We start from the raw sequence: 72,089 nt of genomic DNA, 5'->3' as shown, positions 1-72,089 counted from the left end.
ATAAACAAATCAAAAGAACAAGTGAATGAGATTACTAGTCAGGGGGACCCTGAAAAGAAAGCAGAGGTGGGAAAGAAAATAGAAATTGTCTCTAGAAAAACAAAGAGAATTTTGAGACCAAATCAAAAATATAAGTCTCCGGAATGGGCTTATATAATTATCCCACCTGTAGTTGAAATACATAGTAGCAGTCAGGAAGAAATTGAGGACTACAGTGACAATGATTGAAGTACTAATTTGTTAGAATTTAGGTTTCTGTTTTTGGCATAAGGCTGAAGAAATTGTGTTAGGTGACACAAGGTCGAAGAAATTGTGTTTAGCTGGAGAATAATTTGTGACGTAAGGTCGAAGAAAAGTTGTTAGAGGATTTAAAAAAATATATATATATATTTTAAAAAGGGGGGTGTTTAGAAATTTAGAATTTTAGGTTTTACATTTAGACATATTTTAAAATTTTTGTTTTCTTTTTCTGTGACAAGGCTAGTAAAAAAAAATGCCTTTAGAACGTTGTACTTCGAAATGTTCCATTTTTAAAAATTGCTGCAAGATGACTCTGATGTGTGTGCTCATATTAATTCTGCTCTGGTTAATTTTAGCTGTCATCATTCCTTTCGGGATCGATAAGGAGATGTACAAAGTCAATATGACAAGTAAAGCTTCAGTCAGTCAAAACAAACATAGTGTAACAGACAAAGCTAACAAGGTTATTGATCACAGACCAGAGGCTCATCAAGACAGGTCTGTTAGTGATTTTTCTAGTAATACCTTTTCAAGACTTTTAGGTGAATATGTTAAGGTTATGGGTGTCAAAGATTGTTACATCTGCGTAAAGTTGCCTGCTTCTGTTTCTGAAGGAGTAACATACAATATGCTTCCTCTTACTTATGGCATGACTTGCAGTGTGTTAGCTAGCTTATTTTATCAGACTGGTTGTTTGGAGTATTACTATTCCAATTATGATGCGATTTTTGCTAATCTTAAAATAGAAAAGGCTTTAAATAAACATAAACAAGCTAAACAGATGAGGGAATTCTTTTTAGTTACTAATGAACTTACTTATGAGTATGCTTACATAAATAATTTAACCTGCAAATTGAGAACTGAAGAAAAGTCTTTCCTGAATCTTGTTGAGGAGAGAAGGGCAATTTATAAAAGAAATGAGATGGTTAAACAGACTAAATCCAAGTTTTGGCAGAAGGCGGATGAAACATTTAATGGCAAATCTTTTGATAATGTTGCAATTCACATAGACAAACCAATTAGTGGCAACCTTTGCATTAGAAGAGATAATACACTTTTTGATAACTATTTTGTGGGAGCTAGCAATTGTGAAGACACTTATCAACTCATGGGGGGTTGGGGATTCAAAGGTGGAAAAGACCCAATTTTTCCTGGAATTTATTTTGTCTGTGGAGACAAAGCCTTTGGTATGGGACGTGTTTTGTTGGTCTTGTGTTTCCAAAGATATTTCACGTTGATAGAAATACAGAAGGTTCATTTGAAATCAATAATCATGTAAACAGATACAAAAGAGAAAGTTTCTCAGAAATTTTGGGAGACATTTTTGAGGCAGTAATACCTTTAGTAGGTATTACCCTAAATGCAGGTAGAATCAGAAAATTATCCACAATAGTTGACAGATTGTCAACTGACACAGCTGGTGGTTTCCAATTAGTGGATACCGAGGTTATTGCAATCAGATCGATGGTGAGGCAGAATCGCCTTGCTCTAGACATACTCTTAGCAAAAGAGGGAGGAGTCTGTGGCATTTTACATGTCCAGCATTGCTGTACATATATCCCAGACGAAAGTAGAAACATTGAAATGTACATTAAGAACATCACAAAGATGCATTCGGAAATAGTTCCATTAGAAGAAGATGATTTTTCAGAACGTCTTTCCAAAAGATTTCAGGCTATTAAAACCTGGTTTCAAGAAATTGGTGGTTCAGTTCTTGGCAAGATTCTAACACCTTTGATTGTAATAATTTTTGTGATAGTTTTGATTAAGATCAGTTGCATGTTACACAAGAGAAGAGGTACATGAAAGAAAAGAGAAGAATTTACAAAATCAGAAAGGAACAAGAGAGAGAGATAGAGCTGGAGGAGTTTCGTAGAGCTCAATATGATAGTTGTAAAGACACAGCTGAAACAAGTCTTTAGAAATACTAACACAGCGAAATCAAATCATGTTCATTCAAGATAAAATTTGTTAAATTTTGGGTGTGGTGTGGTGATTTGGAAATCACCAGATGAGGGAGTTGATGGAGCGAGTTTCAGAAATTTATTCATTTCAGCTCGTGAAGTTATACTTCCATAAATAATTAATAATATTAATAATAATGTGTGTTGTGTGTTTATTAATTCAACCTAGATTAAAGTTGCATACACGAACACGCGGGAATAATATTATGTGCTATATGTTGCAGCAAATACGTTTTTAAAATAATTTACTAACCTTGTTTGTTTGTCTATTTTCTTGTCAATATTAATTGCAGCTGTTTAATTAATGGCATGTGCATATTTTATGTATGCTTTTGTCTACGTGGTATCTTTTATTTTATATAGGTATGCGGAGAATCCTGCTGGACTAAATGAAAAATGGTAGATATAAATGCTGCTTTATTTGTTTGCTTTTGCTAGGTAATATAGACTAAATGGGTTAATCATTAGCAATGATGGGTGGGTAACAGACCGAATTTCATTTCTTGCATTAATTATTCTTTTATGTTTGTTTATATACTAGTTAACGAGAAAAGCATTTTTGAGGCCTAGTGCATTCGTGATTGAGAGAAAATTCTGTTCGGAGAAAAGCAAGAGTCCAAATGTGGTCGCATCCCCTGCCAAAAATTATTAACGCGATGAAAAATGAAACGTGATGAGCTGACTGTTCTTTAGTCAAGCAAGGCCAAGGCCAGGAACCGGCAGAGGAGTATGACAAGCTGAGGAAGCTATGAACTCTGTTAAAATAATGTTGCAAACTGGAGGAAGCTTCGCAAATCGAAAAATAAAGGACAATGGACTCTAAGAAAGAGACGGAACTAAGGTTCAGAAGACGTAATGACATGATGGCATGTCACTTGACAGTCAATCAGACTTTGACTTGAGCAGAAAAATATAAGTTTTCATAGATTAGTTTAGCGTAGAAAGGTATAAAAACCCTTCTCCCGGGAAAGAGGCTGCTGCTTCTTGCTGACCTTTTGATGGGAGTATCAGGCTGTTGGACTTCTCTTGGAGCACGTAAGAGACTCTTTAGGCCTTAAAGAATTTTACCCTTTATCCTTTAATATAGCAAGAGTAGTCAGGAACTTAGAATTTTAATGATGCTAAACTGCTATTTTCTATTTGAATTTTGCTTTTGAAATTTACTTAAAACTGTCATTACCATTTGCAAAGTCTTTAATAAAAATGCTTTGTTTTGTAAATGACAAAGCCCTTTATGTTTTTAAAATGAAAACAAAAATAAAAGGCATTGTTATTTGCAATTGTAATAGCTCCAACTTTCCTACTGCGATACCTATTGGCAACGCCAGTGCTTGTTAAGGTTTAGGGATTGGTAAAAGTAAAGGGAGGTAAGGGTCATTTTAGGGCTATGGGGTGGGCAGTAGTAAAGGAAGGTAAGGGTAATTGAACGGTTTAGGAGTGGGCAGTGGTAAAGAGAGGCGAGGGTAATTTTAAGGTTCAGGATTGGGTAGTTAAAAAAAGGAGGTATGGGGAACTTCAGGCTTTAGGGGCAGGTAGTGGTAAGATGAGGTTGGGAGTAAATGAAAAAAATGATAATTGGGGGAACCCCGTCAAAAAAGAAAATATTAACCTACAACTACATATATGTATATATGTTTTACTTACCTTACATATGCGTGCAAAAGGCATGCGTGGTTATGTCATGCATTCAACTGAAAAGACCTGTCTGTCATCAGCCTTCCTGAAGTAGCAATCAGGCAAAGATAAAGGAGCAGACCCTGCCGTGAAACTTCCTCACATTTAACAACAGAAACCTCTGACTCACACCCTCTTCCTACCGTTAATGAAATGACGGTGTTCAGGACGTCTGATCAGGGTTCCCCTGCTAAGAATTCCTCACAGAATGTCTATCTAAAGATAGTCCTGTCTCAAACCTCCAACACTTCAGTATCTTGATCTTCTATTTTCAGCACCAGGAATGCAGGCAATACACTTCCACTGTCTGTGAAAGTTGTATCCCATTCTCCATTTTGTGTCTGATTAAACTAGAGGCTATTCAAAATGAATCCCACTGGTCCTAGCAATCAGACTCTCCCTAGAACACAGAGTTTTGATACCATGTGGATGTTGCAATATGGTGGTGTTTACTGCACCAGGATGTGACTTAATCTATGGTATCTGCTTGACGGTTCACATGATGTACCGTGCTCTTCTGCTATGGGTTGCAAAACAATTTTAGAAGGCAATCATAGAACAACCAAACAGAACAGCGTGGCCGCACTTGACCAATTAAACATTTGGGGCATACTCCATAAAAAGAACAGTATTTATGGTTTATAGGTTTCTCTTTCTTTTGCATACACTGGCAAGTTACGACGACGAGCCTCACTGATGGCAGAGAGCAGTATTACAATAAAAACAAGAGCAGGAATAAGATCGGAAGCAGGGATTACTGAGAACAGAGATGGTACTGGGGGTTGGAGGCTGAGTTGGTAATGGAAAGTCTTGCATTCATAGATGTTTTTGGAACTCCGTTGTGCTAAGGAGAGGGGGTGGTGGGGTTCTTAAAGCTATCCTAGGTGTCCAATTCATTGGGGGGAGGGGTGGCAGGGGGTTGAAACTAATTTGTTCTAGATGCCCGGGCAGAGAGCGGGTCATCCGGATTTTAAAGCGTAGGAATGCAGGCTGTGCAATACGAAACAAAGGCGGGCGGTCGCCTTGATTAAAGATTAACCATGGCGACGATGAATGGGTCTGAATGCGTAGTGTGAAGTACAGCATATTCATTGATTAGAGCAATGAGTGCTACATGTCATACACAAACTGTAGCTGCTACTTGGGGAAACGGAGCAAAGGCAAGTGCCAGGAGTATCACGTCATGCAGAACAAAACAAATGCGTGCGGCCCCCATGCTTAAAGATATAAAGCATGGGTTGCCGCGCTTGGTCAGGCCTTTAATCCTGGAATGCATATTAACTCGGACAGTGCTAATTAAAGTACATCAATTAGGAAATGTGGGACATAAGGCAGACATTTTACCTTTCCGCTTGTAGGAATGCTGCACCGGGCAAAATGAAAGAAAGGCGCGCAGTCGCCTTGATTAAATGTAAATCAGTCTGAATGTGTAGTGCGAAGTACAGCGCATTCCTTGATTAGAGCAAGGAGAGCTGCATGTCATAAACAAACTGCTACTCGGGGAAGCAGAGCAATGTCACAGTTTGTAAACCACTGTCCGCACAAAGGAGAAAATATGGCAAGAGGCTCTCGGTTTTGTGCTTGGCGCTCTGCCCCATTGCTGCCATACTTAACAAGCTGGATTTGTATTTAAAACCGAGTTAAGCAGAGGGGATGAGTCTGCCGGCATAAACGCAATCGATTTCATGGTAGGGGGTGGGGGGAGTTGAGGTTTAAGAGCGGCGCCTGATTCGAAGCGGGCACGGAGGGGGTTACAGAAGGGGGGTGGGGAGGGGGTCAGTTACATCGAAGGGGTAAAGTACCGGATTGAAGGTTAGACATTTAAAATGAAAGGGGAGAGGGGAACGGGGGTGGGGTAACCAACGATGGGCTATGCAACTAGAGAGGGTGTCAAATAACAAGGGAGAGAACAACACGAGTGGTGGGGGAACACACGCACGGAGACAAAGTGAAAAAAAAACCAACACGTACCTGATAAATGCAGAGCAGCCGGGAAACTGAAAGTACGGCCGGCCTGCGGCCGGCCATGAATAATTAGGGGAGGAGAAGCCCTTTGATGTGCTGTGCTGCGTGAATGCGCGTGCTTGTTGGCTCACGTGATTCACGTGAACTTCAAGAAAACCGCAGCAGAAAGCCCTTGGTTTGACGAGGATTTTGGCTACTTGAATTCTCGATCCCTCAATGCGCTTGCGCGCATTGTAGGTCACGAGACCTAAAAACATTCTTTGAGAAAACAAGCTGGCCTTGTTATTTCATGAGTTTAGGTTACTAATAGCAGATCTTTTCGCCATAGTGGCTTAATTAATCGTAGGGGTTTAATGAAGCATGATGAAATCGTTTTACTGCAGTTGTATATAATTGTATATAATTTGTGAATAGGTTAATTAGGTCACATGATTCAGTCGGTCAAAATATGTCATGTTAGTTTATGGGCCTTACGAATAATTTGTGCTAAATGGTAGGAATTGTGAAGTTGGGTAGCGTTGCTTATGGCATATTTTCTATAGGCCGCTGGATCAACATCACCCAGGAACTCCAAGACGACCTGGCCTGTAGCACCAATGCCTGTCTGCTATCCAAGACCAGTGTGCCCTGCAAGGAAGAGGAAGCGAGGTCCAATGGGAAGCTCTGTCTAGTGGACTCCCGTAGCAAGGTGTGAGGAGACGGCAGCTGCACCGATTGGGTTGGTGCCCATGTGCTGGACAATGTTGTCGATCCCCGTATGAGACAGGTCACTGTGAATTGAGATGTGTGCATCGCTGTGCCAATCAGGCCGGGCCCGTGGGTAGTGAAGAGCTGCTACCCCATATGCCAGAAGGGGTCACCACAAGAAGATTAATGTGCTGTGATGGGCATAGCTTTTGTGAGGTGGTGAGCCACAACCCCATATGCCAGGAGGAGGCACCAATGAGGACTTTGCTGTACAAAATGGGCCAGAGTCCATGTACAGAGACCCGTATACCAGAGGGTTCTCCGTATACCAGAGGGTTCTCCGGAAGCAACCAGATGTATGATCTATTCAAGGCCCCCCCCACGTCAGAGAAGCAAAGTCACCGTGGGAGTACCTGTGCACCATCATCAAGGCGAGGGACCTGCTTCTGAATCAAGGCCTCTTCCCACTTCCCCCACTGTGGGACAGATCAGACACTTACACTGCAAGGGAGAGCTGCAGAGAACCTCCGGTAAATACAGTGGTATGACCACATGTGAGGAACTCTGCACCCGCTGAGTGCAGCCCACATGGGCCAGGTGCAGCAAACTCACCTGTTTCAGTTACTACTGGTCCAAGCACCAGTGAATGGGGCGCCCTTAGGAAATCCAGATGCTGCAAGTCTGCAGGTGGAGGTAAGATGATTTTGGGCCACTTGGGCCTAGGTGAACTTGCTTTCTTGCTAGTGGTGCACTGCTGGATCACTGTTGATTTTAAAATAGAATCATAGTGGACTCTTTAGACTCAGACTACTAGTGTTAGTTGCCCTGAATGTTGACTATAGTGAATGGGGAATAACCACTTTCACTATGGGTGGGAAGGAGTAGGATCCGGGGGATAGCCTAAAGATACCTGTTGCAGGTAAAAGAAGTCCAGGTGCCCGATTCACAGAAAAAACACTACAAAATCCTACACTTACTACCATTTTGGTATTCACAGAGGGCACTTACTCATTTTGGTATTCACAGAAGGTACTTTACTCAAATTTGGTATTCACAGAATACACCTACTCATACTAACTTTATGTCCGCACTCGGGTCGAAGATTCCTGCCCGGTGGTGGAATCTCCACCACTGGCCGGAATCTCCACCACCAGCCAGAATTTCCAACTCCGGGCCGGAATCTCCACCATCGGGCCGGAATCTCCACCTCCAGGCCGGAATCTCCACCACCAGGCTGGAATCTCCACCACCGGGCCGGAATCTCTGTGAATACCAAAATGGTAGTAAGTTTAGGATTTTGTAGTAAGTTAGTTCTGTGAATCGGCCCCAGATGTAGCCAGGTAGTAAGGTATAACAAGGTGATTTATTGAATCCAGTTACAGATGATAAAGATGGTAAGTATAATAGATAGATAGCCCCACCTGCCTCCTTGCTGCTCAACCTGCACACATCAACTGACGCTCAGCACATCACATGGCACTCATGCATTCCATGACATCACCAAACATTCCAACACTCATCCTGGCTGAGCAGTAGGGAAGATGTAACAAAGGGAAAGGAGAGGCGACAATTAAGTCACCACAATACCCCAGAGCTCTGACCTCAGGGGACTGTGTAATTGTTTGTGAAAGCCAAATTTTTCTTTTGTGTTGATGGTAAAAGAAATAAATACTTCTCATTTTTCATAAAAGTGATTATGTGGCTTGAAAAAGATTTGTTGCTGTGCGCTTTGCGAGTTGTGAGCCTGTGTTATCCATATCCACCTCCCTCTCGAGGGAGCCTTGGACTGATCGAACCATGCTGCTACTGAGAGTGAAGTGTTGAGGAGGAGCTTGGTCCAATTTCACAGAATCTCCGAGACTTCAAGGGTAAAAGGCATCAACAGCCACGGTTGGACCCAGTGAGCCCTGCTTGCCTCATGGGGTTCTGACACTTAAACATTGAAACAGCCATATTTATAAGTGAAAATCTACTTTTTGAAATTCAAAGTAATTAACTTTGCAAATGTATAGCGGATTACACACAAAAAGACTTTTGCGTTAGGAAATTTTAGACCAGTTTGTTGACAGGGCAGGGAGTGGGTACTACAGTATGCAAATACCCAGTGAGTTAGTAAACGCACATATTTGTCAGTATTCACAAACTCCACTTCAACTCCCATCCCACCCTAATAAAGAATGGAAATTTACTCTTGTCAATTGCAAGAATAAATATATTTTCTTGGTGGGAATAGTAAGGGAACACCCACAAAACAAGCAGGGGTTTAGAGAAAGTGTTTTCTCCAAGAGGGGAGATATTTTCCTATTGTGCAAAGGAGTAGTTGGGACATATTATCAAGATGGGCGTTACATTATCGCCGCTTTTATCGGCAGGAAACTGCCGATAAAACGGCGATAATGTGCTTGATAATATCCTCTACGTATTCCAATCGAAGCCCATGTTAGATGAGAAGACATCTAACATGGGCTTCGCCCGTTCTTGATAATATGCCCCTTTGTTCTTTCTCTGAAAAAGAAAAGCGCATAAACTTACATGTGCAAAAATATGATTCACCAAAGTTTTCCAGATATACACCTGGAAACCTGTGACTGGAGCACACTTTTGAGTGCAACACGAAAAACATTTGTAGATTCCCCCCCCCCCCCAAAAAAAATCGACATCAGTTTGAGTTTGAAAATCTCAGAGTGCAGTTGTACTCCTTTTCACTGGGTAAGGCCCAATCCGAGGAGCAGGCGGAAAGTTGATTCATCTACTGGCAGTAGGACTAGTAGGAGTTAATGTGAAATTTTTTTTCTTTGTCCTCCCCTCTCATGCTATGTGTGTGTGGTCAGGTAGAGGATCTAAAGTTTGGCCTACACACATCAAATATCTAATAGACGTGCCACTGTGCCTCCAGTGTTGTTAATCAGAAGGAAATCTAAAAGAAACTTTGCCAGACTGATAGAGAATCTGAAAATCCAACTACCGAAAAAAAAGACATATACTAGCGTGATGTAATACCCTAAATGTAGGAGAATAGGATCTGGTTACTATGGTTACCCCCACTTTTTGCTGGTGTTTCACTGGTTTGTCAACTTTAGTCTGGCTGGGGCCCTGCTAAACAGGACCCCAGCCTAGCTGCTTCCTCTCTAAATTGATTGCATGTACTTTAGGTACACTCCAGATTGGTTACTGGGTTACCTTTGTGAGTCCCTAGTACATGGTACCTTAGGTACCAAGGGTATAAGTACCCCAGAGGCCTACCAGGGGCTGAAGCATGTATTATGCCACCCCTGGGAAGCCTTCCAAAATGGCACCACAGGTCTGCTACTGCAGCCTGGATAAGATGGTGCTTGCACCCCTTACTAAGATATAGGCTACCTATATCTACCGTAAATGAAAGACACATATAAACCTATAAGTCACTCCTATGGCAGGCCTTAACAATCCTGAAGGCAGAGTGCTTGGTTTTGTGTGAGAGGGTGCCCATGCATGAGCAGGACCCCTATGCAGCTTTCAGAATCTATTCTCTGATGCTGTTCTGTGATGCAGCCATACCATATTCTCTTAAGTGCATTATAACCTTGCGGTAAATGCTAACTTTGGGATGGATGCATCAAAACATGTTGTGTTTGGTGTCAAACACCGTTGGAATCCTACCCCCTCACCAGACCTGGCGGATGGGGTAGAATTCCACCCTTCTAGAGGGAGAAGACATGTACACACTTACCTGACCGGTAATAGTTTAAAAGAGCCCCAGCATCACAAAATGGATGCTGCTGCCAAAGACACGAGTCTGACCTCCTGCTGCTGGACAAAACGTCAGCAGAGGAGGCCTGGGCAATAGGTTTCCTGTCACAGGGAGGTGTACCCACCTCCGCATACAGGCTTTAGTGTATTGGGGGTGGGTGGGCGCATTCAGTGAATGCTTTTCAGACAGTGCTGGGGGCACACTTGGTGTCCCTGTGCATACCCCAGTTCAAACCGGTTGCAGGGGCACCCAGCCCCTGCTCTGGAGCAAAACTGGACAAAGGGGAAGGGGTGTAACCACCTCCTCCCCAGGTCCTCCCATAGGTGGGACCTTAGAGTAAGTCCAACCCCTAAACTTAGTATAAGTATAGGAACCCAGTCCTTAGGACTTTAGAATACCCTGGACGAATCTCTGCAACATAAATCTTGGAACTTTGACATTCTTTTCTGACTAGAAGATGGATGAATCTCCCTTGGTCAAGGAGTGACTCCCCTGTTCAAACAGGCACTGTAGAAGCATCTTGCCAGTCTGCATTTCCAAGGCTCCCGCTGGATCCCAAAGGATTTGTGACACAGGACATGGACTTCCAGACATCTCCGAGGCAGACACGAGATCACAGCAAAGCTGAGAACCACAGCCATCACGAGAGACGTGGGACCGGAACTCCTGGACACCATGCACATTTGCTTTTGCACCTACTTTCCGAGCTTTCCCGAAGTTGTGCATTGGGATACTCATAGACCAAACCCTGAGCACCATCTGCACCGAAGATTGTGGGCCTACACTCCACGAGTGTTCCGTGGGCCCGCTTCAAGCATTTCTGCTTGAGGCCCGTTTGCAATCCCTGGTCTGTCAACTGGTGGGTCCCCATAAAGGTAACTCTTTTGTTTCTTGGGCTTCTCTGGTTGCTCCAGATGTGCCCTGACTCCCCTCCAAAGGCTGAGTCCCTCAGACCTTGCTGGTCTGCTCCGAAGCCAATCTTTGCATTCTGTGTGGGTTGCTGTTGCCAAGGCTTGTTGGGTCCAATCTGGATACCGACACTGCAGTACTCAACATCCGACATGGGTAGATCGAATCCAGCTCCTAGTTGTCGTCAACGCCTCCTGGTACTCGTAGCTGAAGAGTCAAGCTTCACCTTCTGCACCTGAAATCACCCAATATTGGTGGGCATCTTCTTATGCCCTCCCCGGTCACGGGCAAGTGACCCAGACTCTGTCTCCTCTGATTTCAGGTTCTTCAGATCTCCAATCCATCCTTGGATCCATCCGGACTCTTTCCACTTGGTCGCCTGCAGCACTTTTCCGCAGCTCGCCATAGAAAACAAGGACGAAATGCAACACGAAAAGACACCTATTCACCCGGCTTCCCTGTGTGAGGTAACACGAGTACTTCGGTGCTCCCGTCGGTCTTGACTATCGAATTATCTAGTTCTCAAGGGGTTTTCTCCAAGTCCACTTCTAAGTGACCCTAATCTTTAAAATTCTAATCGCAACCTTCTCCATAGAAGTCAATGGTGATTTGCGGCTGTGTTTAGACACTGCACGCGTCCCTTGTGGGTCTCCAGTGTCACTACCTTGGGAGGTTCCTGGTTGCCCCAGAGGTTCTACAGGCCCTAGGCCTTGTCTCTATGTCTAACATGGTTCTTATACCACTTACTTAGTATATGGTTTGTGAGGCCCCTAGGGCTAAACGTACACTGTGCTAATTTACTGTGTGCTAAATAAGTTTACTGTATGTACTTTTGCCGTTAGCCTCAAAAAGAGACTAGAGGGATGTGTTTAGATTAAATACATATATTTTATATATATACCAGGTGTGGTTCTCCTTTCATTTGGTCATTCAAGAAATTACAGACTGGTCAAACAAGCTGCTTTACATTCCTTCAAGACTTAGCCTGAAGGCTGCCCTCCACAGCTACCATTAGGATAGCTTTCTATATAGGTTGTCTTTAAACCTACCATCAGTAAGGGTCGTTTGGACTGGTGCAAGGTTCCCACTAGCATAGTGGACAGCAAATGCCAGGTCAACTTCTCACATTGGTGTGCAGCGTGTGGGATTCCAGCTTGCCATTGGTTTACCAGATAATTTCAAGTGTTTGATCATTTGAAAACCACTAAAGGTACCATAGGTACATATAATGCAAGCTTAAATACAGTACGTTTTACTGAACTTAGAGTTGTGTGTCAAGGGCTTAAGCACTCAAGAGAGGTTTAGTAGGAAAACAAGTAGTGTTGGTAGTGCATACACCACACCTCGCTAGTCATGACTTCAAAGGAAGGACCTAGTTGATCTCTGCCAGATGTCAGTCAAGTATAGACATCCAAATATGACACATTCCCTTTTCAAGAGTTAAGGGCTCTGTGTGCTATGAGGAAATTGAAGCCAGGACAGAATCTCAATACCCAACGCCTCATAAGAGGCATTGCTGCTTGAGGACTTTAGACAAGCTACAGAGCCTGTAAGGGTAGGCAGTGAGGTAGGTACAGCAGAGGAGGAAGAGCCCGGTGGGGAACCCCACCAGGACTTAGACTGATGCTGGCCAGGCAGGTGACAATGACCTAGACCTGAACAATCCAGCTCCAACTAGAGATGAAGAAGGCCAAAGAGGCCCTATCTTTGTCCTACCAGGAACAGTTGGGGGTGGGCCTAGAAGACCCAGATCACCTTCAATGGAATCTGATCATTCTGGCACATCTATAGGGACCTCTGTCTCTTCTCATAGGAGGGACACCTCCCAGGAGAAGAGAGAGCATCAGGTGAGAATGGAAGAAGCTCAGCTGAGGATAAGGAGACAAAGAGTTGCCTTAGAAAGGGAGTCCCTGGAGCTTGGAAAAGCTAGAGAAAAGATGGGGCTAGAACCCCATGGTGGCAGCAACTTCCCTAGTGGTTGGGAAAGGTCTTATGACCATAGAAACTTAAACAAGATTGTCCCTCCCTACCAGAGTGGGGATGACATTCACAAATGGATAACTGCACTGGAGAAGGCCTGCAAAGTACAGAAGGTACCCCAGGAGCAGTGGCCGGCAATCTTTTGTCTTTCCTTTGCAGACAAAGGAAGAGACAAGCTCCTCACTGTAAGAGAAGAGGATACTGATGATTACAAAGTCCTGAAGAGTGCTCTAATAGATGGGTTTTGCCTAACCACTGAGCAGTATAGAATACAGTTCAGAGATACCCAAAAGACACAGAGTTAGGACTGGGTTGTATTTGTTGATTGTGCTACTAAGGCTCCGGAAGGCTGGTTATTGGGCAGTAAAGTGTGTGATACAAGATTGTATAATCTAATCATGAGGGAGAAAATCCTTAATGACTGTCAAAATCAGCTGTTGCATCAGCACCTGGTAAACTCTGATCTGACCTCTACCCAAGAATTGGGAAAGAAGGCAGACAAATGGGTCAGAACCAGGGTGAAGCAGAAGGTACAGAACCAAGGTGGTGACCAAAAGAGGCAAGATCAAAAAGGTGGGGAGAAGGGTAAAGACCAGAAGTCTTCACAAGGTCCCCAAAAAGCTTCTAATGGTGGGAATTCCCAATCGTGTAAGAAAGACAAAGGCCAAAAGAAACAATGGTGTAAAATCTGTAAACAGAATAGCCATTGGACAAGTGACTGCACCAAGAAGAATGCAGCTCCAGCCATCATTGCCCCTAAGGCAACCCCCTAGTTCAGCTTCAAGTGGTGGTTCTCAGCAGAAGTGCATAGTAGGGTTGACCCTGGATACTGAGATGGGCTCTGGCCTAGTCACAGTTCCAACTCAGGCTGTGTTAGTCTGTGATGGAGGCATGGATATGTCCTCCTCTGTGAGTCCCAGTAACCTGGGCAAGTACAGACAACAGCCTTTGATAAATAGAAAAGAGGCTTTGGCCTACAGGGACACAGGAGCAAGTGTCACCATGGTGACACAAGACCTTGTGGACCCTGGACAGATCATACTTGGTGAACTTTACCAAGTGACCAATGCTAGCAATGTCAGGACCAACAATGGCCTGGCAGTTGTTAATTTCTCCTGGGGAACTGGCCTCAAGAAGATTGTGAGAAGAGAAGACCTCCCTGTTGAATGCTTGCTTGACAATGATTTAGAGACTTCAGCTTGGTCTGAAGTGAAGTTTAGGACACATGCAGAAATGTTAGGAATCTCAGCACATGTCCTTGCTGTGACTAGGTCACAGGTCAAAAAGTCTAACACTGAACAGGCCCTGGATCCTGGAATAATGGACCAGGTGCCTTCCAAGAAAAGGAGCAGTAGGGTAAAGGCAGTGCATTCCCCCTGACTCAGAGTGATGATCAGTCTCTTGAGGGAGATGAATATGCTCCTGAAGAAGGAACTGTCCCAGAGGAGCTTGAGCCTGATCAGGTTGAGTTCTTGCGGACAGGGGGCCTATCCAGGGCAGATCTAAGTCAGGAGCAGCTTAGCTGCCCTTCTCTCGAACCCCTCAGACAGCAAGCTGCTGCTGAGGCTGCTAGGAATGCTAGCGGATCCCATAAGATTTATTGGGAGGATGGACTCCTGTACTCAGAGAGTAGAGACCCCAAGCCTGGTGCAGCCAGGAGGTTGGTTATACCTCTGAGGTTCAGGGGCTTCCTATTGACACTAGCCCATGATACTCCTTTAGCAGGACACCTGGGCCAGAATAAGACTTGGGACAGAATTGTCCCTGACTTTCACTGGCCCCACATATCTGAAGACACAAAGGACTTGTGTCGCTCCTGTGTCACCTGTCAAGCCAGTGGTAAGACAGGTGGCACCACACAAGCCCCCCTGATACCACTACCTGTGGTGGGGGTTCCCTTTGAGAGAGTGGGGATTGACATTGTTGGACCAATGGACCTTCAGACAACATCTGGGCACAGGTTTATCCTAGTGGCGGTGGACCATGCCACTAGGTACCCAGAAGCTATTCCCCTTAGGACCACTACAGCACCTGTTATGGCAATAGGCCTCTTGGGAGTGTTCTCAAGAATGGGGTTCCTTGCTCATAGCTACTGATGAAGGACAGAAGGAAGAGAGTGACCCTCTCCCAGACCTGCTCTCTCAGAACCCTGAAGATAGATCAGTTGACGGAGTAACCTTGGCAGCAGCCTCACTGATCAGCAGCAAACTAATTGCAGGCAAGTTCTCAATCAGTTCAGACATATGTCTTCTCTGACTCCAAGTCAGACCACCTGGTGCACTCATGAAGTGGATACTGGGGACAGTCTGCCTGTTAAAAACAAGATTCACAGGCAACCTGATCATGGCAGGGACTGTATCAGGAGTGAAGTCCAGAAAATGTTGGATTTGTGAGTAATTGAACCCTCAGATAGCCCTTGGGCTAGTCCAGTAGTCTTGATACAAAAACCTCACACCCAGGGTGGTAAAAGAGAGATGAGATTTTGTGTTGACTACAGGGGTCTCAATGCAGTCACTAGGACTGATGCCCATCCAATCCCAAGAGCAGATGAGCTCCTAGATATGTTGGCCTCAGCCAAATTTCTGAGGACATTTGATCTTACAGCTGGCTACTGGCAGATCAGATTAGCTGATGATGCAAAGCCAAAAACAGCATTCTCAACCCCAGGTGGACAAAATCAATACGTGGTAATGCCCTTTGGTCTGAAGAATGCACCTGCTACTTTTCAAAGGTTGGTGAACAAAGTCCGAACAGGCCTGGAAGACTGTAGTCTAGCTTATCTAAATGATATTGCTGTCTTTAGCTCCCCTGGGAGGATCACCTGGTCCACCTGAGAAATGTTTTGGAGGCCCTGCAAAAAGCAGGCCTAACTATCAAGGCTACTAAGTGCCAGATAGGGCAGAGTCAGGTTGTGTACCTGGGCCACCTTGTAGGTGGAGGCCAGGTTCAACCATTGCTGTGCAAAATCCAGACCATCATGAATTGAGTTGCTCCCACAACCCAGACTCAGGTCAGAGCTTTCTTGGGCCTGACTGGGTACTACAGAAGTTTGTCAAGGGGTATGGATCCATTGTGACACCCCTGAATGACTTAACTTTTAAAAGAATGCCTAAGAAAATTCAGTGGACACTCAGCTGTAAAAAGGCATTTGATGACCTGAAGCAGGCCAAGTGCACTGCACCAATTCTGCAAAGTCCTAACTACTCCAGAGAATTAATTGTCCAAACAGATGCATCTGAATTGGGGGTAGGGACTGTGCTGTCACAATTGAATGCTGAAGTCCAGGACCAGCCAGTAGCTTTTATTAGCAGAATGCTGACCCCTAGAGAGAAACATTGGTCAGCTATTGAGAGGGAGGCCTTTGCTGTGGTTTGGGCTCTGAAGAAACTGAGGCCATACTTGTTTGGCACTCACGTCACTGTTCAGACTGAACATAAGCCCCTCTTATGGCTAAAACAGATGAAGGGTGAAAACCCCAAACATTTGAGGTGGTCCATTTCCCTACAGGGGATGGACTATGCAGTGGAACATAGACCTGGGAGTAACCATGCCAATGCAGATGGGCTCTCCAGATATTTCCACTTACAACATGAATACTCAACTGATCGAGGTTAGTTTAATGTCCTTGTGTTGGGGGGTGTAGGAGAGTAGGATCTGCTCATTATGGTTACCCCCACTTTTTGCTGGTGTTTCACTGATTTGCCGACTTTAGTCTGGTTGGGGCCCTGCTAACCAGGACCCCAGCCTAGCTGCTTCCTCTCTAAATTGATTGCATGTACTTTAGGTACACTCCAGATTTGTTACTGGGTTACCTTTGTGAGTCCCTAGTATATGGTACTCTAGGTACAAATGGCATAGGTACCCCAGAGGCCTCCCAGGGACTGAAGCATGTATTATGCCACCCCTGGGAAGCCTTCCAAAATAGCACCACAGGACTGCTACTGCAGCCTGGGTAATGTGGTGCTTGCACCCCTTACTAAGATATAGGCTACCTATATCTACCTTTAATGACTGACACATATAAACCTTTAAGTCACTCCTATGGCAGGCCTTAACACTCCTGAAGGCAGAGTGCTTGGTTTTGTGTGAGAGGGTGCCCATGCATGAGCAGGACCCCTCTGCAGCTTTCGGAACCTATTCTCTGATGCTGTTCTGTGATACAGCCATACCATATACTCTTATGTGGATTATAACCTCGCAGTAAATGCTAACTTTGGGATGGCTGCATCAAAATATGTCGTGTTTGGCGTCAAACACTCTGGAATTCTACCCCCCACCAGTCCTGATGGCGGGGGTAGAATTCCACCCTTCTAGAGGGAGAAGACATGTACACACTTACCTGACCGGTAATAGTTTAAAAGAGCCCCAGCATCACAAAATGGATGCTGCTGCTACAGACCCGAGTCTGACCTCCTGCTGCTGGACGAAACTCCGGCAGGGGAGGCCAGGACAATTGGTTTCCTGTCACAGGGTGGTGTAACTACCTCCCCGGACAGGCTTTAGTGTATTAGGGCTGGGCGGGTGCATTCAGTGAATGCTTTTCAGACAGTGCTGGGGGCACACTTGGTGTCCCTGTGCATACCCCTATTCAAACCGGATGCAGGGGCACTCAGCCCCTGCTCTGGTGCAAACTGGACAAAGGGAAGGGGTGTAACCACCCCTCCCCAGTTCCTCCCATAGGTGGGACCTTAGAGTAAGTCCAACCCCTAAACTAAGTATAAGTATAGGAACCCAGTTCTTAGGACTTTAGATTACCCTGGATGAAACTCTGCAACTTATATCTTGGAACTTCGACATTCTATTCTGATTAGAAAACGGAAGAATCTCCCTTGGGGTCAAGGAGTGACTCCCCTGTTCAAACAGGCACCAAAGAAGCATCTTGCCGGTCTGCATTTCCAAGGCTCCCGCCGGATCCCAAAGAATTTGCGACACAGGACACAGACTTCCAGACATCTCCGAGGACGTCACGAGATCACAGCAAAGCTGAGACCCGCAGCCATCACGAGAGACATGGGACCGGACCTCCTGGACACCGTGCACATTTGCTAGTGCACCTACGTCCTGAGCATTCCCGATTTGTGCATTGGGCTACTCGTTGTCCAAGCCCTGGCACCTTCTGCACCGTAGATTGTGGGCCTACACTCCATGAATGTTCCGTGGGCCCGCTTCTAGAATTTCTGCTTGAGGCCCTTTTGCGATCCCTGGTCTGTCGACTGGTGGGTCCTCACAAATGTAACTCTTTTGTTTCTTGGTTTTCCCTGGTTGCTCCAGATGTGCCCTGACTGCCCTCCAAAGGGCGAGTCCCTCAGACCTTGCTGGTCTGCTCCAAAGCCAATCTTTGCATTCTGTGTGGGTACTGTTGCCAAGGCGTGTTGGGTCCAATCCAGATAACGACACTGCAGCACTCGACATCCAACATGGGACAGCTCGAATTCAGCACCTGGTTGTCGTTGATGCCTCCTGGTCCTCGTAGCTGAAGAGTCAAGCTTCACCTTCTGCACCTGAAATCACCTGACATCAGTGGGCATCTCCTTATCGCCTCCCTGGTCACTGGCAAGTGACCCAGACTCTATCCCCTCTGCTTTCAGGCTCTTCAGATCTCCGATCCACCCATGGATCCATCTGGACACTTTCCACTTGGTCGCCTGCAGCACTTTTCCGCAGCTCGCCATAGAAAACGACAACGAAACCCAACACGAAAAGACACCTATGCACCCGGCTGCCCTGGGTGAGGTAACACGAGTACTTTGGTGCTCCTGTTGGTCTTGACTATCAAACTATCTAGTTCTCAATGGGGTTGCTCCAAGTCCACTTCTAAGTGTCCCTAATCTTTAAAATTCTAATCGCAACCTTCTCTAAAGCAGTCAATGGTGATTCGTGGCTGTGTTTAGACACTGCATGCGTCCCCCGTGGCTCTTCTGCATCACTACCTTGGGTGGTTCCTTGTTGCCCCAGCAGTTCTGTAGGCCCTAGGCCTTGTCTCTATGTCTATCGTGGTTCTTATACCACTTAGTTAGTATATGGTTTGTGATGCCCCTAGGGCTAAACGTACACTGAGCGAATTTACTGTGTGCTAAATAAGTTTACTGTTTGTACTTCTGCCTCTAGTCTCATAACGAGACTAGAGGGATGTGTTTAGATTAAATACATATATTTTATATATAAAAATATATCTGGTGTGGTTCTCGTTTCATTTGGTCATTCACAAGATTATAGACTGCTAAAACAAGCTGCTTTACATTCCTTCAAGACTTAGCCTGAAGGCTGCTCTCCACAGCTACCACTAGGATAGCTTTCTATATAGGTTGTCTTTAAACCTACCATCAATAAGGGTTGTTTGGACTGGTGCAAGGTGCCCACTAGAATAGTGGACAGCACATGCCAGGCCAACTTTTCACACTAAACATACCGACTGGCGCAATGCCCTTGGTCATGGGTAGGTATTCTCCAGAAAGTTGTGCACATTTCAGTTCTCCATCTGTGTGCAGTCAAAGAAAAAAATTATAATTTGATCTTAGAACCCACCATAGTTTCAGTAAGGGAAAATATTTCTGTTCCCACCTGTAAGCCAGACAATGAGGGTATTTGTGCAACCACAGTCTAGTTATTTGATGGGCACACAAACAGGCATTTCTCAAGCCATCAGTCTATGAAGTCAGAGAGAACCTATATTGCAGGAATGCAATCATGGACTGCACCTATCATCATGGGTTCCGCAAGGACCTATGGGGAATATGTACTAGAAAATGTCAGAGCGCGGGCTGCACCAAAACTAGCAGCGGCAGGCTCTGACATTTTCAAAATGCAGTGCTGCGCACCCCTGTGTATTCCATAGCTCTTGGGATACAATTGGCTGCCTAGTATCAATGCAGGCACCTTTGCACCATAGTGCAAGGATGCCTGCATTGCAGGAAATTATGTTTTATGTGCAGAAAGGTGCAGGAAGGTGTCACAATCCAAAATGGTGATTTGTTACTTCAATGTGTGTTGCATTCTGCAGCACACAAAGAAGGAGCAGATTGTCATTGTTTCATAATTGTTATTGTGCAGGAAGGGACACCTTGTTGACACCTGCTTGACACAGGGGTCATGAGAGTGTTGCATCATACTCTTATAGTATTTTATGACTCATCTCTTATGTACAATTTCTCACATTTACTTTAAGATTTATGCTGCCTGCTTTCATTTATGGTCTTATAGCATCATTTATGATAGTCTGTTGGCATGATAAGCCACAATTACAATCCTCTTCCCTTATTTCTATGTTTTTAAAATAATGCATAAATGCATTACAAAGTCTCTATCACATTTCATACATAAAGAAATTGCACAATTTACACTAGATTTTAAAAGTAATCTTTTAATTTGTAAGCATTCCCTTCACAAACACCACCTTAGACATCCTTGACTCTTCTTTCCTAACATTTATCCTACATGACAACAGAAAACATCATTTTAGGGACCCCTCTGACTAAACAATTGGTTCAATGGTCAGCAAAACAAAGGGAGAATGTCAATGATGAAATGACCTTGGTTTGATAAGAATTGCTCATTTGTTTACAAAGTTAGACAAATGATGTTCATCCCTAAGCTGCAGAGTTTTATGATTTAGACATTAGCATTTCATTTTCTGTAAATTCCACATTTATTTGCATGATTAGTTCGAGCCTAAAAGACAGCGCAGCTGTCTGGTTCAAAAAGACCTATTGTGGGCTTCTCAAGAATTTACAGAGGGCTTACAGCCCACACTTTGCTTACCATTTCTTTGATTTATTGCCACTCTTATTTCCTTGCTACTTATTCGATGGCTCGCCTTGTCCATCATGGTCTCTTCTATAGAGCACAGCCTCTTTACCATTCACTTGATCTGGCTGACTTGTGTTTTTCCACTGCTCAGTTTTAGGGAATAACTTTTTTCCTTCTGGTTTAACTTTTTTCTTTCTGATTAGTCACTCCATGACAAAGCATACTGTTTCCAGCTCTCTCCCTCTCTCTTTTGAGTTCCTCCCAACTGAATACCTCCACCATGCTCCCTGATTCTATCTCATGTTCTACTTCCCCACCTCATGTTGTTCTCCTGTTTTATGTGCTTTATGTGATTCTACCTCCAGCTTTTCGTGTTATGTTACCTTTTCGTGCAGCTCACAATTGCATGCCTCACCCTCCCACTCCGCGCTCCTATGCCTGCCCTAAACTACATCGGGTGGTTCTCCCCTGCATTGCCGTCTCTCCCAGTCCCCTTGCTGATGTCTCCTTCATGAACTGCTTCTCCCCATACTCCGCCCCCACCACGAGCACCCACCACCCACTCCTCCTTCACCCCCTCCCTATCTCTCGTGGTCCTTCTAAAAAAGAATTGTATGTTTACACAAAATAATTTTAATTTTTTACTTCCTGAGCCAAGTGACATCCGCCATCTAGGACTTATAAATGAAAATCAAAGAAAGTTACACCCTTCATCATACTGCTGCTGCCCATGCGTTTACATGTATATGCATGCCAGCAGAAGGACACAACCGGTTGTGTCATCACGCCTTTCTTCATCTTCTTTTTTTTTGCCAATGTTGTACACGATCGGTAAGATTAATTTTGCTTTTCCCACCAAAGCTGTACAGCATTGCCAAAAGCCATTGCCAAAGCCGATGGGTCCAGAGGTATGTCCTGTTGTCCTTGCCAGAGCTTGTTTCTCAGGGTTACTGGTGCACATTTGGGTAGCAACGGTTAGCAGTTGCCATCCACAAGCTGCCTGTGAACACTGAGAGATGCTCACATGGAGCAGCCTTGAGAAAGCATGCTGACCTACTAACCCCTGGGTGAAACACATGTCGAAATCACTGAGGGCACTAATCCACTGAATGATCCACAGATTGAACTCATAGCACTGCCAGAAGACTTGAAGTCCGCACGGATATATTGGCATTTTTTATAATGGGAGGAAATAAACATTTGGGATGCTATGTTAATATGACTACAACATAAGAAAGCTTTGGAGGATGGTGCAATGTTTTCATTGTGAGAATCAATTCTTCGAATATGTTTGAGAGGATACCAAATAATTGCAAAATGAAAAAGAAGTTCACACAATTCTAACGTGAGTAAACTTTATTTGTGCAGTGAAGATTTAATACCTTGTCTGTTGAATAACTTTGTAAACTGAAACACTTCTAGTGTCTACAGGAGTGATAACTTCTGTTAGAGTGCTGCTTGTGAGGTGATTTTCAACGCATATGATATAATCAGTCTGACGTCATATTCTTTAAACTGAGCATGCTTTTAGGTTTTTATGGTTTAATTGCTAGTTGTTTACACGTGTTTTAAATCCCCATTTCTTAACACGCTGCAGCCTCTAATTTTCTCTGAAGCTTTTTTTTTTTTTAAGAAATCAACTGCTGCCTTTCTTTGGGGAACACCCATGCTCCACCCATGGAACGCCTCTCTGGGTAGAGTAACGCAAGGGAGCGATCTGTGCTGCGTTACGTTACTCTAGATGTATCATGCCATTCAGGGCCATGCAAGGTGGCCTTGAGTGGCTTGATAAATCTGACTTTGGTGTCACCCTTTCACCCCCTTGTGTGGTGCACAGGTGATGCAACACTATGATAAGTATGCCCCATGATCTATAAGGCTTTGACTCCCTAAGAATAATGCATGCTCATTCCTATCACCTTCCTAGAATCCATCCAAAGCTCTTTAATATGGGACTCCAGAAACGCTGTAAAAAAAAAACTACAGAAACCAAGAAAAAACGTGGACCATAAATGTTTGGAGCCACTTGGTTGCAAGCACAGAGAGGTTAATTTGGACTGTCTCGTTTGATCAGATGGTCCTCCAGGTTACAGAGGCCAAGGCATCCTCTCCCTTGGGAAGGACTTCTCACCAAATTTAGAGATCCCAACAACGAGACAGGAATTTCTGCACCTTCAGGAGGAGCCAGATCAACATTTCCCTGGAAGACATTGGTTTCCAAATCATGTTTGTTGCATAGCTTGGAAAGTTTTACTTTTTTTTTAACATTTCTGGAAACAATCTCCCAAGAGGGAATTTTTTCACAAAGCAAATAATCAATGACACTGGTATGCACAGAGATTTCCCCCTGTGCATTGGAGCCATTGGGTTTTTTCCTTTGCATGGGTCTACTATGTCCTGCATGGCAGTACAGGATAGGAATACCAAGCGATAATCTTCTTCCCTTAAATAGAGTGGCCGACTGTCACAGTGACCTGACAGGCCTGTGGCGGCTGGGCTGGTTGGTTAAAAGATTTACTTGGTGGAGTCATCTAAGACTAGTGTAAACTTAGCACTTTCCTGACTCTTAGTAGAGTGGGAAAATGTGGGTTTTGCCAAGCATTAGGACCCCCGATTTACAGTGGTGCTCCTACTCTGCCAATCTCTAAATGATCCCCCTATGGACCACTGCTTCATAAAGCTTTCTACACAGAAGTCAGACTTATGGACATTAGCAAAATGCACCTCCCCACATAGAAAACCAAATCTGGATTCATAATGCAGAATTGACTTACTTTCGAGTATGGTAATATGACGAGTGTGGAAGTACTGCCACATACAAAGGATTTTTTCTAGCCGTGCAGGTGAGAGTGGTATGGCCAGGTGGGGGTTGGTGGTGGTAGTAGGGGAGGGGGAGGGTTCGATGGACGATGAAGAGGGAAAAATAATTATTTATTTCATTTTCCCTCATCACCATCGGTCGAAATCCCCCCCCTCCCCTACCGCTCTTACCGGCAGCAGCTGAGATTTTCACAGCAGTAAATGAAATGTAGCGGGGTATAGACAGAGACCCTAGAGTTTACAGGATGAGTTGGCAATGCAAATTAGGTGAGCACCCAAAAAGTTGTATCTGCGTGGGTCTTCCCAGGAGCCTGCAATGCTTTTCCGACATATTTATAAGCATACACCTGAGTAAACTATTCGGAAGTGACCACAGATATGTGGCAAATAACACACAACACTCCCATTTCTTAAGGTATGTTAGGGAAGTGAGGTCTTTTTATGAACATTTATTTTTCATGTGAAAAAACATAAAACAAAAACTATTTGAGAAACCTCACAAATGTCCCAAATGTACGTTAGTGTATATTCCCGTGAATTGATATTATATACATGTAGGGGCTTATTATGAGAACCCTGCATCACTTTTGCACCATGTAAGGTAGTACATGCGTGACACAGGGCTCTAAAGATTTATGAACCCACGCAAAGCCACCCTGCCTCATAAATCATGAGTAAGGCGACACTGCGCAAATCGCTGCATAACTTTACTTCAGACATTCCCTGGGCATCGCGGTGGGTTTTCCAATGCAGCCCCATGGAATTTGACGCTACCCAGATTTACAAAAATATGTAAACCTGGTGAAGCGCTAAGTCCATAAGCCTCCCTAGGTGAGGTGTAAAGAGAAGAAATATGTTTATTTCTGTATGTTTTTTCCTCTTCCCATGTGTGCTGCATTCTGCAGTATACCTAGAAAGAGAAAAACGCCTCCTAGCATTGTTTTTGTGCAGTAAGGTGCCCTTGCATTATAGTGCATGGGTGCCTGCGTTCCTGGGTTATTGAATATCCGCGCAGTACTGCAGCTCCACCTGTGTGCTTATTATGGAACTCTTAAAGGAGAGGGGGAGAGAGAGAGAGAGAGAAAGTGTGCCCAGGCTCAAGTCCATTTTAATTCTAGTGCAGCCCACTCTTGCTAATGCACCAGAAAGGGTATTGATTGCTGACAAATAATCCAAAGCAAAACATAAAATTAATGAAGAGCTTTGATTGCGAGATACGAACCGACAGCAGAGAAATGATAATGATAATATGCAGCCCGCACCATTACTGTGAAACTGCGAACCAGCAGATCAATGGGCCGTGGCCAAAGTTACATTGATTGCCATTAGTCTCCGCAGCCAAACAAAAATGATGACGGCACAGCATAAGCAAGGGTATGGCTGTGAACGGGCACCTTGGGAAGGGAACGTGAGCTTCTCAACTCTATGGTTCAAGGCATACGTGACCGGCAGAGGCAGAGCTTTGAGTGGGCCGGGTCTTACCAATGCTGAGCACCTGCAGTTTTTTAAAGGAGGCCTCAAAACGGGTCTCTATCGGGCTCTGTTTTGTGCCCTGGCACAGGCTGTGCATTTTTTTCTGGACTGCAGTGACAGCAGGCACATCAATGTGCGCGTGCTTACACTGCTCACTTTTCACTAGTGGAGAAGTTATGGCATGACGTCATGCCAGGTGAGGGTTGTAGGTAAAGGGAAATCCTTTAAACAGTCATTTTCTCTCTGGGTTTCCCTTCGCTTTTTGAAACTCAGGAGCAGCAACATTGTCGTGATGTCACCAGGGTTTTAAGTGGAAGCTTTTTCAATATTATATATGATAGGGAGCCAGTGGAGAGACTTCAGAGCAGGTTTTGCTGATTGATATTTCGGGATATTCAGAAGGATTCTGGCTGTCCAGTTTCGTACAATCTGAAGTTTTGAAAGGGTTTTGCCCGGGGCCCCTAAATAAAGGGCATTCCAAAAGTCAAGACATGACAAAATGAGGGCCTGGACCAAAGGTTTCCTTGCTTGTGAAGGGAGGCGGGGGAGGACTTTACGAAGCATCTTTATGATGCCATAGCATGAGGCCGCCACATTACGTGCCTCGACCTTGAAAGTCAAGCCAGATACCCAAGCATTTTATGTGGGTCCTGGAAATCGGTACTGGGCCTAAAATGGCCAGCCACATTGTATTCAGATCAGAGAAGGACCGACTCCCAAGAATCATGATTTCAGTTTTTTCCCCGTGCAATTTCAAGAAGGAGTCATTTATCCATTTGGGTCCCTTTTCCAGGCATAGACTAAGGCTAGAAGGAGCATTATCAGCATGGTTGAGGCCCACCACAAGATGCCTGTCTTCTGCGTAGGTCACTATGTGAGCCCAAAATGGCAGCACAATCTCCACTAACGGTCGCATGTAAATGTTAAATAGGGTGGGACTCAAGGATGATCCCTGAGGCACTCCGCAGCGGAGTGGCACCTGTTTTGAGGCCACATCAGCATCGAAGACCTGGAAAGATCTGTTGCCCAGAAAGGATTGGAGCCATGCCAGGGCAGTCCGGTCACTCCCCGTCTACTGAGTCTATGGACCAGTATTTGGTGGTTGACCGTGTCGAAGGCTGCACTGAGGTCCAGTAGACTGACCACAGTGGTATCTCCAGCATCCAGGATTTTTTAGACTCTTCGACAACTGAGAGCAGGGCCGTTTCTGTTCCTTGAAGAAGACGGAAGCCCATCTGTGACGGGTGAAGGAGACTATGCATCTCTAGGAAGGCAGACAGCACAGAATTAACGGGTTTTTTCAGCTATTTTGCTGATCCCTGGGACACGTGAAATGGGACGATAATTTCCCAGGGATTCTGGGTCAAGGCTGCTTTTTTTAAGGGAACTTTGTATCCACTTATTAAAGTTCTCATTAGCTATTACAGCATCAGAGTTGGGCACTGGCTTTGTTTTTTCTAGTTCTAAAATCCATTGTTTTCTCAAAAGTTTGGGCCAGGGATGTGACCTTATGCTAATAGGTTTAGTATAGGACACTGCAGAGTTGGGGGTCCAAAGAACTGGGATGAGAAAATAGTCGGACTATGATACTGGGATGGGGTTCCCCTCTGGATGCAAAAGTGTTTAAGCCACACCCTTAATTAAATTGGCCACGCCCCTTTGAGAGACCCCCAATGTTTTCATTCCACTAAAAGAGCCGGGCTGAGGTAATACCGATCTTCGAAGAGGCCTGTCTATTACAACCACTTACCCAGGACTCATGCTTAAATGAGGAATTCGTACTTATATATTTTATGATGTTACTATATATCTTTTATTAGAAGAATACATTACATACCAGTAAAAGAGTTTCCCCAGCATTGATACCATTCATAGATTCACTACTTCTTAAATATGCCACCAGCTCTTGCTGGAACCGCTCCACAACAAGAAATGAGCATGGTATATCAAAACCCTCAAACTCATATCTTCATTCATTTCAGCTCCTCTTTAGACACACCTCCCTTCCCCTCAGAGATCCCCTCTCTAGCGCCTCCTGTATTTTTATGCTGAACACATCTTGTGCAAGAAATCAAAAATAAAACACAAAGAAATAAAAGCGCTTTCTGGGAAGGCTTGGCGGGGCGCATATAAATCTGTAAAATATATAAACTGGAGAGTAATTTTTAAGGTAAGTAACCTTTTCTTCTATGGCATTGGGTCTTTTATAAAGGCGAGTGCTAGTTGAATAGAATAACTAAACAAAAGGAACTTGTGATGCGGGAAAGAAATTGTGATGTCATCGAAAAAGGTACTACTTTATGACTTGTAGCATCAGCCTTTTTGTCAACGTCCAAACAATATTATTCGTGCAAGGCTAGTGAAGATTTCTAGGTGGGGATCATGCAAAGGTTTACCTGAAGCATAGCTCCAATAAACACTGCTCTGTAGCCCCCCTTCAAGTGTAATGAGCAGTCATTCTACTGGACAATTTTCAGTCCACCTTTGAACTTTCTTCAGTCTATGACATATGTCCATGATCGACTTGCCCACTGCTTGCTCCTGATGTGGTTGACTGAATTTCCATCAGACTCAAGAACAGTAGATTGGCTTTTTCTTTTTATCACATAAAGGCTCTCTCAAGAGTTCCCAAAGGCCGAGCAGGTTGTCCACTAACTCTGCTTCAGCTCCAAATTGAACAACTGAACACTGACATCCTTGGGTAATCTGCTCTATTGATCGTTAGATCTTGCAGGTTCCTTACAGTCAGGTACATTTTCAGTTTAGCTACACAGGTAGATGTTCTGTGTTTCCCTGAATACGTTCAGAAAATGCATGCTGTCTTACCCAAGTAAACAGAAGATGATTTATAATGTCTGTCTTGATCATCACTGCCATTCCGGTGGCCTCTGCCCAGTGCATGTTCAGGGAATACCTGATCACCTACCGTTCCAGCATGTTATGTGCAGCTTCTGTTTAGGTTCAGACCACAGACCCTTGGCGTAAGAGAGAGCCCTGGTGTGCGTCATAACGTTCCACGAAGGCACCAGTGAGCACTGAGATCCCCAGAAGGGGAAGATGAAAAGAAATGCCAGGCCAAGAAGCCAATTGCAAATCAATCAGTTCAAAGAAGCCTTCATTCTATCAGTCACATAAACTTCATTCGGTTATTCTCCTGCTGCCTGTGTATAGTGTAGATTAAGCTCGTTTGCAATGTTCTCAGCCTGTGTCTGTACAGTGATGCCAAGTTAGTGCTGGATGTTTTTAGGCCCAACAGTTGCTGCAGTTGATTGTCCCATGAGCAAATGCCTTGCGAGTAAGTTCTGCACCCTGTGTTGCAATGGCTGTATCGAGCAGAAATGGGAGTTCAGATGGACATTTATGAAGACATGCAACAGAAATAGAGTTGACAGGACATCCGAAGGTTGAGTGATAACACCATACTCTCTAAAAGTTTCATGCATTTTTTGACAGCCACCTTGGCCTTTGTCAGTAATGGTGCAATTATGAGTCAGTCGTCCACTTAAGGAAATATGTGAACTCCCTGTCTGTGAAGATGAGCTCTTACCAGTGCCCCAATACGTCATGAAGACCTTGGCATTAGACTACTGGACATAGTGCAAGAAATTTAACTGTAAATGCACTTAGTTTACTCTGAAACCACGAAATCTCTTTGGTTTCCAATGGATAGGGACCTGAACTTAAGATATCCTCCATGCTCAGTGATGACATTCAGTCAACCCCTTGGAGGTAGAGGATCGCCTCTGTCAATGTTCCAATCTTCAATGAGTGCTTTCAGAGCAATCTGTTCATGAAGCATAAGTTAATCATATGACACTGAACCTTGTCTATCTTCTGGTCCAGAAACGAAATGGCGTAGTTTCCCTGGTTTCTTTCTTGCAGACTAGTGGTTTACTGAAGAGAGTGCATACTTCTGTTTTGGAGGCGCACTGGGGCAAACAATGAACTTTGGTTTGAAGCCAGGTGGCAAGTTATCCTCAACCCACCTGCCTGAGGTGACCATGTGCAACTTCGAGTCCTTTTTGGAATTGGCCCATCTTTGACCAAGTGAGCACTTTCTGCAGCCCACAGGTTACTAATGCCTTCTTCTTAGTAGACTCATATGCTTGTAAATAATGTGTCTTCAGTGTTGTGGCAAACTGGATCCTTGTTGATGGCTAGTGAGTAGTACATCTGCATTGGCCATTCTTAAAATCTCCGTGCCCATGCCATCCACCTTTCTACTGTCTTCCTCTGGGGCATTGCCATGAGTGAGATAGCCACGATTTGTTTGGGTTTAGCAATGATTGACAAGGATGTGAACTGAGAGTCTCGAAGGGTTCACTGGTATAGTGGGTTGAGTTCATAAAGGGGGCGGATCCTTCCTTCCTTTCAGATGTGATCCAGAGGAAAAACCAATGAAATTTCCTCATGAATCTCTTCCAGTACAAAGAGAAAGAGCAAGCCCAGCCCTGACACCTTATATTGCTTTGTCAGGTGAAACTCAAATGACACCTTTCCCATTAGTTCCATTCAGGATTGTGTGTCTACACATGGTGATGAAGGCGGGAGGACGAGGATGTCCTTGGAGGTGACATACATGTATCATGGATGAGTGTACTCTTGTGTGGCAGGCCATCACAGTAGCCTTACTCACCCATGACTCAGTCGGGTTGTGGACAGGGTACTTCTTATATCCCTGCTCCATATAAACCCCTTGTAAATGGTTGTCCTAATGCTCCCAAAAACCAAAAATATATCCCTTCTGCTGATGGTTGTTTCTATTTTAGAAAATAGTAAATACATGTATTTAGCTTTGTAAACAGTTTGTTAAAACCATGCAAAACAAGAAGGATAGAAGAGTTTGCTAAATTCTACATCAACATACAAAAATAGGAATTTTAAATAAAGTAAGCAACACTTAACAACAACTTAACCCCTTTGCTTCTAGGCCACCACCCCCTCCTTTGCTAAGCATTTTTTGGCTATTTGGCGCTCTTAGACCCCTGTAACTTCCTGACCACATAAGGGTATCCACGCCAACTTGGCGTCCTTTTCTTTCAACATCACGGGGATTCTAAAGGTACCCAGGATTTGTGAATTCCCCTGGAGGGGACCGAGGAATTAGCAAAAATACAGCTACTTTTTTGGGGGGGAAAAAAGTGCTGCAAATGAAAGCGTCTGTTTTTTTCCCTGCAAATGGTATCAACAAAGGGGTTGTGGGGCTGAAATTACCATTTTCCCAGATTTCAGCGACTGACAGACTTTTGTCAGAAAACCAAACATTTTTACACAGTTTTGACATTTTACTGGGACAGATCCTATTTTTGCTATTTTTTGTGCTTTCAACATTCTTACAGTTAACAGTAGAAATGAGTATGAAAGCAATAATGGATCCTGGAAAGGTATGCATTTCAGAAAAGCAGACAAAATTCGGAATTCTGCAAGGGGTCATTTTTGTAGAACATTCAAGGTTTGTTTTTAGAAACTAACAGTTGAAAGTAGGAAAAATTGAAAATGAGTTGAAAAAAACAGCCATTTCTGCCAACTTTTTCACCAATAACTTTTTCTAATTATGACAGCTGTTTAAAAGCAATATACCGTTACACCCGCTGGTTCTTTCTGGTTGTGGGGATATATAGGAGTTGTAGGTTCACCAAGAACCTGACGAACCCAGAGCCAATAACTGAGCAGCGTCTTGCAATGTTTTTTTAATATGTACTGGATGTATAGCAATTCATTTGGGAAAATATATACAGTGAAAATTCAGGACGAAAGATATCTATGTATTTCTGAAATAGGAACAAATGTAGAATTTAGAAACAGTAGCTATTTGCACATTTCCAAAATTGCGAGTACCCATTTTTCAAAGTGACTTCTTTATTACACATAGTCTTTAATTTGGAATTCAGAAATGCATCGAAAGTCAATAGGTAATAACAGTTGGTCTACAATTCTGTGTTACTGTAAGTCTCCTGATAAAAATGGAACCTCACTTGTGTGGGTTGTCCTAGTGCCCGCAACAGGACACAGCCCAAAACGCAACATAGACACACCACAGTTTCACAGTGAAAAGTGACCCTTTTTTTGCAAAGTGTCTAGCTGTAGATTTTGAACACTAGCTCTTACGGCACCTAGAGAAACCTAGCAAACCGATACTTTTTTTAAAACTAGACACCCAAGGGAATCCAGGATGTGGTGACTTGTCTGGCTCTCACCAGGTTATGTTACCCAGAATCCCTTGCAAACCTCAAACTTTGTAAAAAAAGCAAATTTTCCTTACATTTCTGTGGTGGAAAGTTCTGGGATCTGCCCACCTTCCTGGACCTTCTGAAAGACTGTGGCAATTTTTGGAGGGTGGCATTGGCATGCCCATTCTGGGCCGACCTCACCCCTGAATAAAAAACAAAAAACATGATGCCTAGTGGACTTTCTGCCCCCCCCCAATCTGGGCAGATAAGGGGCTATTGCCCCCATCTGCCTCCTGGGGGATAGAAAGACTGTGGTAGTTGCTTTTGTGGTAGGGGAAATGCCCATTCTGTGTAGCCTCCAGCCCTACATAAAACAAAATAAAAAAAGCCTAATGGGCTTTCTGCCCCCCATGGGCAGATCCGGGGCTACTGCCCCCATCTGCCCAAGTGGGGTCAAAAATACTGTTTCCTTTTTTTGGGTGGTGGGGGCATTGGCCTGCCCATCTTGGGCAGCCCCCACCAATAAATTATGATTTTTTTTAAATCCTGGCTTCTAGTGGGCTTTCTGCCCCCCTGGGGGTCAGATTGAGGGCTAATGACTCTGTCTGCCCCCGGGGAGGCAGAAAGACTAGAATTTCTTTGGGGTAGGGGTAGGGGGCATTGTCATGCCCATCTTCGGCCGCCCCCACCCTTACATCACTACAAAAAATATCTCTGGTTTTGAGGGGGCTTTCTGCCCCCCCCCCCCCGGAAGCAGTTTGGGGCTACTTCCCCATCTGCCCCCCAGGGGGGCAGAAAGACTGAATTCACCCTGATTGTTATAGGGGGAGAAAGGGCCCTTGCCCAATGGGCCCCTCCCTTGTGTCTAGTGGGTGGATCCCTGCTTGGGGATCAGCTCAGAGGATCGGGGGCTGAGATAGCCCCCTGAGCACATAGAAAGTGAACCTGAAATGAGCCTAGGGGCTCATTTTAGTTGTGTATACTTTGCGCAAACAGACAGGGCTCTCACCCTGGAGGCGGAGTTGCCATAATATACAGGTCTCATTGGACTATATCCTCTTTTCCTTACAAACAATTGGAACGCATTGAAGCACTCCCCTTCTGCATTAAAATAGCGGCCAATTTTATCTTTACTGGCCTCCTGGTTTATCGTCCCCCTAACTCTAAAACATCTCATCTCCCCGTATTCCTAGATTATGTTCTGCAAGCCACATCGCGATATGCTAATTTCACTCTTCTTGGGGATTTTAATCTCCACGTAGACAATCCCTCGGACCCCACCTCCCTCAACTTTCTGTCTACCTTATCAGATGGAGGGTTAAATCAACTTATTTCTTGCCCTACACATAAAGCGGGCCACACCCTTGATTTAATCTGCACCAACTTGGATGGTCTGGCCATAAACGACCCCCTTCCGGTGACCTGGTCTGACCACCTCTTTGTTCCTTTTTCGTTCCCCCGGTACCGTCAAGATCGTCATATTTGCCCGGCCAAACTTCAGGGCAGAAATTGGAGCAAGATCTCCCCCGACAGCCTTGCTGCTCATCTCCAATCTATCGACCCCCTAGACGAGAGTTCTGACCTTGATACTCGTTTGATCAACTTTAACGGCTGGATTTCCTCCGCAATTGACCTTCTTGCCCCTATTAGACCTATCAAAACCTACCGCTCTACTCCATCTGCCCCGTGGTACTCCAACGATCTCCGAAATCTAAAATCAGAATGTAAACGCCTCGAGAGACACTGGAGAATAACCTACTCATCCGACCGTAAATCTCTCTATAAATCCGCCTTAAAAGAATATAGGAAAAAGATAATTGATCACAAAAGAACTTTTCCAGAAGAAAAAATCAACCGTTCACAAGGCTCATCCAGGGAAATATTTGACACAGTTAGATCCTTCACCGATCCCCTGGCTTTAAAGCGACCCCCTTTGGTGTCTCAGACACTATGCAACAGCCTCTCTGATTTGTTCGAGAACAAAATAGCTTCCATATACGATTCCTTTCCCAGTAATACCAATTCAGATGTAGGTACCACTAATATTATCATCACAGGATCTGATTACACGTTCTCCAACTTTAAAGAGATCACTTTAGATCAATCTCTCAAAGAACTCTACAAAAGCAAATCCGGATCTCCTCTTGACCCTTGGCCCGCCAAGCAATACAAGTCCCTCGCACCCATTCTCAACCATACACTGAACGGGATTTGGAATGACTCGCTACATACGGGAGTCTTTCCTGACTCCTGGAAGCATGCACGGTTAGTCCCCATAATTAAGAAAGCCAACGCCGACCCAAGTGAACCAATTTCTCTCCTACCAGCCCCCGCCAAAGAGCTCGAAAAACTCGCTCAGCAACAACTAGCGGGTTTTTTAGAAACATCAGGTGCTTACCATGACTCTCAGCATGGCTTTAGACCAGGGTATAGCACTGAGTCTGCACGAATTGAGATGGCAGATGCAGTACGCTGGAGGATGGACGAGGGATCAAGAGCGGTGTTGGTGCTGCTTGACTTGTCAGCAGCATTCGACACCGTCTCCCATGCCCTCCTCCTAGACCGCCTACAATCCAAAGGTATCCAGGGTTCGGCCTTAAAATGGATTGCATCCTTTTTGTCCAACCGTACGCAGGCAGTATTCACCCGCCATACACCTTAGAGAGCCGCCCACTTCGGTGGGGAGTCCCCCAAGGCTCCTCACTGAGTCCCCTCCTATTTAATGTTTATTTCTCACCCCTCTTTGATATCATCGCCCAAACCGGAATAAAGGCCACCTCCTACGCCGATGATATTCAACTTTTGTTTTCATTTAACAGCATTACCCAAACAACCTTTGACCCTCTAAAAAACTGCCTTCGCACAATCGCCCCGTGGATGGACAATAATTTCCTAAGGCTAAATGCAGGAAAAACTGAGGTACTTTTCTTTCACCAGCCGTCCTCACTAGATCCCAACATCTGGTGGCCTCTTGATTTGAGTGCACCACCCCTGCCCAAAGATTCGGTGAAAAACTTAGGGGTTAGATGGGATTCCAACCTCACACTGCATCATCAAGTTCACACAGTCTCTGCAGCATGCTTTGCCAGGATCAGAATGGTGAAAAAGTTTATCAATTTCTTACCCAACAACACTAGGAAGATTGTAGTCCAGGCGCTGATCACCTCGCACCTGGACTACGCCAATGGCTTGTACACAGGTCTGTCTGTAGGTCTCTGTCATCGACTTCAGACGGTTCAGAATTCTGCAGTACGACTGGTTGGTGGTATTCCCTTACGCGAGCATATCTCACCCCACCGTCGCAGACTTCACTGGCTCCCTATACAAAAAAGGGCAGAATTCAAAGCACTGGTACTGGCTCACCGTGCATTGAGAGGCAAGGGCTCTGCCTACCTGTCCACCTGTCTCACCCCTTACAATAACACCAGGACTCTTCGTTCCTCCTCAAAAAAAATTCTCACCACCCCCAGATTTAAGAAAACTCGCTCAGGCGGAAGAACATTCCAAGTTCTTACTTCTGCCCTTTGGAATAAGTTACCTGATTTCATCCGGTTGATCCAGGAAGAACAACCCTTCCGGAAAGCTCTAAAAACTCACCTGTTTTGCTGATCATTTCCTTTCTATATAAACACCTTAGCCAGCACACGATTACACAGGAGCGCCGGGACACCCCGTTGGGGTAGCTGTGCGCTATATCAAAATACACTAAATAAAATAAATAAATAAATAATTGACGACAGCGCGACGTGCACACTGATTGTCATTTCACAGAAACCATGGGGGGGCCTCGAGAGGTTGGGAAGCTATTACCCAGCTCCCGAACCCTTTGGGGAGAAAAATAAATCCTTCTGGTGCCTGCACCAGAGGGATTTCCGGTGCCATGAGCCAGGACCGCCGGGAGCCGTCCTTCACACACGAGTACTGTGGTGCACAACGGCTCCCGGCAGTCGTGCACACACAAGGGGTTAAGACAATACATTTTTTAATTAAAAGAGCTTCTTGGGAGCTATTCCCTGTATCAGCAGGTTACTTAGCTGTAAGGTGTTTGTCAGAAACCTGTCACTTAAACAGTCAGAACATTAGTCCACATTCCCAATAGCTTATATACAAGGTACAAAGTAGCCCTAACATTAAAAAGTTGATCACTCAAGATGGAAGAAGTGAGATTAAGATCTAGGTTTCATCAGCTCCATGCATATTGTGGCAGTGTTGAACCGAATGAACAACACCCCAGCAGAGCCGTCAAAGTCTTCCCTATCTTCTCTGCCCCAGTATTTGGTTCAGGTTTTTATATTTGGTGTCCCTCTTGCTTCTGTAGTAGTGCAGAGACTTCGATACACTTTCAAAAATGCACCTAAACATTTAACTCTTTCTGCACTTTCATTTCAACTCTGCTCCTTTTTATGGCATATATGCCTACCTTGATCCTCAAGTTTCTGTGTAAATTGTTAACTGTTAACACAGGTGCAGACGCCACTTATATCAAGAGTTTGAGCGAGCTGAGGACAGACCTATAGGCTTGTACCCAAGGGGGTAGTGTTTAGTAAGCCTAGGTGGAGCTCACGGAGTTGCACAGCACTTCACGGAATTCCTCTGAGTTGCGGATTCCACCAAATTCCATTGAGTTCGACTTACTCTATCCTGCACGGCACCTCTAGTGTTGTTCAGATGTTTACTGAGCCACTGACAAACTCAGCGCAATGTAGGAAAGGAAACGGAGGATGAGTACAGTTGGTCAGCCGGCCTGTATGATAAAATAGGGGCGGAGGCTGTGCCTTCCAGTACGTGCGGTGTAGCCCACGGGCGGGGTCTCCTCCATGATGCAGCAAATGGGAGCAACCACAGCTCAGCTGACTGTGCACAGGGAGCAGCACCGCACAGTGTCATAACAGCGCACCACGTAACTCATTTTTGTGCAGAACGAACTTACCACCACCAGGCTACACATAAAATGCGGATGCATTGTTGAGTTAATGACTTTGACTGTAATGATATAGCCTCATACTCATGTCTCTTGCTAATCTGGTGTTATAACTTGTATCCCCATTCTCCAGTGCTCTTCTTTACTCAGTTCTTTGGATTACTCGTTCTGCCCCTTTACAGTCTACACCATTGAAAGACCTAGGACAGAAGGTGTCAGTTGAGAAGGCGTGACTGTGGTATCGCGCATATGCCCTCACTATTCTAGTGGTGGTTGACATCACTCATCACATGACAAGAGAGTCTTGGCTATGCTGAATGAATCATGCCTGCTTCATTTCAGCCGCTCAAAGAGAAGCAGCTTCCTCATGAGATCGTCTTTATGGCCTGGTCCCCTAAGCAGGATGTCATCACTTCAGCCAATAAAGTTGACAAGGTAAGAGAAAAGTATCATGTGATTGGGAGGAGGGACCAATTGCACTGTCTGATCATTCTCATACAGTTGAATGGACGTTGAACAGGCATGGCATCAAACGCCGCTCCGCTGGCGGTTGCAAAGTTTGTTTTTGCCGAACTGCACGTTCCAAGCGGAGTGCGAAGTGGCAAAACTCTGCCAACTCTGCCTGGGGAGCCAAGTTTACCACCCACCGTTAGTGCTTGGGTCTCACCACCACCGTTATTGCTTAGATCTCACCTAAGACAGTCACTAGCAAGCGGTTTTGTTTATTAATAGGGCTTGGAGTCCACTCATTGCTTACCATTCATTGGCTTTATTGTCACTCTCATTTGCTGGCTACTGATTGGTAAGCAGGTATGGTTTAACTTTCTCTTTATTCCTTTCTTCCTTCTTGGAGCATGGACCAAGTACTGATTGCTTAATTTTAATTACTATCCTTTGCTTGTGCTGGGATTGAGGTACTTTTTTTCTTTCTTCTTACACCATTGTCCTTCCTGTTGCTTATGGCCCTGTGCCACATCCCAAGTTAGTATGTTCACTACCACCCAACCACCAAAATCAACCACCACCCTATCAACAACACACCACTCCTGTGTCCGTATGGGTACTGCTACCCTACCACTACCACGCCTACCAGTACTACTCTACTGTCACCACCATATTAAGATCACACCCCTTTACCACCACCACCCTGCCATCACCACATGACCCTTCCACCATCACTCACCATTCTAGCACCACCATCCAGATAACCACTACTTCTGCCACCATACTGCCACCAGTCTACCAATACCACACCACCTTACCACCACCACCCTACTACGCCCACACATCACCCTAACACCACTGCACACCACCCTACCACTCCAACCCTTCCACTACCACCATCACCACCTCACCAGCCTATGCACCCTAACCACGGCCGGGAGCCGTCCTTCACACACGAGCACTGTGGCCCACCTGCACCCCAACCAACAACCACCACCCTGCCACCACACCACCTTCTCATCACCTTATAATCATCACCACCACTGCCCTACCAACAAAAGCATCACCCTACCACCACACCACCTTGCCATCAATTTATATTCATGAGCACCACTACCCTACCAACAATACCACCACTCACCACCACCATCCTAACCAGCACCACACTAAGAACAACCTTAACCTTAATTCAACTACTACCCTAACCACCACCACCCTGCCACCACACTACCCAATACCTTAGCCACCACCATATCACCACCCTAACCACCATCCTAACCATCACCACCAGCTTAACCACCAATACCAGCACTGAGTCACCCCAACTGCCATCACCGTAACCACCAAACCCTAACCAGCCTTCTACCACCTTCACCACCATACCTCTAACACCACCACTATAACCAACACCACCCTACTCTAACCACCACCCACACATAATTGCCACACCCATCCTAACACCCCAACACCCTATCCTAACCACCACCAACACCATAACCATCACCACCACCATGCTAATAACCACCAACACCTTCCCAACAATACCCTACCACCAGCACCTTCCCACCACTATTATAGCAAGCACCTCCACTACCATCCTAACACCACTCCCCTACCACCACCCTCACTATAACCTTTAACCCCTCCCATGCTCATGACGAGCTGAGCTCGTCATGAGCCACAGCGCTCCGGTGCTCATGACGAGCTCACTCGTCATGGCCCATGGAACGCTCAGGTGCGGGAAGAATTCCCCTGCTGTGCTGAACGTTCCACGGGAGCCAATGCACCTGTGACAAGCTCAGCTCGACATGAGCACAGGAGCGCCGTGAGCTCGTCATGAGCACGCGGGCGCTGTGCGCGCCCCCCTCTCCCCAGCACAGCGGAGGAATAACCCCCACAGTGAAGGGGTTAACATCACCACCACCACCTTAACCACCCTAATCATCATCCTACCACCACCCGCACTACCATCACTCTCAATAGTCTGACTACCACCATCTCACCACCACCACCCTTACCAACACCCTTTCACTAAACATGTCTCTAAAATCTGTAGAGCTCTTCATATTTTCACAAACAAGTTCCATTAATAACATGATTGTTGTTTGCATGGAAAGTTGTGGCCTATGTTTGTATTTGTTGATTCTCAAGTAACTTGCTTTCTCCTGAAACTATGCATCTAGGTAGCCAGTAAAGGTAAGTCATATCCCCGCCACCCTGACAGCCCCTCACTACTCTACTTAGTCACTCCACCAATCAGACGTCACCATCAGCCCCAGCCCCCCCTATTTCACAACTCCCGTCCTCCACCCCACACTCCCAACCTCTCACTATCCAGCCATCCTCTCACCCCCAAAGGACCTCCAACCCCCCTCTCCCCAGCTCCAAAAACACCCCTAGCTACCAATCCGCTGCCCCTAGAGATCCACCCCAGTTTCCCCAACCTTCCTTGCTCTCCCACTCTACCAAACCTGCGTCCTCTCCCTCCCCAGCTTCCCCTTTCCCCCTACCCCCGTCCTCCCCTCATCACTCCCTAACTTCAAGTACTCAGCCCCCCACTCATCCCCAAAGGAACCACACGCCCCCCCACCCCAGTTCCCAAACCACAACTAGCTCTCAGCCCCTTCCCCGTAGAGATCCTCCCCCCCACAGAGATCCTCCCCTCCTCTCCCCCTCACCCGAGATGGCGCATCGCCTCAACCTTATTGAGGCGCAGATCGCGACCCTGATCCTATGCCTGAAAGAAACCCTATCTGTCCTAGGGAATCTCCAAATGCCCTCCCCTCCGTCCCCTCCACTCCACATCCCTCCTCCTCCCCCCAGGGATGACTATCCCAACACCATCCGGGTTCACCCACACCCAGATTCCCTGCATCCTCGCACTAAGGGCCTGACGGAACCACAAACAATCATTCCCAGAAGAATTACAAACTCCCTCTCTCCCAATGAAATGAGCGCACTCGTCGCCTCGTACGAACTCCCCCCGAACCAGTCAGCCCAGGCGCCACTCACAAACTCGACTCTCACCTCTTCGATAGAAGTCATCACCGGAGTAGGTAGAAACCCCCCCCTAGTAGAGCCACGAGACCTCCACCGTTTCTTTCCTCCATACCCAGAGCCAAACCCGACAAGATAAAAGTGAGAGAAGACCCCCCCATGAACTGTATGCTTATCAACAGCCGGTCCGCAGTCAAACATGCAACGGAAATAGCCGAAGCCATCCTCTCCCATGACCTGGATGTAGCCTTCATCACGGAAACATGGCTAAACACCTTATCTCTCCCCATTCTGGACATGCTGGTCCCACCCGGTTTCTCAATCATCCGCGAAGACAGACCCCTACACAAAGGTGGGGGCATAGCAATTATCCACAAAAATGACCTCTCCATCTCCGAAGCTCCCTCTGACCTGTACAGTTCCTTTGAATGCCTGTTGGTCAACATCAAATCTCAATGTCAGAGCTCACGTCAATGCCATCTCCTTTACCATCCCCCAGGCAACTCCAACGAATTTAGAACTCAACAGTCGGATCTCATCACCCAATCAGCTCTTAACAGCGACGACAATCTAATTCTAGGCGACCTCAACCTCAGATGGAACGAATCCAACAACCCGCTGATTCAATCTTTCAACTCCCTTCTGCAAGCCAACGATCTGATCCAACACTGCTCAGAGGAAACGCACTACAGAGGAGCGACCCTGGATGCCATCATTGCGAACAAAAATGCAATCTCGATTGATCACATCATCCCTGTGGACTGGTCAGACCACCACATCATTCTCTTTCATATTACTCAGCCGGCCCTATACCTCCCACCCACCCAAGCCCCCCCTAAGTGGGTCAGGAACACTTCCAGAATCCCCCGTGACAAGCTAGAAGAAGGTCTCAGCTCACTCCTCCCAAACACGAAGGAGGCCCTCTCAACCTCAGATCTCACCTCGCTCTACCATTCCAACCTCGAGCTCGCCCTGGATCAGCTGGCACCTCTGAAACTAAAAAAACCCAGAAGCATCCGCTCCAGGTCTTGGTTCTCGACTGACATTAATGAGGAAAGAAGACATCTAAGATCCTTGGAAAGAACCTGGAGGACCAACCCTACCGCCCTCCACCGAGACCAACTCAAGACAGCTCGCAAAAACTATTATACCCACATCAAAAGCAAAAAGTCATCCTTCTTCTGCTCCGCCCTAGATAATGCCAAAAACTGCCCCAAAGAACTCTTCGACATCATCAGGAACCAAACTTCCATCCCTAAGGCAGCCAACCTAGTAGCATCCAAGACCCTGTGTGAAAACTTTGCTAGTTTCTTCAATGAAAAAATCGCCAAAATTGATCGCTCATTCAGCACGAATCCTAAACCCAACCTCAACCCCCCAGTAACCCTGGTCATCCTTCCAGCCGATTAAGGAAGAATTGATAAGCAATCTTATCGCTGCCGCTAAACCCTCATCTCATTCCCTCGATCAACTACCCTCGAGACTGACAAAGGATATGAAGCTCACTCTGGCCCCTATCTGGGCCAAGATCATCAACAGCTCCTTGAACGATGGCTTCATCCCCGACTGCCTCAAACTAGGGCAAGTCACACCTCTTCTAAAAAAACCTGGCCTTGATCTCATCGACCTGAACAACTTCCACCCGGTCTCGAACCTTCCGTTCCTAGCCAAAATTCTTGAAAGATGCGTGCTCTCACAATTAACCCAACATCTTGAGAATTCCAATCTATTGGACCCTCACCAGTCAGGGTTCAGGAGGGCTGCAGTACTGAAACCGCAATCCTAAATGTCCTAGATGATCTGCACATGTCACTCGACTCCAACCAATGCAGCCTTCTCATCCTCCTTGACCTCTCGGTTGCGTTCGACACTGTGGATCATACCCTCCTACTTAATGCCCTCCGAGAGAGAGCGGGCATCGAAAAGACAGTCTTAAAATGGTTCTCCTCGTTTCTTAACAACCGCACCCAAAAAATAAAGATCAACAGCTTTGAATCTGACCCCCTCCCCGTCAGCAGAGGAGTCCCCCAAGGGTCAGTACTCTCTCCACAACTCTTCAACATCTACATGGAACCCCTCACCTCACTTCTAAGGAACTCCAACATCCCCTTCCACCTCTACGCAGATGACACACAACTATATTTGAAAACCACCTCGATAGCAGACATTCACAGACTTAACGCGACACTCATGGAGGTCCAACAGTGGCTCACAGCCAACCACCTCAAACTGAATGAAGAAAAAAACTGAAGTTCTCCTAATATCGAACAAAGATGAAAATCCACAAATAGTGGAATGGCTCAAAGCCTTAAATGCTCTCAATGTCTCTCTGACACCAACAAACTCCGCAAAATCCCTAGGAATCACCCTCGACTCCAAACTGGACATGAACAAACACATCTCTAAAACCGCCAAAAGCGCGTTCCTGAACCTGAAACGTCTATACAAAATTAAACCCTTCCTCCCCCCCAAAGACCTGAAACAGGCCACCCAGGCACTTGTGCTTTCCAGAATAGACTATGGCATCGCAGTGCTGACGGGAACTGCCAAGGCGCACCTGGGACCTCTCACCTCCACCCTCAACGCAGCAGCAAGAATGGTCACAGCAACTAAGAAATTTGACCACATCTCCCCAGCACTCAAAGAACTGAAATGGCTCCCGATTGATTAACGAGCCAACTTCCGCACAGCTTGCCTCACTCATAAAGCCCTGCATACAGGCAAACCGGAATACCTGGCTTTCAAACTCAAAAGGGCGGGTCAGTCCAGGAACCTCAGAAGCTCCAACACACTTTTACTCATCCCTCTGAAATCACAGAAACGAAAAACCTCAAATAAATCCTTTGCGGGGAATGCCCCCAGGATCTGGAATTCCACCCCCCCCCCCCCCCCATATCAGAATGACTGCCTCCTTTCCGCAATTCAAATCGCTACTCAAAGCCTTCTTCCTTGAACACTCTGGTGCCTAAGGAGAACCTCATGCGTGACGGTGGAAGTCCGCTTTCTATCTGAACCCAGAACCGGTTGATTCACTCCAGATCTCCGTCCCTTATTCCGCTCAAGTTACTGTCGCACAGACTCTATTTCCTGTTTGTTTTTGTTTTATCTATATTTGCTGTGAAGCGCTCTGATACCTCCGGGTCCAGCTAGCGCTATACAAAACTTCAATAAATAAATATTAAAGATTAAGAAATATTATTGCTATCTATCAATCTATTAACTTGTTGGCTGTATACATGGAAATCAATATGTAAACATTGAGAAGGAATTCTGTGATAGGATGTTGCCGTGAACCCTAGAGCTATTGCTCGCTGGGCACTTTAAAATTAGGATAAACTTCTTATTTCATTGCCTTGTGCATTTTAATTGTTGTGCAGTGGGAATAAGGAAATATAGTGTTCATTGCATTACTTTGGATAGTTTCTAAAAATAAAGCATCCTTCAAGCACAACCAATCCTGCTTCAGAGGCTAGTTGTGTGTGCTTTCCTTCTTCTTATTGCGTTTGTCCTTCCTGTGGAACATGGTCTCAATACTTGTGTTCTTCCATTGCTTTTTATTCAGACACTCTTTGTTTCTTTTTGGTTAAGCACTCCATATGAGTGCATGGGCTGTCCAGCTGCTCCCCTATGAACTCTCTTTGCTCCTCCACCACCCTCCAGGTTTCTCTTGCCTGTGTGCCTCTCCGCCACTACCATCTTCTCCATGTGCTTCTCCCCTTTCCATTTTGCTCTCTCTATCGCCTATGTGCTTCAGTTCCCCGCCATCCATGTTGCTCTTTCTCGCCCATATTGGGTACTTCTCCTGCGCTCTCAGTGTTGCTTTAGACCCTGTCCTCTGTGAATTCACCCCACCAGCACCCACCCATGTTGCTTCCCCTCTGCTCTGCTTGTTCCTTCCCTCTGTCCACTTTTATAAGAAAACGTGGGTGGAGTGTTTTTTTTTAAATTTACCAATCCACCTTGGACCAATAAAGAAAAAGGAAAAAAAAACATTTTGTAGGTGGCACATACATGCATGTTGCTGTGACTCTGCAATGTACCTTTATGTTTCCTCTTTAGCCACGCTACACAGCACCCCTAAAAACATCGACAAAGCCAATTGTTACCAAAGGTGGAACCTAGTGGCTTTGCCAATGTTTGTTATAAAAAAAGAACACCTCTTTAAACTAACAGGTGTGTGTGAGCTGCTTCTCCTGTTCTACGGTATACTATTGTAACAGTAAGCAAAAGAAAAATGTTCATCTGCCTCCAGCTTCCTTTTTTTCTCCCTTTTGTGTTGACTCTTGGAAAACACATAACTTCCTGGTGTTTATATGCAAGTCTGTCAATTTAATACCCTGTATGAATGAAAGTATAAGTTCATAACAATCTAATTCGAAGAGTTACAAAGTCTATTTCACGGGGTGGGACACGCGTGCTTTTTACATTGATTCAGCAATATTGTGCTTCTAAATCAGTTCTGTAAGAGACATAAAATGTATCCCAAATATTCCTCCGGGTCTTGGCATGGTGCTGACATCACTGTTCCAGAATGTAATAAATATTGGATATAACTTATAATGTGCTAAAAGGCTAATAATATTAATATGATAATGTGATAATAACCCTACCACCCCCCACAGGAACACCCAATATAATTAACAAAGATGGCGGCACTCCTCAGGAAGGTGGCTTCACTCAAGCTATTGTGGAGTGTGTTGCCATCACTGGGAGCCAGACAGGCTCTCTGGACCCATGCCCAGCACCCTTCCTCTCCTCTACCTTAGCACATTGGATATCGATGAAGTACAAGGAGACTGATCACAATAAGCAAACTGGATCCTTGCTAAATTTTTTATTCTGTGTGCCAACTTTTCCTGAATTCTCTTCTAAACCTTTGTGTAAATCACTTTGCAGATAGGTGAAAGATTCATGAACATTAGATTTTGAGAACTTAGAATCCCAGACGTTGGCTGTAAAACGTTCTGATGTGTTCTACTCTTTTTGTAGCAGTCCTTGATCTCAAGAGTACTAGAGATTTCCAAGATAACGTGAGGAAGACTGTTCTTTTGTTCCAGAGTCCCTGATGGACTGAAGTTGTTAGCTGGTCCACTAAATTCCAAATTGTCTTTGCTAATTTGCGCCATGGTTCACTGCTGTGAGGGAATAAAATGCACGTGTGCTTCCCAAGGAATACTACATGGTAGAGTCGATGGTGGGCAGTGCTAAAACATGTAAATCGAAGTGTTTCCTCTTCCCTGTGCCTGGCAGTACACTCTAAGTAGGGGAAGACATGTGGCCATAGATTCATACCTGTTTTTTCTTGTAGCATAGTACATAACCCTAAACAAGACTTATTAGACCTGACATCCTTAGCGTGGCTTTCCTTCAACATTTTGCTTTCTGTATTTGCTGACTTTAGGATTCTGCGCCCTTTTCCACTGCTAACCAGTGCCAAATGCTTGCGCTCGCTCTTTTAAACATGGTAAAATTGCTGTACGACCAGTTGGCATAATTAGTCAACTTGTAAGAACCAAGTAAAGTTGTACTATATGTACCCTAGTGATTCTGCTACTAGTGACCCTGCAGCACTCATTGTGCCTTCCACTTAAGTAGCTCTTTAAACATGGGTAAGGTATGCTATTGCAACCTCAGTGTGCAGATTTAAGCTGCCATTTTAATTTGACATGGTACACCTACTGCCAGACCCAAATATCCCTTTTTAATACACGTAAGACACCCCTAGGGTAAAGCCTACACAGCCTCTTGGGCAGGCTGCAGTGTATTTAAAAAGTTTGTGTTAGAAATGCGGGTCTCTAGTTGGCAATAGTTTGCGCCTTTATCCACATAGGGACCCTTGCTTCTAGTCAGGGAAAAGGGGATACACTTCTAAATTAACCCCTACTCACCCCCTTGGTAGCTTGGCATGAGCAGACAGGCTTTTTCTCAGAGGCAGTGTGTAAAGCATTTGTGAACACATACAGTAACGCAGTGAAAACACTACAAATGGACACCACACAGTTTAGAAAAATGAGTATTCTTTATCTAAACAAGACCAAACAGCAAAAATCCACAATACGGTATCAAAAATAGGCTCTTCAATGGTAGAAATAGTTCAGTCCAATGCAACATGTAAATGCAACACTTTTCCCACAAAGTACCTTAGATGTGTCACGCAAAATAAACAAAAGGGTCATAGGAAAGGCGATACGTCATTTCCTTGCTTCAGGGGAGGCGGCGCACCTGTTCCTTACTGCAGCGCAGGGGAGGCGATGCGTCAGTTCCTTACCGTAGAGGAGGGGATGCGTCAGTTTCTTACTGTGTTCCGTTTATGATGCGACAAGATGGCGCCTTGTTGCGATGCGACGATCCGGTGCGATATGACAAATTGTCTGCTTGATGCGATGCTCCGGTCCGATTTGTGAACTTCTGCAGCCGCACGGCAGGCGCTGCGACGATGTTCTCGGTGATGCGTCGGGACTCGGTGTAGACGCAGCATTCTCCTTCCCCGTGGCTCGGCGATGCGTCGGGTCTCGGTGCGAATGCAACACGCTTCTTCATTGTTGCGTCGTGCTTCCAGCTCCCAGTGACAGACAGTCTCTATAGGTCCTGAACAGCAGCTGGCACCTCTCTGTAGGTTAGAATTTCCAGCAAGGAAATTCAGGGGAGCTGGTGGTGAAGTCTTTGTGTCCCTTAGACTTCAGACAGGAGGCAAGCTCAGTGTCAAGCCCTTGGAGATATTTTTTTCAAGCAGGTGACAAAGCAAACAGGAAAGTGCTTTTTCTCTTTTCCTTGGCAGCAAGCAACTACTGCAGGCCAACCCCCAAAAGCAAACAGCACAGTGGCAGTAATCCTGCTTTAGCTTCTCCGGTTCTTCTTGTTGGCATAGGTTCCTCTTGATTTCCCAGAAGTGATCTCAAATTCTGGGATCTGGGGCCCCATTTTTTTTAGACAACAGAAGAAGGGTATGTAGTTCCTCGGTGGATCTAAAATCTCAGTCAGATAAATTGTTGTTTTCACGATGGCAGGCTGTCCTGTCGTACAAGTGATAGGAGAAGAGGAATTCCTCCTTTCGGAACTAGTGCCCTCACACACCCAGCAAGCTAGGTGTCATGCTTCATCATATGGGCCCGCTCCTCATCGGGTCGGCACTGCAATACCCGATAAGCACCCATAAAGGGGATCTTTTTCAGAGATCTTTTGTTCCTCACCGTTAGGTGCAGTGTGTGTGAGTGCCCTAGTGTGTGTAGATGTAGTAGTGAATGTGATAATTAAAACAGGTCAGGAGTCCTATAAAACAAACTTTATTCTAGAAGGGCCCTTGCCTGATTAAAAGAAAAAGAAAAAAGGAGAGGCGACTATCTGACTATAATGGGTCAGGATATGGGCGCTCTACTCCTGGTGGGTCGACATGTTTCTCACCTATTCGTATTTAGGATCAGTGGCGATTCTTCAGGACCTTATAGCGAGACTATCTACACCCAGTGGTAAGGTGAGAACCTACCTACCCCTTTGTGGATAAGCTTGATAGGTGCCCGCTGGTTCAGTGGGCAACCTGCAGGAGAGATAAAAGATACTCAAGAACATGGTATGCCTTAAATACAATTGTGATCACACACAGGTACTCGAATTTAAATCTTGATTATGATAAAAATCAATGGTGACTGCTATAGTGAGCAAAGTGCCTGCTAATATTACACATAATATGTGCTTATCCAGTGTTGTGTTTCGTAACAGGCACATGACTCAAGCTAAAAACATAGGTGAATGGCTGGCTGTAGTTATAGCATTAGGGGTAAACGTGAGTCAAATGTCATAGAACTCACCTAATTTCTAGTTAGATCTTGCCTCATCCGTTTCCAGCGGACTCTGGACACATTAAAGATATGTGTCTTATGAACGAATGAAAAAAATATAATTTGATATTACTCGCAGTGTTCTACAGGTTTGTTTAAAAATTGCTTTCAGAGACATCAGAAAATACCCTGAAATACAGGGACCTGACCGTGGTACTGGACAGGGGAGGGTGGTGCGTTGAATAGAGCACCCATCCTGCCTTTGTAGAGATTAAGTGCCTCTCATGAACCCGGCTCTTGATAAAAACGATCACAAATCCCCGCAAACTGACAAGGGAACCCAAACAGATATGGGTTTTCACCCTGGAGTTATGGCTGTGCGGCCATTATCATGGAACCGCAGTTGAGTAGGCAGACATTATGCTCACACGAGGTAGTAACCTAGCAACTCTTTACCAGAACAAAACAATCTAAACCCCAGCCGCTTACCTCTGCTGTCGCTGCAGGTTGGGGGAGTTTCTTGAAAGCATTCTATATACTCACCTGGTTCAAGTAGAAGCAGAGGGGTAGACCTACCCCGCACCGCTGGAGCCGAGATGGTGGTTGGCTATGATGTGGGGTCACTCTTATACCTGCTGGGTCTCCACCAGGGGCGGGGCGGGGGAAGCCAATCAGTTTCCACTACAGCCTCGGTATGTCACATGAGTTCTGGGAATTTCGAATGTGGTAGAGTAATGGAGCGGCCATCTTGGACTGTTTCAATCGCACGTCTCTGTATAGGCAAAGACAAGGGAAACGGAGTAAAGGATGTTTCAGATCCCTAACTCAGGAATAATTTCCTCATGGGAGCCACTTGTTTTGTCCAACTGTGATGTGTGGCGCGTTCCGTAGTGAAAAACCACAGTGATCACCACATTTCAATATAGGTGCTTGAAATGTGTATGGGTCGGATGAATCGATTGTATTTGTTCCGAGTTGCATTACAGTTTTGTGGAGGTTCATTGATATAGGTATCTCACAGAAAGATGCTCCCTTTGTAATGACTGACTTCATGTTAAATGTAAGGTGGACATTACAGCATGACCTGGGGATTGGAGAGAGTCTGTTCTAGGGGAACTAAATGTCAGTTGTTAACAAGAGATCCCCATGGGATCTCATCATTCAGTCCCTGGTGGTCGGTACTCAGATGGTGTACCCAGCTTTGTTCCATCCTGAAAAGGGCACCTTGTGTTATCGGAGGGTGGGTTTCTAAAACTATCCACCGTAGACTTTCAGGGGAGTGTTTAAGTTCTTTGAAATGAGTGTATAGTTTCGTAGTTGTTCGTTGGCATTGGATATTGCTCTTATGTTCTGCAATTCATGTTTTTATCATCCTCATTGACATGCCTATGTACATCACATTGCATGCACACAGCAACAAATACACGCGCTGAGTTGTGTTACAGTTGGTGTGTTTCGTGATCTTCCATGTGAAGGAGTCCGAAAGGGTTATCTCCTTAGTGGGTTTTGTCTGGGGACATACCGCACAGGAGTCACAGGGGTAGCGGCCCAGGACTGGGGGAAGATCCCAAAGGGATCTTTGTTCATTGGTTTTTACTGTTGTAGGTCTTGTATGTATTAACATGTCTTTCAGATTCTTGGTGCGTTTGAAGACAAATCGGGGTTTGGGAATATGTAGGGAGCCTTTGTTAAGAATCCCCCAATGTTTGTTAATGACACCCTGTTAGATCTGGGGGTCTCTAGTTGGCAAGGGTGATCACCTTTGTCCAAATAGGGACCTTTACTTCTAAGTCAGGATAAGGGTATTACACTCCTTAATAACCCCTGCTCACCCCCTTGGTAGCTTAGCACGCGCAGACAGGCTTATCGCACCCTGCCACCACACCACCTTCTCATCACCTTATAATCATCACCACTGCCCTACCAACAAAAGCATCACCCTACCACCACACCACCTTGCCATCACTTTATATTCATGACCACCACTACCCTAGCAACAATACCACCACTCACCACCACCATCCTAACCAGCACCACACTAAGAACAACCTTAACCCTAATTCAACTACTACCCTAACCACCACCACCCTGCCACCACACTACCCAATACCTTAGCCACCACCATATCACCACCCTAACCACCACCCTAACCATCACCACCAGCTTAACCACCAATACCAGCACTGAGCCACCCCAACTGCCATCACCGTAACCACCAAACCCTAACCAGCCTTCTACCACCTTCACCACCATACCTCTAACACCACCACTATAACCAACACCACCCTACTCTAACCACCACCCACACATAATTGCCACACCCATCCTAACACCCCAACACCCTATCCTAACCACCACCGACACCATAACCATCAGCACCACCATGCTAATACCCACCAACACCTTCCCAACAATACCCTACCACCAGCACCTTCCCACCACTATTATAGCAAGCACCTCCACTACCATTCTAACACCACTCCCCTACCACCACCCTGACTACAACCTTTAACCCCTCCCATGCTCATGATGAGCTGAGCTCGTCATGAGCCACAGCGCTTCGGTGCTCATGACGAGCTCACTCGTCATGGCCCGTGGAACGCTCAGGTGCGGGAAGAATTCCCCTGCTGTGCTGAACATTCCACGGGAGCCAATGCACCTGTGACGAGCTCAGCTCGACATGAGCACAGGAGCGCCGTGAGCTCGTCATGAGCATGCGGGCGCTGTGCGCGCCCCCCTCTCCCCAGCACAGCGGAGGAATAACCCCCGCAGTGAAGGGGTTAACATCACCACCACCACCTTAACCACCCTAATCATCATCCTACCACCAACCGCACTACCATCACTCTCAATAGTCTGACTACCACCATCTCACCACCACCACCCTTACCAACACCCTTTCACTAAACATGTCTCTGAAATCTGTAGAGCTCTTCATTTTTTCACAAACAAGTTCCATTAATAACATGATTGTTGTTTTCATGGAAAGTTGTGGCCTATGTTTGTATTTGTTGATTCTCAAGTAACTTGCTTTCTCCTGAAACTATGCATCTAGGTAGCCAGTAAAGGTAAGTCATAGCCCCGCCACCCCGACAGCCCCTCACTACTCTGCTTAGTCACTCCACCAATCAGACGTCACCATCAGCCCCAGCCCCCCCTATTTCCCAACTCCCGTTCTCCACCCCACACTCCCAACCTCTCACTATCCAGCCATCCTCTCACCCCCAAAGGACCTCCAACCCCCCTCTCCCCAGCTCCAAAAACACCCCTAGCTACCAATCCGCTGCCCCTAGAGATCCACCCCAGTTTCCCCAACCTTCCTTGCTCTCCCACTCTACCAAACCTGCGTCCTCTCCCTCCCCAGCTCCCCCTTTCCCCCTACCCCGTCCTCCCCTCATCACTCCCTAACTTCAAGTACTCAGCCCCCCACTCATCCCCAAAGGAACCACACGCCCCCCCACCCCAGTTCCCAAACCACAACTAGCTCTCAGCCCCTTCCCCGTAGAGATCCTCCCCCCCACAGAGATCCTCCCCTCCTCTCCCCCTCACCCGAGATGGCGCATCGCCTCAACCTTATTGAGGCGCAGATCGCGACCCTGATCCTATGCCTGAAAGAAACCCTATCTGTCCTAGGGAATCTCCAAATGCCCTCCCCTCCGTCCCCTCCACTCCACATCCCTCCTCCTCCCCCCAGGGATGACTATCCCAACACCATCCGGGTTCACCCACACCCAGATTCCCTGCATCCTCGCACTAAGGGCCTGACGGAACCACGAACAATCATTCCCAGAAGAATTACAAATTCCCTCTCTCCCAAAGAAATGAGCGCACTCGTCGCCTCGTACGAACTCCCCCCGAACCAGTCAGCCCAGGCGCCACTCACGAACTCGACTCTCACCTCTTCGATAGAAGTCATCACCGGAGTAGGTAGAACCCCCCCCCCCAGTAGAGCCACGAGACCTCCACCGTTTCTTTCCTCCATACCCAGAGCCAAACCCGACAAGATAAAAGCGAGAGAAGACCCCCCCATGAACTGTATGCTTATCAACAGCCGGTCCGCAGTCAAACATGTAACGGAAATAGCCGAAGCCATCCTCTCCCATGACCTGGATGTAGCCTTCATCACGGAAACATGGCTAAACACCTTATCTCTCCGCATTCTGGACATGCTGGTCCCACCCGGTTTCTCAATCATCCGCAAAGACAGACCCCTACACAAAGGTGGGGGCATAGCAATTATCCACAAAAATGACCTCTCCATCTCCGAAGTTCCCTCCGACCTGTACAGTTCCTTTGAATGCCTGTTGGTCAACATCAAATCTCAATGTCAGAGCTCACGTCAATGCCATCTCCTTTACCATCCCCCAGGCAACTCCAACGAATTTAGAACTCAACAGTCGGATCTCATCACCCAATCAGCTCTTAACAGTGACGACAATTTAATTCTAGGCGACCTCAACCTCAGATGGAACGAATCCAACAACCCGCTGATTCAATCTCTCAACTCCCTTCTGCAAGCCAACGATCTGATCCAACACTGCTCAGAGGAAACGCACTACAGAGGAGCTACCCTGGATGCCATCATTGCGAACAAAAATGCAATCTCGATTGATCACATCATCCCTGTGGACTGGTCAGACCACCACATCATTCTCTTTCATATTACTCAGCCGGCCCTATACCTCCCACCCACCCAAGCCCCCCCTAAGTGGGTCAGGAACACTTCCAGAATCCCCCGTGACAAGCTAGAAGAAGGTCTCAGCTCACTCCTCCCAAACACGAAGGAGGCCCTCTCAACCTCAGATCTCACCTCGCTCTACCATTCCAACCTCGAGCTCGCCCTGGATCAGCTGGCACCTCTGAAACTAAAAAAACTCAGAAGCCTCCGCTCCAGGTCTTGGTTCTCGACTGACATTAATGAGGAAAGAAGACATCTAAGATCCTTGGAAAGAACCTGGAGGACCAACCCTACCGCCCTCCACCGAGACCAACTCAAGACAGCTCGCAAAAACTATTATACCCACATCAAAAGCAAAAAGTCATCTTTCTTCTGCTCCGCCCCAGATAATGCCAAAAACTGCCCCAAAGAACTCTTCGACATCATCAGGAACCAAACTTCCATCCCTAAGGCAGCCAACCTAGTAGCATCCAAGACCCTGTGTGAAAACTTTGCTAGTTTCTTCAATGAAAAAATTTCCAAAATTGATCGCTCATTCAGCACGAATCCTACACCCAACCTCAACCCCCCAGTAACCCTGGTCATCCTTCCAGCCGATTAAGGAAGAATTGATAAGCAATCTTATCGCTGCCGCTAAACCCTCATCTCATTCCCTCGATCAACTACCCTCGAGACTGACAAAGGATATGAAGCTCACTCTAGCCCCTATCTGGGCCAAGATCATCAACAGCTCCTTGAACGATGGCTTCATCCCCGACTGCCTCAAACTAGGGCAAGTCACACCTCTTCTAAAAAAACCTGGCCTTGATCTCATCGACCTGAACAACTTCCGCCCGGTCTCAAACCTTCCATTCCTAGCCAAAATTCTTGAAAGATGCGTGCTCTCACAATTAACCCAACATCTTGAGAATTCCAATCTATTGGACCCTCACCAGTCAGGGTTCAGGAGGGCTGCAGTACTGAAACCGCAATCCTAAATGTCCTAGATGATCTGCACATGTCACTCGACTCCAACCAATGCAGCCTTCTCATCCTCCTTGACCTCTCGGCTGCGTTCGACACTGTGGATCATACCCTCCTACTTAATGCCCTTCCGAGAGAGAGCGGGCATCGAAAAGACAGTCTTAAAATGGTTCTCCTCTTTTCTTAACAACCGCACCCAAAAAATAAAGATCAACAGCTTTGAATCTGACCCCCTCCCCGTCAGCAGAGGAGTCCCCCAAGGGTCAGTACTCTCTCCACAACTCTTCAACATCTACATGGAACCCCTCACCTCACTTCTAAGGAACTCCAACATCCCCTTCCACCTCTACGCAGATGACACACAACTATATTTGAAAACCACCTCGATAGCAGACATTCACAGACTTAACGCGACACTCATGGAGGTCCAACAGTGGCTCACAGCCAACCACCTCAAACTGAATGAAGAAAAAAACTGAAGTTCTCCTAATATCGAACAAAGATGAAAACCCACAAATAGTGGAATGGCTCAAAGCCTTAAATGCTCTCAATGTCTCTCTGACACCAAAAAAATCCGCAAAATCCCTAGGAATCAACTTTGACTCCGAACTGGACATGAACAAACACATCTCTAAAACCGCCAAAAGCGCGTTCCTGAACCTGAAACTTCTCTACAAAATTAAACCCTTCCTCCCTCCCAAAGACCTGAAACAGGCCACCCAGGCACTTGTGCTTTCCAGAATAGACTATGGCATCGCAGTGCTGACGGGAACTGCCAAGGCGCACCTGGGACCTCTCACCTCCACCCTCAACGCAGCAGCAAGAATGGTCACAGCAACTAAGAAATTTGACCACATCTCCCCAGCACTCAAAGAACTGAAATGGCTCCCGATTGATCAACGAGCCAACTTCCGCACAGCTTGCCTCACTCATAAAGCCCTGCATACAGGCAAACCGGAATACCTGGCTTTCAAACTCAAAAGGGCGGGTCAGTCCAGGAACCTCAGAAGCTTCAACACACTTTTACTCATCCCTCTGAAATCACAGAAACGAAAAACCTCAAATAAATCCTTTGCGGGGAATGCCCCCAGGATCTGGAATTCCACCCCCCCCATATCAGAATGACTGCCTCCTTCCCGCAATTCAAATCGCTACTCAAAACCTTCTTCCTTGAACACTCTGGTGCCTAAGGAGAACCTCATGCGTGACGGTGGAAGTCCGCTTTCTATCTGAACCCAGAACCGGTTGATTCACTCCAGATCTCCGTCCCTTATTCCGCTCAAGTTACTGTCGCACAGACTCTATTTCCTGTTTGTTTTTGTTTTATCTATATTTGCTGTGAAGCGCTCTGATACCTCTGGGTCCAGCTAGCGCTATACAAAACTTCAATAAATAAATATTAAAGATTAAGAAATATTATTGCTATCTATCAATCTATTAACTTGTTGGCTGTATACATGGAAATCAATATGTAAACATTGAGAAGGAATTCTGTGATAGGATGTTGCCGTGAACCCTAGGGCTATTGCTCGCTGGGCACTTTCAAATTAGGATAAACTTCTTATTTCATTGCCTTGTGCATTTTAATTGTTGTGCAGTGGGATTAAGGAAATGTAGTGTTCATTGCATTACTTTGGATAGTTTTTAAAAATAAAGCAACGTTCAAGCACAACCAATCCTGCTTCAGAGGCTAGTTGTGTGTGCTTTCCTTCTTCTTATTGCGTTTGTCCTTCCTGTGGAACATGGCCTCAATACTTGTGTTCTTCCATTGCTTTTTATCCAGACACTCTTTGTTTCTTTTTGGTTAAGCACTCCATATGAGTGCATGGGCTGTCCATCTTGCTCCCCTATGAACTTCTCTTTGCTCCTCCACCACCCTCCAGGTTTCTCTTGCCTGTGTGCCTCTCCGCCACTACCATCTTCTCCATGTGCTTCTCCCCTTTCCATTTTGCTCTCTCTATCGCCTATGTGCTTCAGTTCCCCACCATCCATGTTGCTCTTTCTCGCCCATATTGGGCACTTCTCCTGCGCTCTCAGTGTTGCTTTAGACCCTGTCCTCTGTGAATTCACCCCACCAGCACCCACCCATGTTGCTTCCCCTCTGCTCTGCTTGTTCCTTCCCTCTGTCCACTTTTATCAGAAAACGTGGGTGGAGTGTTTTTTTTTTTAATTTACCAATCCACCTTGGACCAATAAAGAAAAAGGAAAAAAAACATTTTGTAGGTGGCACATACATGCATGTTGCTGTGACTCTGCAATGTACCTTTATGTTTCCTCTTTAGCCACGCTACACAGCACCCCTAAAAACATCGACAAAGCCAATTGTTACCAAAGGTGGAACCTAGTGGCTTTGCCAATGCTTGTTATAAAAAAAGAACACCTCTTTAAACTAACAGGTGTGTGTGAGCTGCTTCTCCTGTTCTACGGTATAGTATTGTAACAGTAAGCAAAAGAAAAATGTTCATCTGCCTCCAGCTTCCTTTTTTTCTCCCTTTTGTGTTGACTCTTGGAAAACACATAACTTCCTGGTGTTTATATGCAAGTCTGTCAATTTAATACCCTGTATGAATGAAAGTATAAGTTCATAACAATCTAATTCGAAGAGTTACAAAGTCTATTTCACGGGTTGGGACACGCGTGCTTTTTACATTGATTCAGCAATATTGTGCTTCTAAATCAGTTCTGTAAGAGACATAAAATGTATCCCAAATATTTCTCCGGGTCTTGGCATGGTGCAGACATCACTGTTCCAGAATGGAATAAATATTGGATATAACTTATAATGTGCTAAAAGGCTAATAATATTAATATGATAATGTGATAATAACCCTACCACCCCCCACAGGAACACCCAATATAATTAACAAAGATGGCGGCACTCCTCAGGAAGGTGGCTTCACTCAAGCTATTGTGGAGTGTGTTGCCATCACTGGGAGCCAGACAGGCTCTCTGGACCCATGCCCAGCACCCTTCCTCTCCTCTACCTTAGCACATTGGATATCGATGAAGTACAAGGAGACTGATCACAATAAGCAAACTGGATCCTTGCTAAATTTTTTATTCTGTGTGCCAACTTTTCCTGAATTCTCTTCTAAACCTTTGTGTAAATCACTTTGCAGATAGGTGAAAGATTCATGAACATTAGATTTTGAGAACTTAGAATCCCAGAAGTTGGCTGTAAAACGTTCTGATGTGTTCTACTCTTTTTGTAGCAGTCCTTGATCTCAAGAGTACTAGAGATTTCCAAGATAACGTGAGGAAGACTGTTCTTTTGTTCCAGAGTCCCTGATGGACTGAAGTTGTTAGCTGGTCCACTAAATTCCAAATTGTCTTTGCTACTTTGCGCCATGGTTCACTGCTGTGAGGGAATAAAATGCACGTGTGCTTCCCAAGGAATACTACATGGTAGAGTCGATGGTGGGCAGTGCTAAAACATGTAAATCGAAGTGTTTCCTCTTCCCTGTGCCTGGCAGTACACTCTAAGTAGGGGAAGACATGTGGCCATAGATTCATACCTGTTTTTTCTTGTAGCATAGTACATAACCCTAAACAAGACTTATTAGACCTGACATCCTTAGCGTGGCTTTCCTTCAACATTTTGCTTTCTGTATTTGCTGACTTTAGGATTCTGCGCCCTTTTCCACTGCTAACCAGTGCCAAATGCTTGCGCTCGCTCTTTTAAACATGGTAAAATTGCTGTACGACCAGTTGGCATAATTAGTCAACTTGTAAGAACCAAGTAAAGTTGTACTATATGTACCCTAGTGATTCTGCTACTAGTGACCCTGCAGCACTCATTGTGCCTTCCACTTAAGTAGCTCTTTAAACATGGGTAAGGTATGCTATTGCAACCTCAGTGTGCAGATTTAAGCTGCCATTTTAATTTGACATGGTACACCTACTGCCAGACCCAAATATCCCTTTTTAATACACGTAAGACACCCCTAGGGTAAAGCCTACACAGCCTCTTGGGCAGGCTGCAGTGTATTTAAAAAGTTTGTGTTAGAAATGCGGGTCTCTAGTTGGCAATAGTTTGCGCCTTTATCCACATAGGGACCCTTGCTTCTAGTCAGGGAAAAGGGGATACACTTCTAAATTAACCCCTACTCACCCCCTTGGTAGCTTGGCATGAGCAGACAGGCTTTTCTCAGAGGCAGTGTGTAAAGCATTTGTGAACACATACAGTAACACAGTGAAAACACTACAAATGGACACCACACAGTTTAGAAAAATGAGTATTCTTTATCTAAACAAGACCAAACAGCAAAAATCCACAATACGGTATCAAAAATAGGCTCTTCAATGGTAGAAATAGTTCAGTCCAATGCAAGTTGTAAATGCAACACTTTTCCCACAAAGTACCTTAGATGTGTCACGCAAAATAAACAAAAGGGTCATAGGAAAGGCGATACGTCATTTCCTTGCTTCAGGGGAGGCGGCGCACCTGTTCCTTACTGCAGCGCAGGGGAGGCGATGCGTCAGTTCCTTACCGTAGAGGAGGGGATGCGTCAGTTTCTTACTGTGTTCCGTTTACGATGCGACAAGATGGCGCCTTGTTGCGATGCGACGATCCGGTGCGATATGACAAATTGTCTGCTTGATGCGATGCTCCGGTCCGATTTGTGAACTTCTGCAGCCGCACGGCAGGCGCTGCGACGGTGTTCTCGGTGATGCGTCGGGACTCGGTGTAGACGCAGCATTCTCCTTCCCCGTGGCTTGGCGATGCGTCGGGTCTCGGTGCGAATGCAACACGCTTCTTCATTGTTGCGTCGTGCTTCCAGCTCCCAGTGACAGACAGTCTCTAGAGGTCCTGAACAGCAGCTGGCACCTCTCTGTAGGTTAGAATTTCCAGCAAGGAAATTCAGGGGAGCTGGTGGTGAAGTCTTTGTGTCCCTTAGACTTCAGACAGGAGGCAAGCTCAGTGTCAAGCCCTTGGAGATATTTTTTTCAAGCAGGTGACAAAGCAAACAGGAAAGTCCTTTTTCTATTTTCCTTGGCAGCAAGCCACTACTGCAGGCCAACCTCCAAAAGCAAACAGCACAGTGGCAGTAATCCTCCTTTAGCTTCTCCGGTTCTTCTCGTTGGCATAGGTTCCTCTTGATTTCCCAGAAGTAATCTCAAATTCTGGGATCTGGGGCCCCATTTTTTTTAGACAACAGAAGAAGGGTATGTAGTTCCTCGGTGGATCTAAAATCTCAGTCAGATAAATTGTTGTTTTCACGATGGCAGGCTGTCCTGTCGTACAAGTGATAGGAGAAGAGGAATTCCTCCTTTCGGAACTAGTGCCCTCACACACCCAGCAAGCTAGGTGTCATGCTTCATCATATGGGCCCGCTCCTCATCGGGTCGGCACTGCAATACCCGATGGGCACCCATAAAGGGGATCTTTTTCAGAGATCTTTTGTTCCTCACCGTTAGGTGCAGTGTGTGTGAGTGCCCTAGTGTGTGTAGATGTAGTAGTGAATGTGATAATTAAAACAGGTCAGGAGTCCTATAAAACAAACTTTATTCTAGAAGGGCCCTTGCCTGATTAAAAGAAAAAGAAAAAAGGAGAGGCGACTATCTGACTATAATGGGTCAGGATATGGGCGCTCTACTCCTGGTGGGTCGACATGTTTCTCACCTATTCGTATTTAGGATCAGTGGCGATTCTTCAGGACCTTATAGCGAGACTATCTACACCCAGTGGTAAGGTGAGAACCTACCTACCCCTTTGTGGATAAGCGGGATAGGTGCCCGCTGGTTCAGTGGGCAACCTGCAGGAGAGATAAAAGATACTCAAGAACATGGTATGCCTTAAATACAATTGTGATCACACACAGGTACTCGAATTTAAATCTTGATTATGATAAAAATCAATGGTGACTGCTATAGTAAGCAAAGTGCCTGCTAATATTACACATAATATGTGCTTATCCAGTGTTGTGTTTCGTAACAGGCACATGACTCAAGCTAAAAACATAGGTGAATGGCTGGCTGTAGTTATAGCATTAGGGGTAAACGTGAGTCAAATGTCATAGAACTCACCTAATTTCTAGTTAGATCTTGCCTCATCCGTTTCCAGCGGGCTCTGGACACATTAAAGATATGTGTCTTATGAACGAATGAAAAAAATATAATTTGATATTACTCGCAGTGTTCTACAGGTTTGTTTAAAAATTGCTTTCAGAGACATCAGAAAATGCCCTGAAATATAGGGACCTGACCGTGGTACTGGACAGGGGAGGGTGGTGCGTCGAATAGAGCACTCTTCCTGCCTTTGTAGAGATTAAGTGCCTTTCATGAACCCGGCTCTTGATAAAAACAATCACAAATCCCCGCAAACTGACAAGGGAACCCAAACAGATATGGGTTTTCACCCTGGAGTTATGGCTGTGCGGCCATTATCATGGAACCGCAGTTGAGTAGGCAGACATTATGCTCACACGAGGTAGTAACTTGGCAACTCTTTACCAGAACAAAACAATCTAAACCCCAGCCGCTTACCTCTGCTGTCGCTGCAGGTTGGGGGAGTTTCTTGAAAGCATTCTATATACTCACCTGGTTCAAGTAGAAGCAGAGGGGTAGACCTACCCCGCACCGCTGGAGCCGGGATGGTGGTTGGCTATGATGTGGGGTCACTCTTATACCTGCTGGGTCTCCAGCAGGGGCGGGGCGAGGGAAGCCAATCAGTTTCCACTACAGCCTCGGTATGTCACATGAGTTCTGGGAATTTCGAATGTGGTAGAGTAATGGAGCGGCCATCTTGGACTGTTTCAATCGCACATCTCTGTATAGGCAAAGACAAGGGAAACGGAGTAAAGGATGTTTCAGATCCCTAACTCAGGAATAATTTCCTCATGGGAGCCACTTGTTTTGTCCAACTGTGATGTGTGGCGCGTTCCGTAGTGAAAAACCACAGTGATCACCACATTTCAATATAGGTGCTTGAAATGTGTATGGGTCGGATGAATCGATTGTATTTGTTCCGAGTTGCATTACAGTTTTGTGGAGGTTCATTGATATAGGTATCTCACAGAAAGATGCTCCCTTTGTAATGACTGACTTCATGTTAAATGTAAGGTGGACATTACAGCATGACCTGGGGATTGGAGAGAGTCTGTTCTAGGGGAACTAAATGTCAGTTGTTAACAAGAGATCCCCATGGGATCTCACCATTCAGTCCCTGGTGGTCGGTACTCAGATGGTGTACCCAGCTTTGTTCCATCCTGAAAAGGGCACCTTGTGTTATCGGAGGGTGGGTTTCTAAAACTATCCACCGTAGACTTTCAGGGGAGTGTTTAAGTTCTTTGAAATGAGTGTATAGTTTCGTAGTTGTTCGTTGGCATTGGATATTGCTCTCTGCAATTCATGTTTTTATCATCCTCATTGACATGCCTATGTACATCACATTGCATGCACACAGCAACAAATACACGCGCTGAGTTGTGTTACAGTTGGTGTGTTTCGTGATTTTCCATGTGAAGGAGTCCGAAAGGGTTATCTCCTTAGTGGGTTTTGTCTGGGGACATACCGCACAGGAGTCACAGGGGTAGCGGCCCAGGACTGGGGGAAGATCCCAAAGGGATCTTTGTTCATTGGTTTTTACTGTTGTAGGTCTTGTATGTATTAACATGTCTTTCAGATTCTTGGTGCGTTTGAAGACAAATCGGGGGTTGGGAATATGCAGGGAGCCTTTGTTAAGAATCCCCCAATGTTTGTTAATGACACCCTGTTAGATCTGGGGGTCTCTAGTTGGCAAGGGTGATCACCTTTGTCCAAATAGGGACCTTTACTTCTAAGTCAGGATAAGGGTATTACACTCCTTAATAACCCCTGCTCACCCCCTTGGTAGCTTAGCACGCGCAGACAGGCTTATCGCACCCTGCCACCACACCACCTTCTCATCACCTTATAATCATCGCCACCACTGCCCTACCAACAAAAGCATCACCACTGCCCTACCAACAAAAGCATCACCCTACCACCACACCACCTTGCCATCACTTTATATTCATGACCACCACTACCCTAGCAACAATACCACCACTCACCACCACCATCCTAACCAGCACCACACTAAGAACAACCTTAACCCTAATTCAACTACTACCCTAACCACCACCACCCTGCCACCACACTACCCAATACCATAGCCACCACCATATCACCACCCTAACCACCATCCTAACCATCACCACCAGCTTAACCACCAATACCAGCACTGAGCCACCCCAACTGCCATCACCGTAACCACCAAACCCTAACCAGCCTTCTACCACCTTCACCACCATACCTCTAACACCACCACTATAACCAACACCACCCTACTCTAACCACCACCCACACATAATTGCCACACCCATCCTAACACCCCAACACCCTATCCTAACCACCACCGACTCCATAACCATCAGCACCACCATGCTAATACCCACCAACACCTTCCCAACAATACCCTACCACCAGCACCTTCCCACCACTATTATAGCAAGCACCTCCACTACCATCCTAACACCACTCCCCTACCACCACCCTCACTACAACCTTTAACCCCTCCCATGCTCATGACGAGCTGAGCTCGTCATGAGCCACAGCGCTTCGGTGCTCATGACGAGCTCACTCGTCATGGCCCGTGGAACGCTCAGGTGCGGGAAGAATTCCCCTGCTGTGCTGAACGTTCCACGGGAGCCAATGCACCTGTGACGAGCTCAGCTCGACATGAGCACAGGAGCGCCGTGAGCTCGTCATGAGCACCCGGGCGCTGTGCGCGCCCCCCTCTCCCCAGCACAGCGGAGGAATAACCCCCGCAGTGAAGGGGTTAACATCACCACCACCACCTTAACCACCCTAATCATCATCCTACCACCAACCACACTACCATCACTCTCAATAGTCTGACTACCACCATCTCACCACCACCACCCTTACCAACACCCTTTCACTAAACATGTCTCTGAAATCTGTAGAGCTCTTCATTTTTTCACAAACAAGTTCCATTAATAACATGATTGTTGTTTTCATGGAAAGTTGTGGCCTATGTTTGTATTTGTTGATTCTCAAGTAACTTGCTTTGTCCTGAAACTATGCATCTAGGTAGCCAGTAAAGGTAAGTCATAGCCCCGCCACCCCGACAGCCCCTCACTACTCTACTTAGTCACTCCACCAATCAGACGTCACCATCAGCCCCAGCCCCCCCCTATTTCCCAATTCCCGTCCTCCACCCCACACTCCCAACCTCTCACTATCCAGCCATCCTCTCACCCCCAAAGGACCTCCAACCCCCCTCTCCCCAGCTCCAAAAACACCCCTAGCTACCAATCCGCTGCCCCTAGAGATCCACCCCAGTTTCCCCAACCTTCCTTGCTCTCCCACTCTACCAAACCTGCGTCCTCTCCCTCCCCAGCTCCCCCTTTCCCCCTACCCCCGTCCTCCCCTCATCACTCCCTAACTTCAAGTACTCAGCCCCCCACTCATCCCCAAAGGAACCACACGCCCCCCCACCCCAGTTCCCAAACCACAACTAGCTCTCAGCCCCTTCCCCGTAGAGATCCTCCCCCCCACAGAGATCCTCCCCTCCTCTCCCCCTCACCCGAGATGGCGCATCGCCTCAACCTTATTGAGGCGCAGATGGCGACCCTGATCCTATGCCTGAAAGAAACCCTATCTGTCCTAGGGAATCTCCAAATGCCCTCCCCTCCGTCCCCTCCACTCCACATCCCTCCTCCTCCCCCCATGGATGACTATCCCAACACCATCCGGGTTCACCCACACCCAGATTCCCTGCATCCTCGCACTAAGGGCCTGGCGGAACCACGAACAATCATTCCCAGAAGAATTACAAACTCCCTCTCTCCCAAAGAAATGAGCGCACTCGTCGCCTCGTACGAACTCCCCCCGAACCAGTCTGCCCAGGCGCCACTCACGAACTCGACTCTCACCTCTTCGATAGAAGTCATCACCGGAGTAGGTAGAACGCCCCCCCCAGTAGAGCCACGAGACCTCCACCGTTTCTTTCCTCCATACCCAGAGCCAAACCCGACAAGATAAAAGCGAGAGAAGACCCCCCCATGAACTGTATGCTTATCAACAGCCGGTCCGCAGTCAAACATGTAACGGAAATAGCCGAAGCCATCCTCTCCCATGACCTGGATGTAGCCTTCATCACGGAAACATGGCTAAACACCTTATCTCTCCGCATTCTGGACATGCTGGTCCCACCCGGTTTCTCAATCATCCGCAAAGACAGACCCCTACACAAAGGTGGGGGCATAGCAATTATCCACAAAAATGACCTCTCCATCTCCGAAGTTCCCTCCGACCTGTACAGTTCCTTTGAATGCCTGTTGGTCAACATCAAATCTCAATGTCAGAGCTCACGTCAATGCCATCTCCTTTACCATCCCCCAGGCAACTCCAACGAATTTAGAACTCAACAGTCGGATCTCATCACCCAATCAGCTCTTAACAGCGACGACAATCTAATTCTAGGCGACCTCCACCTCAGATGGAACGAATCCAACAACCCGCTGATTCAATCTCTCAACTCCCTTCTGCAAGCCAACGATCTGATCCAACACTGCTCAGAGGAAACGCACTACAGAGGAGCTACCCTGGATGCCATCATTGCGAACAAAAATGCAATCTCGATTGATCACATCATCCCTGTGGACTGGTCAGACCACCACATCATTCTCTTTCATATTACTCAGCCGGCCCTATACCTCCCACCCACCCAAGCCCCCCCTAAGTGGGTCAGGAACACTTCCAGAATCCCCCGTGACAAGCTAGAAGAAGGTCTCAGCTCACTCCTCCCAAACACGAAGGAGGCCCTCTCAACCTCAGATCTCACCTCGCTCTACCATTCCAACCTCGAGCTCGCCCTGGATCAGCTGGCACCTCTGAAACTAAAAAAAACCAGAAGCATCCGCTCCAGGTCTTGGTTCTCGACTGACATTAATGAGGAAAGAAGACATCTAAGATCCTTGGAAAGAACCTGGAGGACCAACCCTACCGCCCTCCACCGAGACCAACTCAAGACAGCTCGCAAAAACTATTATACCCACATCAAAAGCAAAAAGTCATCCTTCTTCTGCTCCGCCCTAGATAATGCCAAAAACTGCCCCAAAGAACTCTTCGACATCATCAGGAACCAAACTTCCATCTCTAAGGCAGCCAACCTAGTAGCATCCAAGACCCTGTGTGAAAACTTTGCTAGTTTCTTCAATGAAAAAATCGCCAAAATTGATCGCTCATTCAGCACGAATCCTACACCCAACCTCAACCCCCCAGTAACCCTGGTCATCCTTCCAGCCGATTAAGGAAGAATTGATAAGCAATCTTATTGCTGCCGCTAAACCCTCATCTCATTCCCTCGATCAACAACCCTTGAGACTGACAAAGGATATGAAGCTCACTCTAGCCCCTATCTGGGCCAAGATCATCAACAGCTCCTTGAACGATGGCTTCATCCCCGACTGCCTCAAACTAGGGCAAGTCACACCTCTTCTAAAAAAACCTGGCCTTGATCTCATCGACCTGAACAACTTCCGCCCGGTCTCAAACCTTCCATTCCTAGCCAAAATTCTTGAAAGATGCGTGCTCTCACAATTAACCCAACATCTTGAGAATTCCAATCTATTGGACCCTCACCAGTCAGGGTTCAGGAGGGCTGCAGTACTGAAACCGCAATCCTAAATGTCCTAGATGATCTGCACATGTCACTCGACTCCAACCAATGCAGCCTTCTCATCCTCCTTGACCTCTCGGCTGCGTTCGACACTGTGGATCATACCCTCCTACTTAATGCCCTCCGAGAGAGAGCGGGCATCGAAAAGACAGTCTTAAAATGGTTCCCCTCTTTTTTTAACAACCGCACCCAAAAAATAAAGATCAACAGCTTTGAATCTGACCCCCTCCCCGTCAGCAGAGGAGTCCCCCAAGGGTCAGTACTCTCTCCACAACTCTTCAACATCTACATGGAACCCCTCACCTCACTTCTAAGGAACTCCAACATCCCCTTCCACCTCTACGCAGATGACACACAACTATATTTGAAAACCACCTCGATAGCAGACATTCACAGACTTAACGCGACACTCATGGAGGTCCAACAGTGGCTCACAGCCAACCACCTCAAACTGAATGAAGAAAAAAACTGAAGTTCTCCTAATATCGAACAAAGATGAAAACCCACAAATAGTGGAATGGCTCAAAGCCTTAAATGCTCTCAATGTCTCTCTGACACCAAAAAAACTCCGCAAAATCTCTAGGAATCAACTTTGACTCCGAACTGGACATGAACAAACACATCTCTAAAACCGCCAAAAGCGCGTTCCTGAACCTGAAACTTCTCTACAAAATTAAACCCTTCCTCCCTCCCAAAGACCTGAAACAGGCCACCCAGGCACTTGTGCTTTCCAGAATAGACTATGGCATCGCAGTGCTGACGGGAACTGCCAAGGCGCACCTGGGACCTCTCACCTCCACCCTCAACGCAGCAGCAAGAATGGTCAAAGCAACTAAGAAATTTGACCACATCTCCCCAGCACTCAAAGAACTGAAATGGCTCCCGATTGATCAACGAGCCAACTTCTGCACAGCTTGCCTCACTCATAAAGCCCTGCATACAGGCAAACCGGAATACCTGGCTTTCAAACTCAAAAGGGCGGGTCAGTCCAGGAACCTCAGAAGCTTCAACACACTTTTACTCATCCCTCTGAAATCACAGAAACGAAAAACCTCAAATAAATCCTTTGCGGGGAATGCCCCCAGGATCTGGAAGTCCACCCCCCCCCCCCATATCAGAATGACTGCCTCCTTCCCGCAATTCAAATCGCTACTCAAAGCCTTCTTCCTTGAACACTCTGGTGCCTGTTTCACTCCAGATCTCCGTCCCTTATTCCGCTCAAGTTACTGTCGCACAGACTCTATTTCCTGTTTGTTTTTGTTTTATCTATATTTGCTGTGAAGCGCTCTGATACCTCTGGGTCCAGCTAGCGCTATACAAAACTTCAATAAATAAATATTAAAGATTAAGAAATATTATTGCTATCTATCAATCTATTAACTTGTTGGCTGTATACATGGAAATCAATATGTAAACATTGAGAAGGAATTCTGTGATAGGATGTTGCCGTGAACCCTAGGGCTATTGCTCGCTGGGCACTTTCAAATTAGGATAAACTTCTTATTTCATTGCCTTGTGCATTTTAATTGTTGTGCAGTGGGATTAAGGAAATATAGTGTTCATTGCATTACTTTGGATAGTTTTTAAAAATAAAGCAACCTTCAAGCACAACCAATCCTGCTTCAGAGGCTAGTTGTGTGTGCTTTCCTTTTTCTTATTGCGTTTGTCCTTCCTGTGGAACATGGCCTCAATACTTGTGTTCTTCCATTGCTTTTTATTCAGACACTCTTTGTTTCTTTTTGGTTAAGCACTCCATATGAGTGCATGGGCTGTCCAGCTTGCTCCCCTATGAACTTCTCTTTGCTCCTCCCAGGTTTATCTTGCCTGTGTGCCTCTCCGCCACTACCATCTTCTCCATGTGCTTCTCCCCTTTCCATTTTGCTCTCTCTATCGCCTATGTGCTTCAGTTCCCCACCATCCATGTTGCTCTTTCTCGCCCATATTGGGCACTTCTTCTGCGCTCTCAGTGTTGCTTTAGACCCTGTCCTCTGTGAATTCACCCCACCAGCACCCACCCATGTTGCTTCCCCTCTGCTCTGCTTGTTCCTTCCCTCTGTCCACTTTTATAAGAAAAAGTGGGTGGAGTGAATTTTTTTTTAATTTACCAATCCACCTTGGACCAATAAAGAAAAAGGAAAAAAAACATTTTGTAGGTGGCACATACATGCATGTTGCTGTGACTCTGCAATGTACCTTTATGTTTCCTCTTTAGCCACGCTACACAGCACCCCTAAAAACATCGACAAAGCTAATTGTTACCAAAGGTGGAACCTAGTGGCTTTGTCAATGCTTGTTATAAAAAAAGAACACCTCTTTAAACTAACAGGTGTGTGTGAGCTGCTTCTCCTGTTCTACGGTATACTATTGTAACAGTAAGCAAAAGAAAAATATTCATCTGCCTCCAGCTTCCTTTTTTTCTCCCTTTTGTGTTGACTCTTGGAAAACACATAACTTCCTGGTGTCTATATGCAAGTCTGTCAATTTAATACCCTGTATGAATGAAAGTATAAGTTCATAACAATCTAATTCGAAGAGTTACAAAGTCTATTTCACGGGTTGGGACACGCGTTTTTTTACATTGATTCAGCAATATTGTGCTTCTAAATCAGTTCTGTAAGATACATAAAATGTATCCCAAATATTCCTCCGGGTCTTGGCATGGTGCTGACGTCACTGTTCCAGAATGGAATAAATATTGGATATAACTTATATTGTGCTAAAAGGCTAATAATATTAATATGATAATGTTATAATAACCCTACCACCCCCCACAGGAACACCCAATATAATTAACAAAGATGGCGGCACTCCTCAGGAAGGTGGCTTCACTCAAGCTATTGTGGAGTGTGTTGCCATCACTGGGAGCCAGACAGGCTCTCTGGACCCATGCCCAGCACCCTTCCTCTCCTCTACCTTAGCACATTGGATATCGATGAAGTACAAGGAGACTGATCACAATAGGCAAACTGGATCCTTGCTAAATGTTTTATTCTGTGTGCCAACTTTTCCTGAATTCTCCTTTAAACCTTTGTGTAAATCACTTTGCAGATAGGTGAAAGATTCATGAACATTAGATTTTGAGAACTTAGAATCCCAGAAGTTGGCTGTAAAACGTTCTGATGTATTTCCAAGATAACGTGAGGAAGACTGTTCTTTTGTTCCAGAGTCCCTGATGCACTGAAGTTGTTAGCTGGTCCACTAAATTCCAAATTGTCTTTGCTAATTTGCGCCATGGTTCACTGCTGTGAGGGAATAAAATGCACGTGTGCTTCCCAGGGAATACTACATGCTAGAGTCGATGGTGGGCAGTGCTAAAACATGAAAATCGAAGTGTTTCCTCTTCCCTGTGCCTGGCAGTACACTCTAAGTAGGGGAAGACATGTGGCCATAGATTCATACCTGTTTTTTCTTGTAGCATAGTACATAACCCTAAACAAGACTTATTAGACCTGACATCCTTAGCGTGGCTTTCCTTCAACATTTTGCTTTCTGTATTTGCTGACTTTAGGATTCTGCGCCCTTTTCCACTGCTAACCAGTGCCAAATGCTTGCGCTCGCTCTTTTAAACATGGTAAAATTGCTGTACGACCAGTTGGCATAAATAGTCAACTTGTAAGAACCAAGTAAAGTTGTACTATATGTACCCTAGTGATTCTGCTACTAGTGACCCTGCAGCACTCATTGTGCCTTCCACTTAAGTAGCTCTTTAAACATGGGTAAAGTATACTATTGCAACCTCGGTGTGCAGATTTAAGGTGCCATTTTAATTTGACAAGGTACACCTACTGCCAGACCCAAATATCCCTTTTTAATACACGTAAGACACCCCTAGGGTAAGGCCTACACAGCCTCTTGGGCATGCTGCAGTGTATTTAAAAAGTTTGTGTTAGAAATGCGGGTCTCTAGTTGGCGATGGTTTGCGCCTTTATCCAAATAGGGACCCTTGCTTCTAGTCAGGGAAAAGGGGATACACTTCTAAATTAACCCCTACTCACCCCCTTGGTAGCTTGGCATGAGCAGACAGGCTTTTCTCAGAGGCAGTGTGTAAAGCATTTGTGAACACATACAGTAACACAGTGAAAACACTACAAATGGACACCACACAGTTTAGAAAAATGAGTATTCTTTATCTAAACAAGACCAAACAGCAAAAATCCACAATACGGTATCAAAAATGGCTCTTCAATGGTAGAAATAGTTCAGTCCAATGCAAGTTGTAAATGCAACACTTTTCCCACAAAGTACCTTAGATGTGTCACGCAAAATAAACAAAAGGGTCATAGGAAAGGCGATACGTCATTTCCTTGCTTCAGGGGAGGCGGCGCACCTGTTCCTTACTGCAGCGCAGGGAAGGCGATGCGTCAGTTCCTTACCGTAGAGGAGGGGATGCGTCAGTTTCTTACTGTGTTCCGTTTACGATGCCACAAGATGGCGCCTTGTTGCGATGCGACGATCCGGTGCGATATGACAAATTGTCTGCTTGATGCGATGCTCCGGTCCGATTTGTGAACTTCTGCAGCCGCAGGGCAGGCGCTGCGACGATGTTCTCGGTGATGCGTCGGGACTCGGTGTAGACGCAGCACTCTCCTTCCCCGTGGCTCGGCGATGCGTCGGGTCTCGGTGCGAATGCAACACGCTTCTTCATTGTTGCGTCGTGCTTCCAGCTCCCTGTGACAGACAGTCTCTAGAGGTCCTGAACAGCAGCTGGCACCTCTCTGTAGGTTAGAATTTCCAGCAAGGAAATTCAGGGGAGCTGGTGGTGAAGTCTTTGTGTCCCTTAGACTTCAGACAGGAGGCAAGCTCAGTGTCAAGCCCTTGGAGATATTTTTTTCAAGCAGGTGACAAAGCAAACAGGAAAGTCCTTTTTCTCTTTTCCTTGGCAGCAAGCAACTACTGCAGGCCAACCCCCAAAAGCAAACAGCACAGTGGCAGTAATCCTCCTTTAGCTTCTCCGGTTCTTCTTGTTAGCATAGGTTCCTCTTGATTTCCCAGAAGTGATCTCAAATTCTGGGATCTGGGGCCCCATTTATTTTAGACAACAGAAGAAGGGTATGTAGTTCCTCGGTGGATCTAAAATCTCAGTCAGATAAATTGTTGTTTTCATGATGGCAGGCTGTCCTGTCGTACAAGTGATAGGAGAAGAGGAATTCCTCCTTTCGGAACTAGTGCCCTTACACACCCAGCAAGCTAGGTGTCATGCTTCATCATATGGGCCCGCTCCTCATCGGGTCGGCACTGCAATACCCGATGGGCACCCATAAAGGGGATGTTTTTCAGAGATCTTTTGTTCCTCACTGTTAGGTGCAGTGTGTGTGAGGGCCCTAGTGTGTGTAGATGTAGTAGTGAATGTGATAATTAAAACAGGTCAGGAGTCCTATAAAACAAACTTTATTCTAGAAGGGCCCTTTCCTGATTAAAAGAAAAAGAAAAAAGGAGAGGCGACTATCTGACTATAATGGGTCAGGATATGGGCGCTCTACTCCTAGTGGGTCGACATGTTTCTCACCTATTCGTCTTTAGGATCAGTGGCGATTCTTCAGGACCTTATAGCGAAACTATCTACACCCAGTGGTAAGGTGAGAACCTACCTACCCCTTTGTGGATAAGCGGGATAGGTGCCCGCTGGTCCAGTGGGCAACCTGCAGGAGAGATAAAAGATACTCAAGAACATGGTATGCCTTAAATACAATTGTGATCACACACAGGTACTTGAATTTAAATCTTGATTATGATAAAAATCAATGGTGACTGCCATAGTGAGCAAAGTGCCTGCTAATATTACACATAATATGTGCTTATCCAGTGTTGTGTTTCGTAACAGGCACATGACTCAAGCTAAAAACATAGGTGAATGGCTGGCTGTAGTTATAGCATTAGGGGTAAAGGTGAGTCAAATGTCATAGAACTCACCTAATTTCTAGTTAGATCTTGCCTCATCGTTTCCAGCGGGCTCTGGACACATTAAGATATGTGTCTTATGAACGAATGAAAAAAATATAATTTGATATTACTCGCAGTGTTCTACAGGTTTGTTTAAAAATTGCTTTCAGAGACATCAGAAAATGCCCTGAAATACAGGGACCTGACAGTGGTACTGGACAGGGGAGGGTGGTGCGCTTAATAGAGCACCCATCCTGCCTTTGTAGAGATTAAGTGCCTCTCATGAACCCGGCTCTTGATAAAAACGATCACAAATCCCCGCAAACTGACAAGGGAACCCAAACAGATATGGGTTTTCACCCTGGAGTTATGGCTGTGCGGCCATTATAATGGAACCGCAGTTGAGTAGGCAGACATTATGCTCACACGAGGTAGTAACCTAGCAACTCTTTACCAGAACAAAACAATCTAAACCCCAGCCGCTTACCTCTGCTGTCGCTGCAGGTTGGGGGAGTTTCTTGAAAGCATTCTATATGCTCACCTGGTTCAAGTAGAAGCAGAGGGGTAGACCTACCCCGCACCGCTGGAGCCGGAATGGTGGTTGGCTATGATGTGGGGTCACTCTTATACCAGCTGGGTCTCCAGCAGGGGCGGGGCGGGGGAAGCCAATCAGTTTCCACTACAGCCTCGGTATGTCACATGAGTTCTGGGAAGGGCGAATGTGGTAGAGTAATGGAGCGGCCATCTTGGACTGTTTCAATCGCACGTCTCTGTATAGGCAAAGACAAGGGAAACGGAGTAAAGGATGTTTCAGATCCCTAACTCAGGAATAATTTCCTCATGGGAGCCACTTGTTTTGTCCAACTGTGATGTGTGGCGCGTTCCGTAGTGAAAAACCACAGTGATCACCACATTTCAATATAGGTGCTTGAAATGTGTATGGGTCGGATGAATCGATTGTATTTGTTCCGAGTTGCATTATAGTTTTGTGGAGGTTCATTGATATAGGTATCTCACAGAAAGATGCTCCCTTTGTAATGACTGACTTCATGTTAAATGTAAGGTGGACATTACAGCATGAGCTGGGGATTAGAGAGAGTCTGTTCTAGGGGAACTAAATGTCAGTTGTTAACAAGAGATCCCCATGGGATCTCATCATTCAGTCCCTGGTGGTCGGTACTCAGATGGTGTACCCAGCTTTGTTCCATCCTGAAAAGGGCACCTTGTGTTATCGGAGGGTGGGTTTCTAAAACTATCCACCGTAGACTTTCAGGGGAGTGTTTAAGTTCTTTGAAATGAGTGTATAGTTTTGTAGTTGTTCGTTGGCATTGGATATTGCTCTTATGTTCTGCAATTCATGTTTTTATCATCCTCATTGACATGCCTATGTACATCACATTGCATG

Source organism: Lissotriton helveticus, chromosome 3_1, assembly GCF_964261635.1.
Source record: "Lissotriton helveticus chromosome 3_1, aLisHel1.1, whole genome shotgun sequence".
NCBI lineage: Eukaryota > Metazoa > Chordata > Amphibia > Caudata > Salamandridae > Lissotriton > Lissotriton helveticus.
This window is presented reverse-complemented; position numbering follows the sequence as displayed.